Here is a 60948-nt window from a genome sequence, read left to right as displayed (position 1 = left end):
TGTCCCCGCATGACTTTTGTATAACATCTCAGTGTATAAAAACAGACTCTGGAAAACAAAGAATTGGGATCAGTTTCTCAAAATACTGGTCTCCCCATGTCACTCTCTCTCTCACTCTGGCTGAGTCTCCATCTGGAGCGCGGAACCCGCCATGCTTACTAATTATGCCTGGGCTTCTAAGATCCGACCGGGGAGGCCTCAGTGTCTCCTCTCCTTCGGGAGAACGGAAGGACGCCTGCGGCCTACGTAAGTGGTGCAAACTTCTTGTCTTGAAGTTTTATTGGTCTCCTGCGTAAACCAAGCTACTCAGCCTCTTTTCTCCACTGAATTTTCCTACTGAGCTATCCTCATTCTATTACTCTTTATATCTTTGATGAATATTTAAATAGTCGCCAACGCCGTCCGTCTCCCCTTCGAATACCCTGGATCAGCCGGGGCTGGACACAAAACAGAGAGAACAGGAAAGGGGGCCCTAGCAACAGAATCTCTTCCAGCTAGAAAGCAGGATGCCCAGTATTACCTGATTTAGCAGACTGCAGACAGCTGAGAGCTGAGAACCAGCCCTTATTCATACAACAGAATTCTCAAATGCTTAGGAACTGGCAGCGGTAGCCACTTGTAGATCTAAGGGTTAAAAAGGCTGAAATAAAGAGAACTATTTGAAGGTGTCTTTGAAGAGGACAGATCTTTAGATATCTTTCCTGTCTCTACCTCTCCCTCATTCTGGCAAATTCTTAGCTCTGCTAAAGGCTGGGCAAGCAGGGGACAGGGGTAAATGTGAGGACTGTCCCGGAACAGTGGATACTGACTGCTGAATGCAGAGATTCTGCCCATGCTCTCCCCAGCTGGGCTCCCAGAATTGTTCAGTCAGACCCCTACCCTCCAGGCAAGAGCTGGAGGGCCTTTGGAGACTGTGACCAGTCCAAGAGGAAAATCCTGAAGATACTGACGCGGATGTCCCTGGTGGTTAGTGACAGTGGTTAAGAATCTGCCTTCCAATGCAGGGGATGATGGTTGGATCCCTGGCTGCCACAATCTAAGATTCTTCAAGCTGAGCAGAGCTACAAAAAATAACAACAATGCATAGGAATCAGAGACTGTCATGAGAAAAGAAAGTAACTCTCTGAAGAAAGCTGCCCTTGAGCCTGCGTGCCACAACAGAAGATCTCACAGGCTGCAACTGAGACCTGACAGCCAGAAATAAACAAACAAATATCTAACAAATAAATGAGGATACTGACAGACCAGGAAGTTACCGAACAGCCGCCAAGTTCAACTCACAGTGAAGCTAATTCAACATATACCATGTGTAGACTTATTTTCTTTTTTCTTCTAATCATGAGCAGCCAGCCAAACATCCTCAAACATCTGAGGAAAGCCTCTAACATACAGAAAAATAAATAAATAAGACAACGGCAACGTGGGAATTCCCCGGTGGCCCCGTGGTTAGGGCTGGGTGCTTTCACTGTTGTGGTCCATGCTCAGTCCCTGGTGGGGATTGAACCTAAGATTCTGCAACTGGGCAGTGTGGCAAAGAGTAAAAAATAACAACAATAACAAAAATAAATAATAGCAACAGTATAAAATAAAAAATAACACAGCGTGTCCTCTGTTCATGTCTTAACCTGAACATCTCTTCTGCATCTCTGATAGGAATCAAGGACAATCTTGAGAGAAGAAAGTAATTGTTTTAAGAAAATTACCCTTGATAACTGAGAGGTAAGTGAAGCCATTGCGTCAATGAAAAAAAAAACAGGAAGTTGTTTTTTTTTTTAAGAACATTCAGAAAACAAACAAACAAACACGCAAAAAAACAGTGCCTTGGAAATAACAAATAAGACAGCAGAATTTTAAAAAAATCAACAGAGGGATTTCCCTGGAGGTCCCTTGCCTGAGGCTCCATGCTTCCAATGGAGGGGGCACTGGTTTGATCCCTGGTCAGCTAACTAAGATCCCACATGCAAAAAAAAAAAAAAAATTAAGTAAAAAACTTAGGGACTTCCCTGGTGGTCCAGTGGCTAAGACTCCATGCTCCCAGTGCAGGGGACCCAGGTTCGATCCCTGGTCAGGGAACTAGATCCCATATGCCACAACTAAAGAGTTTGCATGCTGCAAGTAAAGACCTGGTACAAATAAATAAATAAATATTTTTTAAAAAAATTAAAAAATCAATAGAGGGCCAGGAAGAGAAAGTTGAAGAAACTTCACAAAAGTTTTTCCTTTTTCTTTTTTTTTTAAAAAAGCAAATTCTGAGAAGAAGAAAGGAAGTTAGAAACCAGCCCAGGAAGTCCAGGATTCTGAGTAACAGGGATTCAAGAAAGAGAAGTGAGAAGTTGGAGGGAAGGAAACCAAAACTTTAAAATTCTGAAAAAATAAAGGATATGAACATCCCAAAAGCTGGCACCAAGGATGAAATTAGACCCACGTCGAGGAGTTATCAGTATAGAATTCCAGAACTCTGGGGACGAAAAGCTTAAAACTGCCCATGAAGAACAAAACAGGTTTTACACAGAAAGGCTCAGAATGCAGAAGGGCTTCAGCTGGCTCATCAGTATGTCCTCATGATGCCACGGGGCAAGGATCTCCGACTTTGAATTGTCACTCAGTCAAGCATCCTTCAAGTCAGCCATGGGATAGAACTCAAGATCTCCGAAAAGATACCTCCTCTGCTGTGTTTCTTTAGACTGCCTCCTGGAGGTTTCCCTGGTGGTCCAGTGGTTAGGAATCCGCCTGCCATTGCAGGGGACACGGGTTCGATCCCTGGTCCAAGAAGATTCCCCATGCCATGGAGCAACAAAGTCTGTGCACCACAGCTTCTGAGTCTGTGCTCTAGAGCCCATGCTCTGAAACAAGAGAAACCCCACAGTGAGCAGCCAGAGCACCACAACTGGAGAGAAGCCCCGGCTCACCGCAACCAGAGCGAGCCTGTGCAGCAGAGAAGAGCCAGCACAACCAAGGAAAAAAAGCCGAATATCCGGTGAGCCTGGCCTAGGCTCGCGCCCACCCTTGGCTGTCTTGATCACTGTCTGATGAACCCTTTTCTCCCCTCCATGTCCTGCTGCCTGGCTCCGTGAAGGACACTGTTCCGCCTCACAGAAGTGTCTGCAGAAGTGCTCCTGAGATCTGCACACAGGCGCAGTGAGCTCAAAAGCGAGAAGATAGACCACCCATGCCTCTGACTGCTTTGTACTGAAAGTCCACAGCGCCGCCTGCAGTACCTGCTGATAGGGCCGCCGCACCCCGGCCTTGCCCCCCGGCTGCCCCAGAGGACTCTTGTCAACGCTTAGGGAGGCTGAGGCCAGTCTGTGTCCCAGAGAGTTTCACCTTCCCAGGGGGTCTTCCCCTGGCCTGGCCATCATGCCCACTCTCTCTAGCAGGCGAATCAGTATAGGGCTGTTTTATATATGTTTCTGTTTGTTTGAAACAGTCCACAATTAAGAGAAACAATGCAGACAAATGTTTGATGAAGTAGAAAGAGGTTTTTGATTTATTGTAAGGGGAAGAAAACAAATTACAGAACCACTGACTGTACAGCATGAAGGCATTCTTGCAAAGGAACACATGCCTATATGCTTAGAAAAAAGCACAGGAAGACTCTAAGTGTTCGCGGTGGGTGATGGGAGAGTAGGTGACTTTATTTTTTTTCCTTTTGCTTATATTTTCCAGTTCCTTTGAATATGAATTACTCATGTAAGAAAGTAAACACACAGATAAAACAGAGGGAAATAACTGCATCTGAATCATACTTTGAGAAGCCGAATGACACAGTGGTTAAGAATGCAGGCGCCTAACCGACTGGCAAGCAGGGTGACCCTGTCACCTCTCTGAGCATTCTCTGGGATTTGGGAGGGTGTTTTCCATGCCTCCTTCCTGGACTGACTGGGCTTTGCTTGTGTTGGAGCCGTCAGTCTCGGACACGTCGAGTTGCCCAGGATGAGGGGAAACGTGTGCACAGGCATGCAGGTGGCACGGGTCAGGGAGTCGGGGCCTTGAGCATCAAGGGAAAGGCTTGGACTGGATCCTAAGGCAGTGGGAGCCACAGAGGGTCCTGAGCCGGGGTTGGGGTGGGGGCATGGAAGGGGCAAGAGAGGAGCTGGGGGCCAGCTAGGGAGGACAGCAGACCAGGCTCAGGTGGGGTCTCTGGGATTGGACAGAGGGAGGCGCAAGTTAACGGGAGGCTTCCCAGCACGGGAGGGGCACCCACATCTCATCTGGACCCACGTGTGAATCCCTCGTGGGCCACTGGCCCTCTGCAATGTAGGGTCTCCTCTATAAAAAAGGAGGGGCCGGGTATGTTTCTTCTGCCCCCCCACCCCCCGCCCCTGGCCCTGGTGTGCAGCAAGGGTTTGGGAGTGGACATCTCTGCCTACCAGGAGGCTCCCCCGTGGGCCTGGAGCCCCGCATGCATGCCAGGCTGGGCGGGAGGAAAGCTGCGATGCCTACCCCCACGGGGCTTCCGGGGCAAGCCACCAGGCACCTCCTTACAGGAAGAGGGCCAGGGCTGGCAGCTCACTGGGAGGCGTGGCCAGATCCACTTCATTAGAAACAACAGCCGCAATGCCTGGGCCCCGGTACTTTGAAGGATCCAGAAAAATGTAATTTCTTTTAAAATCAGAAGAAAAAGATGAAGAGAACGTTATCCTTTTTTCATCCTTATCTTTAGATCAACACAGTCAAAGGCTGCCCTTGAAGGCAGAAATGCCAGGGCCTAGGAAAGTCAGACCCCAGCCCTGGGGAAGCAGGCATAATTGACCTTGTCCCCCGCTTCCCTGCCTCTAGTGTCCAGTGTGGGCAATTGTGGTTCGGCCGTCTAGGGGGCCCTGCCAGGCCAAGTTCGCCAAGGGGGCCAGGACAGGCCTGGGGCTGCAGTCATTAAGCAGCACCAGCAGATGAAGAGGTGAGGTGCTCAAGGTCCGGACCTGAACATGCTGTCTCATCAGAGTGACCCTGGCAAACTGGAGGCCACCTCTGGGCTGTGATGCTCACTGAATGTCCAGCGTCTGTGGTCTCCTGTATTACCACCTGGCATCCTCCTCAGTCCCGCCATGCTGGGCCCATTTTACAGATGAGGGGATGGAGGCTGAGCAAGCCAGCCACAAGGCAGCTAAGCCCAGACTCAAGAGTGCAGCTCTGGCTCCTGTCCTGGGGTGATAGCTAAAGGAACTGGGTGCTCCTCCGGAGATGGGGGCCCAGGGCGGCTGTGTAGGAGGCTGTTTAAGGTTCTGCCATCAGGCGACTGCAGTTCCCCTCTTGCCTCTATCGCCCCATTTTACAGACGGGAAAAATGAGGCTCAAGAGGAGAAGGGACCTGCCTGCAGCGCCGGCTGAGTCGGCGCGACGCGGCGCGGTGCGGTGGCCATCGGGGGAAGGAGCAGCGGCCGGGAGACCCGCTCGTGCCCGCGCCCGGGGGAGGCAGCGGCCGGAGGCGGGAGCGCCCGGACCCGCTGGGCTGTGGGCGGCGCGGCCCGGGCTTCCAGCCAAGCCGGGCGGGGCCGGGAGGGCGGGGCAGGGCGGGCCCCGGGAAGGGCTGCCACCTCCCGCCGCGCAGTGCCCTTCCTGGAGCCGAGTCCTCGTCGTCGCTGGTGAGTGGGGACGGGGCGACGAGGGGGTGGCGGGAAGGGGGCCCCCGCGGGGAGCGACCCCCGACATCGCCCGCAGCGGTGGGAGGCCACGGGGCAGCACTCTGACCCGTATCGGCCGGAGGGGCGGCCGGGGCGGCAGGGACCCCAGTCCTGGCCTCGGCGCTCGCGTTCCTGCGCTTCGGGATCCTGGCGAGATGCGGGGCGCGGGAGGCGGACCTTGGGCAGCCCCGCCCTGCTGCACCCCGCCGGGGCCAGGCACCCCTGCTTCCCGCCCATTCCCTAGCTGAGCCTCCGAGTCCGGCAGAGGGTGGGAGTGGCAGAGCCAGGTCCTTGAGATCACAAAATGCCAGGGAGACCTCGTGCTTCTGATCCACTTGAGACACCCCACTTCTACAGGAGGAAACCCAGGCTGAAAAGGGGAAGTCATTTGCTCAAAGCCAGAGAAGGCCCCGCAGAGCCTTAGAACCGGGTCCCTAGATCCCCGTGGACTGTAGCCTGCGCCCCTGGTGTGGGCAGGACCCCCCAGCTGTGAGCTGCCTCTCCTGAAAAAGAGGTGGGAGCTGGGAGCCCTGGTGGCAGGGGTCGTGGTGTTCCCTGATGACTGGGTTTGCCTCTTGGTGGGTGGCCAGCCAAAAGGCACAACCAAGCCAAAGATGGGGAGAAGGAAGGATTTCTTACTTGCAACAACTGAGGAAAGCGTCTTGCAGCTTTCCCGAAGCAGCATCTCCTCCCACAGCAAAACTGTGTGTGTTAGTCACTCAAGTCACGTCCGACTCTTTGCCACCCCATGGACTGTAGCCCGCCAGGCTCCTCTGTCCCTGGAATCCTCCAGGCAAGAATACTGGAATGAGTAGCCATTCCCTTCTCCAGGAGATCTTCCTGACCCAGGGATCAAACCCAGGTCTCCTGTACTGCAGGCAGCTAAGCATCCGTGCATATTCATAAAGGGGCTTGAGTGGAGGAGAATTCATAGAATTCATACAATTGGGACAAAGCTCAGCAACGTCCAAGCTTCTGTTGATTGAAATCACAAGGGATTAGCAAAGGTCAACTTCTTGTTCCTTAGGTTCCAGTCGATCTGTTGGCTGGGAGTGGGGATTGAGAGGGTGGGGATGAAATTCTGCGAAACAGCTAAAAAAAAAAACATGTTTCAGGCCAACTTTCACCACGGAAACAACTGGGAGTCTTCACAACTGACTTATTATCTTTGTGGTTGTTACTTCTCTTGCCTGTTCGTTCATTCATTCCCTTAAGATTATTACTGGGGATCTGTTCAAGGGCAAAGAACCCTGGCCAGGCTTACATCATGAAACAGGTCAGTCCTAAAATGGTTTCTCTTGTGTCAAGAGAGCCATGCCTGGTTCTTCCTTGGGGATTGTTCTGCCCTGTCTGCTTACAGTGGGGGTTCCAGCTATGGACACAGTGCTGAGCGCCGGAGCAGCCTGGCAAAGGCCCCGTGGCCTGGCCTGGGTTGGGAGTCTCTCTGCTGGCCTAATGAAATATGATGGTCCCTGGTACTGGCCACATGCAACGGAGTGAACGGCAGGAGGACCAGGACTCTAGCCTTCCCTGAGGATATGGGGTTGAGGCTGTTCCGAACGGGTCATGTCCAGGGAGGAGGCTGCGGACGAGGAGCATGGCCCAAGGTGCCTGGCACAGGGCCACGGGCCCCCGTGTCTCTGTGAGGTGTGGGGACCCCACACAGGGCAGCAGGAGGCAGGGTCGCTCCTGCCTGGTAGCTCTGGGTTGGGAAAGGTGCTGGGGAGGAAGGGAGGGGAGGCTGCCAGTCTCTTCGGAGAGCAGGGAGACAGGTGCTCAGCACCCCCAGAAGGGGGCTCAGTGGGAATCCTAGGTGCCCAAGGGGGGCTTTGAACAGAGGAGGGCCTGACTCGCTCACCCAGGACCCGGCCCAGGGGCTCAGAGCAGGGCGGCCGGGATTCAGATGCTCTCGTGGTCCGATGGCAGAGGCCTGCCGCCTCCACGGTGTAAGCCCAGAGGCCACTTTCTCTGCCTGCAGAGTGTCTGTGTGTGTGTGCATGTACACACACGTGCCTGCCCCTCCGCCCATGACCGAGTGGTATCTGGCTGGATCTGGCAGAAACCAGAAACCACTGATGGTGGGTCGCTGGGGAGGGGAGGGTGGGGGGCACTGCCGGAGGAGAGCCTACTTTCTGCTGCCTACACTTTTGACTTTTCCCGATTTCATTTTTGAATCTGTCTCTCATGTGCATTTCCTGTGACTTATTTTTATTGTGCCGGCAACATGTGTGTCTGCACTCTGTCTTAAAAAATCAGTCATTCTCCCTAAAGCAGATTCCCTCTTGTCACCCCCAGCCCCCGCCGCCCCCACCCCACATCGGCCGGGTTTCCAGCCGGAGGCAGAATCTTCTAGAACTGTGTGGTCTGTTACACTGGATATTTTCATAATGAAAAAGATGAACAGAGCTTATCATGAGGAGGATTAGTTGTGAGTCATTAAAAAAAAAAAGAGGAGGAGAGTCTTAAAACAAGTCCCTGGGACCATCAGTTCCACCAGCGGTGGCTTGCAGGAAAGATAAGCTCGGGAGGGTACAGCCCGGGGATGAGGAGCCCAGAAACGGCAGAACTCTGCCCGTTTCGGGGCAGCGCTTTCCGTCCCCCTCTGTCTCTGGCCTCAGAGGGCAGAGGGCTCCTCCAGAGGCCCATTGGCTCGACCCCCACTTCGCAGACAGGGACACAGAGCCCAGGAGTGAAGCATCACTGGGACCAGAGACCCCGGGTCTTGCCCCAGGGGGCCTGGGAGGACTCATCCTGAAACTGCTGCCCGCGAGCCCAGTCAGGACCTGATGCCTCTCGGGGATGGGACACTGGCCCTGAGGCTGGAGGCAGTGAGGCTGTTGGCCCTGACAGAATCTTCTGGAGTGCAGGCAGAGGGTGGAGTGGCTGAGGTGGGGTGGGAGGAGCTTGAGGGCTCACCCCACAGCCCTGGACCTGGCAGGCTTCTGGGGCAGGCCTTGTCAGGCTGGAGGAGGCTGGCGGAGGGGAGGTGACCCAGCCCTCGTTGTGACTGGCCATATGACCCAGAGCTAAGGCCAGCAGGCTCCCCGATCAGGGCCTGGAGGGGTGCTGTGGGCTTCAGGATCACCCAGATCTGGAAGCTTCAGTGACGCCTTGTGCTTTGGTTTCCTCACCTGGAGAATGGTGTGCGCCTTGGAGGCCGAGACGGTGTGGGACTCAGTTGAGAGATGGCTGGCCCCTCGCTGGTGGCTGCTGTGAAGCTGGGTGGAGTGATGCTGACCCAGTGTGAGCCCAGCCTGGGCCTCCGCCAAGCTCCTCCCCACCCTGCTCACTCCCAGAGGCCAAGTGCCTTCTCCTGACCCCAGGGCTTGGGTGCTCTGCTTTGCCCTTCTTGATCGAGGTTTCAGTGGCCTCAGGCCTCAAGGATGAGACCTTTCAGAAGCATTTTCACCCTGAGTGTTGGGTGACTGACCAGCTGACATTTTCTCAGCCTTGGGTCTGCACCATGAGACTGGGTCTTCTCCTGGAGGGATGCGTGGCCCCCAACTCTGACCCTCCCATCCCCTCGCTTGTCTGGCCCTCGCTTGAGTCTCCTCATGACCCCATGAAGCAGGCAGGGCAGGTGGTACCCACCTGATGTCAGGGGAAACTGAGGCCCAAAGTGGAGCTTTGGCCTGAGTTCACCAAGAAAGTTGGAGACGGAGCCAAAGTTTGGGCTCTGAGTCACCGTCTGATGGAAGCAAATAAAGGACAGGTGGGTGGCTTTGCCCCTCTGCCTGAGCCCCTTCCTGACCACTGGTGGTCTCTAATCCTAATACTTGGGCCACCTGATGTGAAGAGCTAACTCACTGGAAAAGACCCTGAGGCTGGGAAAGATTCAGGGCAGGAGGAGAAGGGGGCGACAGAGGACGAGATGGCTGAATGGCATCACTGACTCAATGGACATGAGTTTGAGCAAACTCCAGGTGTTGGTGAAGGACAGGGAGGCCTGGCGTGCTGCAGACCATGGGGTCGCAGAGAGTCGGACAGGACTGAGCAACTGAAGAACAAGCCCATCCCAGAGTGGGTCCCTCTCAGGCCTGCCTGGGCCAGCTGCCCCGCCCAGTCCTGCCCAGCCCAGCATGACTCAGCCTGGTGGGTCCCCTAATTGGGTGATTCAAGAGCCTGGCCATCCCCATGAGGCCTCAGGAAGCTCCCTGTCTGGACTGTCTCCACATGGGCATCTGAGCTACCTATTTTCGACCCCGGGGCTGGGCAGACCCGTTAATCCCCTTGGTCCAGTGGTGCATAGATGAACACAGCAGCCTGGACGGGTGGGCAGAAGTGTGGGGTTCAAGCTGTGCTCTGTCACCGCGGCCTTGGGAGAGCCAGCACCCCTTCCCGGGCCTTTGCTTGTTCTGCCCAGCAAGGGGCCAGGGTGATGGGCTCTCCAGCCCCGTCAGCTGGCACGCTGGGCACCGGCTGGGAGCCTGGGCACCGGCTGGGAGCTGTGACCAGGTGATACCTGCCCATGACACCTTGGGGAGAAGTATGGACACAGGCCATGATGTTCATAAACCTCAAAAACACGCTTGGTGGGAGAAGCCAGACCCCACAGTCCACAAAGTGCGTGGTTCCACCTAATTGCGATGTCGGAAAAGGCAAATCTGTAGACGCAGGAAGCAGCCTGCTGGTTGCCAGGGGCTGGGGGCAGGAGGATCAGGGAGGGACTGCTCATGGGTGCTGGGGCCTTTGGGGGGTGATGGAGATGTTTTGGAGCTTAATATAGACGGTTGCACAACATTGGAAATGTATGAAATTGCCCCTGAACTGTGCACTTTAAAATGGTTTCTTCATGTGTATGCCTTTCATTTCAGTGAATCACAAGCAACAGGAAATAAAAACCAAATGGTCAGGAGCCTCTGAGGGGCCTTGGTGGCAGGTGGGGCGTCCGGGGCCAGGGGTGGAGGTTAGGGACTGATGCTGTGATGAATGCAGGGAGAAACAAGTAGGAGGGGATGCAAATTTGTGTCCAAAGCAGGATACTCTTTTTAAAAATGTTTATTTTGGACTAATTTTAGACTTAGGGCAAAGTCACAGAGGTAGTACAAAGTTGCCACACACCCTTCACCCAGCTTCCCCTCCGGGACCAGGAAATTCACACCCTGTTGCTAACCCTGCTAACACCATCCGTTGGCCCAGGACACCGTCTGCCGGGATCCACCTTCTGTTTAGCTATTACTTGTCTTTAGTCAGTGATGCATCCTTCTGTCTTCTTTCCTTGCCTTCCGTGACCTGGCCCTTTTCAAGAGTGCTAGAGGGCAGGGCAGGTATGTGGTCAAATGTTCCTCCAGCCAGGACTGTGACAGTTTCTCAGGACTGGACCAGAGTTTGCATTTGTGGCAAGAATACCACGTTGAGTGTGTCCACCTCCCTGAACCGGTACACGTGTCTTATACTGGTGGCATTAACCTTGGTCATCTGTAAAAGGGACACTCCTGGGGGGGCATTCATTTGGGACAAAGTGGGCATAAATTGGGACTGTCCTGGGTGAAGGCTCATACGATCATCCTGAGGAGGCCTGAGCTCTGGCCCGGCTCAGGGTCTGACCCCCGGCCTGCCCCTGGACCTCTGGGCCTCGGTGTCCCTGTCTGTGTGTGAGAGTCAGTGCGGGATGAAGCCCTCCCACCTGCCTAGCCCACGTCACGGTCTAGGGGAGCCCTCAGGCCCTGAACGCAGCTCATCATGGTTGCCCAAAGGCTGCCACTCGACTGTGGTTTCAACACATCTATTACACAGGCCGAGCAGGGTTGTGCCCGGTGCTGTAGACGAGAAAGCGGCTAAGGTGGCCCGGGCTCCCCTGAAGCGACACGGGGTGGCCGGGTCCCCGGGCTCTGCGTCCCCCTGGTACCGGCACCAGGCCAGTGCTCTCCTAGACCTGGCAGAGGTGGGCCTTGTGCTGTAGTGAGATCAGATCCTCACCCCCCACCCCAGGAACAGTTCCGTGCCCCCTGGAAACCAGAGGGCTGGGTGGGAAGGGGTGAGGGAGGAACACAGGCTGGTTTACCTGTCGGGAGCCAGCCCTGGGCAGTTTATCCTCACGGTTCACCTGTGCAGCGATCGCGGTGGGGGTGGGGGGGTGGTGGGCTCACTGGCCCCATTCCACAGGTGAGAAAACTGAGGCCCGGGGACGGAGCACTCACTCACTGGATGGCAGAGCCGGAGTCTGCCGGATGCCTAACACCCTCTGACGGTTCCTTTTATTTTTTTTCTAATATTTCTTTATTTATTTGGCTGCGCCGGGTCTTAGTCGCAGCACGTGGGATCTTTAGTTGTGGCATGTGGCCGACTGTTTAAAAGTGTGCTCGTTATAGACAGTTTGCAACATGATAACAGAGCATCTTAAGTCCTGCTGGTGAGTGTGGGCCGTAGCCTCCCGAGCTACCTGCTTGTGGAGGGGCCCTGCCCCCGCCCTCGGCACCTTGGGTCCGCGCACAGGTCGGGTAAGATGGTGTGAGCCCCTCGCAGGGTCAGAAAGGACGGTGCTCAGGCCGGGCTCACAGTGGTTCCCAGGAGGTGTTCGCTTTAGGGGGATGACGGCTGCTAACGTCTTCACGTGCTTGTTACATTAAAAAAAAGTTTTGTTGGCCACAGCCTGCAGCAAGCTGAACTTGCACCCCTTGCATCGGAAGGCAGAGTCTTAAGCACTGGACTGCCAGGGAGGTCCGTCTTTAAAATGCGTATCCACGTTATCTATTTTTTGCTAAAATCGGGATGATTCTGTCGTCTACTTTATATTCTGTTTTCTGCACTGAATGTTAAGGACAGTTGTCACGTTATTAAAGAGTCCACCCAGCTGGACTTGGGGGTTGGCCCGTCCCTTGCAGTCCCGTCCTGGGCAATGAGCTTGCTTCTGCGTCTCGGGCGCTTCTGCATCTCCAGGCCAGCAGCTGCCCTGCTGCCCCCGTCAGCCTTCCTCCTTCACCCGGCGCCCCAAGGGCTCCCCGCTGCCTGCGGGTGGGCACAGCCTCGTCTCTGCATCTGCTGGCCCGCATGCCAGGTGCCTTCCGGCCCCTCTTCCCTCCCGTGTCCTGGGACAAAGTGCTGCCTGTCCTTCCTGCACCCTCTTCTCTCTGACCCCATGTTGGGGTGCCCGCTCTGAGGTCTGGGCCCATTCTCTTCCACCCACCGTGGTGCCCAGCCCCCACCCAGCAAGTGTGCTGAACTGAGTCCTGCTCTGGGGCCTCTTATCTCCTACACACGGCCCGGGCCCTCCAACAGGGTGTGTGAGCGGGAGCTCAGTCCCTTCATTTTGTGATGAGGAAACTGAGGCCCAGTCAGGGGTGCTGACAGGTTTGGGGGTCCCATGGCAGGTCCAGGCAGCACTGGCCCCCAGCATCCAGCCGGCTGGACTCTCGGCCCCAGTGAGCTCAGCTCTCTGGGCACGGGTAGGTCCTCAGTGCAGACCTGGGGGCTGCTGGGCAACAGGGTGTGGGCCGACAGGCCAAGTCCGAAAACTGAGTCCCCTCGGCCCCTGCCCGGGGGACTCCAGCCCTGGGGTGGTGGTATCGGCACTCCTGCCTGAGCCCTGCTGGCCTCTCAGGGCTGCTGAGGGGCCTTCATCAGCCTTAAACTCTGTCCCTTCTCACCCACAACTGTAAGGTTTTCGAGCTGGGCAGAGCCCCAGAGTGCTGTGTGACCCCAGGCAGGCTGCTTTCCCTCTCTGAACACAGGGAAGGGGAGGCAACTTCAGGGCAGACCTGTGGGCTGATGCTGCAACACCTGTCCACAGAGATACCCACACTGGGCTGGACCCAGGTCAGGATGTTGATGTCCCATCATTTGCCGGAGGTCACTGGGTGGGAAAGATCCCCTGGAGAAGGGAAAGGCTACCCACTCCAGTATTCTGGCCTGGAGAATTTCATGGACTGTATAGTCCGTGGGGTCGCAAAGAGAAGTCGGACACGACTGAGTGACTTTGACTTTACACAGTACGTTGGTGGGGAGTGGGTGCTCGAGCCAAGCTGTCTGATACCAGTTGTCTTATGAATGACAGTAACTGAATGGAAAGTCCTGGAGCTCTGGGCGCAGGGGTAGACTGACGCAGCCTCGGAGAGCCCAGACCAGCACTCGACCTGGGGAGGAAGGGCTGGGTGACCTTCTTGATGGAGGCTACCCAAACTGGCCTTGAATTAGGTGGCAGAGAGGAGGGGTCATTTACCAGGAGACACGAGGTCAAGGGTGAGGGTAAGCGAGCAGAAGAGTTTGGCAGCTGGAGCAGGGACCGACGTGGAGCCGACAGGGGCAGGGGCACCCAGGGGGCTCCTGCCCATCAGAGCAGTCTTGTGGGTGGGGGCAGGAGTTTGGGTGGAAGTGTGTTCCCTGGAGCTCTTGGGCCCGCTGGCTGTAGGGTGAACTCAGCACCCCCCACCCCCCAGCCTCACACATCTTTTCTGCACCTCCTGCCTGTTCCATCAATTGCTTGTTCAATCCATGTGGGATGAGGGGCCGGTAACAGACCCACTGCAGGTCTGCTCACAGGAGGTCCTTAGGAAATGCCGGGGAGGCCCCACCCCCCACTCTGGAGCCTGCCCATCTCTCACCCCGCCCTGTCTTCTCTTTCAGAACTTTCCGGAACCGCAGCTGCAGCCGCAATGGCCCCACCCTGGGTGCCTGCCGTGGGCTTCACGCTGTTGCCCAGTCTGGGGGGCTTCCTGGGTGCCCAGTACACCCGCGGAGAGGGTTTCCGCTGGTACGCCAGCCTGCAGAAGCCCCCGTGGCACCCGCCCCGCTGGATTCTGGCTCCCATCTGGGGCACACTCTACTCGGCCATGGGGTAGGTGGGAGTGGGCGCTGGCGTGGCACTGGGCCTGTCCACCTGCTGGGTAGGTGGGGCAGGGGAGGCCCAGGCCCGCGGCCTGAGCGTCTCCTCCAGAGGTGAACTCTCCAGGTGCCTGTGGGGAAGTGGGTACCGTTTCCCGGCCCTGTTTGGCAAGTGAAGGTGGAGAAAGCTGTGAGGCCTGTTGGTTGCACAACCGAACGCTTTCCTCTGAGGCCTCCTGGAAGGGGTGGCAACCTCATACTGGCACTCTGGCTGTTTTTACAACTGCAGGGAGAGGCCGGCCCCGCGTGTACAGTTCAGACGTGGGCAGGCGAATGCTTCCAAGACCAATACAGTGACAGCAACAGCGGTCATAGCAGCCATTTGTTGGGCGTCCGCCTGGGGTCAGGCTTTGCCTTTGTTAAGGTTCACGACCCCTCGTTTGACAAGAGACCTCCCGAGGACACAGGGCCCTACAGGCCTTCCTGGACGGACCTGGGAGGTGCCCAAGGAAATGCAGGACTGGGTGAGGGAGTGCGCACTCTGCTGGCTGCAGTGGGATTTGCACCCAGGAGACTGGTCCGCTTCCCACCGTCCTCTGCAATGTTCCCAACAGGCAGGTTCCATGCCAGCCCAGTGGGACTGTAGGGGGCAGAGAGTGGAGACCGGGCCGATGCCCCAGGCTCCTGATGGGAGTAAGACAGTCCTGAGTGTCAGCCGGGCCGCACCCTCTTCCAGCCCCTGGCCCTGCCCCGTCGGCCTGCTCTTCCTGTGTCCCGCCTTCTCCTCACCGTCCTAGTCCAGAGGCACCAGTCGCTGCCTCCACGTGCTCCAGCCTCCAGGCCTCCCCTCCCCATCGAGATTCCGATAGAGCGTCAGTCTGGCATCACCTATTTGTGGAACCCGGCAAACCTCTCAGAGTAGAGAGCTCAGCCTCTGGCCTCAGACTAGCTGGATTCAAATGCAGACTCACCTCCCGACAGCCTGCCAAGAGCTCTGAGCACTTCTCCCCCGTGCCTCAGTTTCCACACCTCTAAGATGGGGTGACAGTCCTGCCCACCTCATGATGTAATCATGAGGATGAGTGAGCTAATGCTTGCAGAAAGGTGCCTGCATGTGTAAACGTGGAAGAAGTGAAGTGAAAGTCACTCAGTCGTGTCCAACTCTTTGCAACCCCATGGACTATGCGGTCCATGGAATTCTCCAGGCCAGAATACTGGAACGGTTAGCCTTTCCCTTCTCCAGGGTAATCTTCCCAACCCAGGAATCGAACCTAGGCCTCCCGCATTGCGGGCTGATTCTTTACCAGCTGAGCCACAAGGGAAGCCCAAGAATCCTGGAGTGGGTAGCCTATCCCTTCTCCAGCGGATCTTCCCGACCCAGGAATCAAACCAGGGTCCTCTGCACCGCAGGCGCATTCTTTACCAGCTGAGCTGTGAGGGAGGGCAGTAGCTATTGTCGTCAGTGGTGGTATCACTGCCCTTGTGGTCCTAGGAGCCCCAGGACCGGGTTCTCTTCTGCTTTACCTCCCCAGTACCCCCCTCAGACCTTGAGGGACAGTTGACAGTAACACAGGCTGACTCAGGGTCTCACATATGCCCCTGGAAGTGTTAGTCACTCAGTCGTGTCTGACTCTTTGCGACCCCATGGACTGTAGCCCACCAGGATCCTCTGTCCATGGGAGTTCTCCAGGCAAGAATACTGGAATGGACAGCCTTCCCTGGTGGCTCAGACAGTAAAGCGTCTGTCTACAATGCGGGAGACCTGGGTTCGATCCCTGGATGGGGAAGATCTCCTGGAGAAGGAAATGGCAACGCACTCCAGTATTCTTGCCCGGAAAATCCCATGGACAGAGGAGCCTGGTAGGTTACAGTCCATGGAGTCGCAAAGAGTCGGACACGACTAAGCTTTCACTTTCTTTCTTTCCCTTCTCCACGGGATCTTCCAAGCCCAGGGGTTGAACCCGGGTGCCCTGCTTTGCAGGCAGATTCTTTACTGTCTGAGCCACCAGGGAAGCCTGTATATGGGCCTAAACCTTTACATATTTTTGTGGCCTAACCCTGGCAAACTCATCCTTATCTCCTAAGGCCCAGTCCCAAATCCCCTAAGGCACATTCATTTGCATGCCTTCTGTACATGCTTCACTCTTGACAACACTGATGATGTCAATTATTTATTGAGTGTCCTACTCAATTATTTATTGAGTACCTGTCCTAAGGGCAGCTGGGTACTGCCCTTAGCACAGCCAACATATTAACTAGAATCTCTGCAGCGACCCCATGAGACAAAGGCCCAGAGAGGTTAAGGAAGTTCCTTGAGGTCACATAGCAGTCAGAGGCAGGGCATGCCTGAGTCATCACTCTGTGGTCTCAGAGGTGAGTGTGGCTTCCTGCCTTGCAGGGAGGCCCCTGGCCTCTTCTCTGTTGGTGCCCTGATCGGTAGCCTCTGTTTCAGGTATGGTTCCTACATGATCTGGAAAGAGCTGGGGGGCTTCTCGAAGGAGGCGGTGGTTCCCCTGGGCCTCTACGCTGGGCAGCTGGCTCTGAACTGGGCATGGCCTCCCCTCTTCTTCGGCACTCGACAAATGGGCTGGGTAAGTGTGGCCTTGGCTTGTCTCCCTGGTCCCTGGAGATGGCCCCTCCCTGGGGGGGACATGAGGTACCACATCCCAGCCCCCCAGGGCCAGGATCTAAAGGTGGGGAGCAGGGGAGGCACATGGCTCCTGGTCCATTCAGAAGCTCTTAGCGGGGGCGGGGGGGGGGGGTGGTGCGGGTACTTCCCTGGTGGTGCAGTGGCAAGATTCCGCGCTCCCAATGCAGGGGGCCCCGGGTTCGATCCCCGGTCAGGGAACCTAATCCCGCCTGCTGCAACTAAGCCAAATGCAGCCAAATAAATATATTTTAGGATTTCCCTGGCAGTGCAGTGGTTAGGATGTCACACTTCCAATGCAGGGGGTTTGAGTTCGATCCCTGGTTGGTGAACTAAGATCCCACATGCGAACTAAGATCCCACATACCACAGGGTGTGGCCAAAAAGAGAGAACACAGCTCTTAGCAGACCAGTGCCCCTCAGCTGCTTTTCCTCCACGAAGGAAGCCTTGTGGGGCTCTGAAGCTCCATGGATTCAGGGGCCTTGGGTGCAGGAAAACCCACCTTATAGCTGACGCTGTGCACCCCTCCATGTGGCAGAGTCAGGCAAGGGTGATGGTTCCCATCTTACAGATGAAGAAACTGAGGCAGAGAACGGGAGCAGGGCTTGGCCAGGTCACTGAGAGGCGGCTGGAGAGTGCCCTCTGCTGCTGTGGTAATTGGGCAGCTGGGGCACACCACCCCGTGGGTCGTGGTGCCTCAGGCCTCCCCGTCCTCATCTCTGCAGGCCTTGGTGGATCTCCTGCTGACTGGCGGCATGGCAGCAGCCACGGCCATGGCCTGGCACCAGGTGAGCCCGCCGGCTGCCTGCCTGCTGTACCCGTACCTGGCCTGGCTGGCCTTTGCGGCCACGCTCAACTACCGCATGTGGCAGGACAACCAGGTCCGGAGGAGTGGCCGGCGGCTCTCGGAATGAGGACGCCTCGCCCTCCGAGGACTGCAGCCGCTGCGGGTCAGGCACTGCTGGTGGTGGGGCCCCCAGGCTTCCGCAGCCACCAGGCCGCCTGTCTGCTCTCAGCCCAGGGGGTGACCAGCAGTTCCAGAGGTGCTCCTCTGAGCTGAGCCCCCACCCCAGAAACAGCGTCCTGCGCCTTCAGCCCTGCTCGAAGCTCGCTTTCAGAACATGGAATTTTATAAGCCAAATAAAGTGTTTCAACTTCTTGGCCATGGCCTGTTTGCTTGGGTGGGACCCCCGGCCATGGGGAGGGCAAGGGGCTCGTCCTCCGGCTGGGTATGTCTGGGCTGGGTCATCTATGGGATGCAGACTAACACCTCTCATGACCCTTCCAGGAGAGGTGGCCTGCCCAGGGTGGAGTGGCAGACATGGGCAGAGAATGGGTGCAGCCTTTGCCCCAAGCCCGGGGAGGAGGTCCCGTCCACCCTCTACACATCCAGGAAGGCCAGCCCAGGCTCCTGAAGGGCCCAGGCACACTGCCTGGCTCTGCTCGAGCCCCAAGCATGGCCCTCCACTGGCCTCAGCCGGGATGGGTGCCGGGCCTAATACCAGGCTCAGCCCCCCGGGGACAAACACCTTACCAGGGAGGGGATGGGTACGCAGAGGGCAACCCCTCCCTGGCTCGGCTCATGCAGACGTGGGAGGTGTCATCCTCACCCCGAATCGGGCGACCCATGACCTCTCCTGACACCTGTTTGGAGTGAGGCTGGCAGAGCCTTGGACACAGGCTCCTACCGGAGCCCCTACCTCCACGCCAGGTTCTAACTGGGAGCGAGTGGGAGCGATCACCACCCGGTGAGGCGTCTGATGAACAACCTGGTGTGAGCACTTGACCTGAGGGGCACAGGAAGGCCCCTGGCCTGGGTTTCGGGGCCTCTGCCTTCATGTTTTAACTTCCAAAACCCACTGGGGGCGCCCCTGTGCTGGCTGACAGCACCCACGAGCATCCCCTGCTGCCCTGTGGGAGTCAGGGTCTCCCATCACCCCCACCCCAGGATGCGGGGACAGGCGGGGGATTCCATCCCCAAGACCCCAGGTTTAAGTGCTGGAGTCAGGATTCAGGGCTGGCTCAGGATTCAGGTTCCCAGGTGTCGGTCATGACCGAGACGGGCCTCAGCTCCACCAACGGTCCCTCCCTGGTCTGCTCTGAAATGGAACCAGTGCTGGGACCGTAAAGGCTGAACGCTGAAAAATCCTGGTGCTGGAGAAGACTCCTGAGAGTCCTTTGGACTGCAAGATCAACCTAGTCAATCCTAAAGGAAATCAGTCATGAATATTCACTGCTAGGACTGACGTTGAAGCTGAAGCGCCAATACTTTGGCCACCTGATGCAAAGAGCCAACTCACTAGAAAAGGTTCTGATGCTGGGAAAGATTGAGGGCAGGAGAAGGGGACAGCAGAGGATGAGATGGTTAGATAGCATCAGTGACTCAATGGATGTGAATCTGAGCAAACTCTGGGAGATGATGAAGGACAGGGGAGCCTGGTGTGCTGGAGTCCATGCTGGACATGATCTAGCAATTGAACTCCTAGGAAATCAAGCTTTGGGTCAGGAACTGCTACAGCCTCAATATTTATATTTATCCAATTCATGTTGAAATCGTAACCCCCAGTGAGAGGTTGCTTGGTGGGGCCTTTGGGAGGTGACTAGCTCATGAGGGTGGGGCCCCCATGAATGGGATTAGAGCCCTTTTAAGAGACCCCAGAAACCTCCCTCATCCATCACATGAGGACACAGTGAGAAGACAGCTGACGGAGTCAGGAAGAGGGTCCCCTTGACCTTAGGCCACCCCAACCTGCAGAACCGAGAGATTTCAGTTGTTTAAAGCACCCAAACCCAAACAGACTAGACAGGGGCGCGGAGACCTGAACACCACCTCGTTACTTCTGTTTTTCAAAGGACGTTTGTGCATACTCAACCATGTCTGACTCTGTGACCCCATGGACTGTAGCCCGGCAGGGCTCTCTGTCCATGGGATCTCCCAGGCAACAAGAGTGGAGCGGGTTGCCACTTCCTCCTCCAGGGGATCTTCCCGACCCACGGATCGAACCTGTGTCTCCCACGCCTCCTGCACTGGCAGGCCACTCCTCCCCACTGTGCCACCCAGGAAGCCCCTTCTCAAAGCCCTCCTCCTGGTACTCTGGTTTTCTTCGACACCCAGCGGGAAACAACTGACAGACCAGGCAGGCCTGTGGCTCCAGGGCCCCGAGGAGAAAAGGGAGGCGGAGGCACAGAAGGCGGGCTTTACTGCAAATCAAGAGCAGACAGGACACGGCAGCTCTCTGTGGGGAAGACCAGAGACGAGGCATCCTGCCCTCCAACCTCTGCTCGGCTGGAGGGAGGGGTGCTTCCCCGGGACACAGGCTGAACTTGCGGGTAATAGACAGGATGGACAGACACGCCCCGGCACACACAGGTGGGCGGCACAGTCAAGTCCAGTTCTGCTACAAGGATCACTCTTGGCTTCAGAGTGAAACAAGCACCGCCCCCCCTCAACACACACGCACACGCGCGCCCGAGTGAAAGCTCTGCAGGCAGCTCCCCTACAGAAGTCGGACCCACCGTCTGGTGAGCTGGGCCTGGGTACACAGTGGCTATACAGACTATGCTGCAAATGGACTCAAAATTCCAGAAACATAATGAAGAACAAGAATTCTGCGTTTTCTTCCCATAAATGAAAAAGTAACAAAAATCCCACTTTTTGACTCACTGGTGGAAGGCAGCCTCTGACCGAAACACCAAGTTCTCCCTGGAATTGTCTTTCTCAGCCATCCACCACCTGGTATCTGCTGTCCGCCTGTCCCCGAGCCCCCTCACCAGAGTGTCCCAGCCAACCTCAGATGAGAGGAGGACCCCTGTGGGGCCCAGTGGGCTGGGAGGATCTGGCACCACATTTCGGCCTGTCCATGGGCCCGGATGGAATGGCAACAGCAGCCGAGGGCAGTGGGCTCCCGCCCTGGAGCCTCAAGGGAGGTTTTGCTGGTGAAGGTTCGACTCTGGGGGTGAGAAGTTTGGCTCTGAGAAGCCAGCTCCCTGGGGTGTGATCTGGGGACGACTGTCCCAGGGTCTGGGGTGGAGCGTGGTAACAGCCAGTCTCCTGTTAGCATCTGGGTTCCCACGAGTGTTCCTGGGGACCTCCTTCCTGAGGACACCTTGTCATGCTCCCTGGAACCCCTTTCACAAACACCTCTGGAAGCACAGCACCCCAGGGACCAAGCTCTCTCGGATAAAGCCCTTGGCTGAGCTGATACTGACCACTGCACAGACGCTGGAAAGGGGCATGTGGGCTGGGGCCTGACCGAGCGGAGGGGGGCCCCTGAGCCCCAGGGTGGGAGGCTGGGACGATGGCTCGCGGGGGGTGTGGGGGGACACTTTGCAGAAGCAGCTCCGAGAACTGAGGCTGGAATCTGCCCACAAGCACTCGCAGGAGGGCCAGCGGTGCCTAGAGGAGGCGGGTGACAGGGCAGCCGTCGGGCTCGTCCAGGAACAAGGTGCTGAAGACGTCGTTGAAGAAGCTCGGGTGGTACCTGCAGGCCCGCTCACAGTCCGGGTTGAAGTTCACCTCCAGGATCTGCGGCTGCATCACCCGCTCCCCTGATGGCACAGGAGCACGGGCTGTCTTACTCCGAGGAGCGGGGGCCTGGGACGGGGGTGCTGGGGGCCGCGAGGCTTCTCCGGGGGGCCTGGCCTGAAGCCTGCTCTGGCAGGGGGAAGGCCGGGGCTGCCTCCAACCCCGGGAGTGCCACGAGCCACCACAGCACGCTCAGATGCCTAGTTCAGTGGGACCCTGGGCCACTCTCCTCGCATGCAGGGCGCCTTTCCTCACGAGCCCTCTCCTGACACCACGGCCACCCGCTTCCCTTTCCTCCTTGTGCTCCACCCTGCAGGCTGCGGACCCTCAGGGTGGGCCTCCTCTGATCCAGGTCTCTGGGCTAATCAGAGAAAAGGGACACAGGATAGCGTGGACCAGGCCGAGGCAACAGCACCCTCTCTCTGTCCCTGGGGGGCTGGCGTGGCGGCTGGAGGATCAGCTCTGGGTAAATGGGGGTGGGGTTGGGGAGCCCCCTCACCATCGGGACGACTGTCCCACTTCAACATGAGGTCAACCGCGTACACGGCCCGGGATGAGGGGTAGTCGCAGAGGCCCAGCGGGGGCGGCCTGGCACACGCCACCTGGAACAGCTCCGTGAAGGCCTGGAAGATTTCAGCCTGGGGGCCGGGGGAGGGGGAGACAGGGTCAGGGGGCCTGCAGGCTGACGCTGGGACCAGCCCCTCAGAGCAGCCCTTCCTGAGCCCTGGTCTCCAAGCGGCCACGTCACCTCCTCCGACGTCCTTCACGACGCGGCTGCAGCCACCTCTGCCTGACTCTTGCTGCCCTCTCACCTGGTACCCACTCCCTGCAGACCTGTGTACCCCCACCTCAGAGCTGTCATGGCAGGATGGGGGGACCAGCCTGTATCCCCCCAAGTGTGCGATTCCTGGGATGCACAGAGCCCGTGTCTGTTCCAAGGGTGGTCCTGAAGACGCTGCCTGGCTCCTCCCCTCCCCAAGGAGCCCTCGTGACACCCCACTAGGGCCAGAGGGGAGGACGGGGGTCTCGCCCGTACACTCCCCCTCTGGCGGAGGAGCAGGACCACCAAGAGGAGGCGAAGGCCCCCCACGTGCCCGACGCGGCCCACGAGGCAAGCCCTGGCCCCTCGAGCTTGGCCAGCACTCACCTGGACGCTCTTCCAGGGGAATTCTGGGTACTGCTTCTCAAACTCTGGGATGAACTCGTTGTAGTGCACCTACAACAGACACAGGGCCCGTCACACTCCGCCCGGGGTCTCCTCTGGGCAGGGACGAGAGAGGCCTGGCCTGCCCTGCCTTCACACAGAGCTGACACTCGCTGGGGCCCCGGAAGGCGCCCACAGCCTCTCCAGCTCCACCCCTGCCGGCACAATCGGGGGCAGGAGATGGGGTCTGAGCTCTGGACACGTTTACTTGCCAAGGTCTCAGTGTTTCCATCTATAAAATGGGACAGTGCTCCTCGCCCTGCTTTGCAGGTGGCTGTGAGGTTCCAGTGAGGCAGTGAATGCCCAAAGGGCCGGCCAACGGGTCACCATGTCCCTCTCAGAATGGTCACTGGAAGCAGAACTCGGACCTGACCCTGCAGGGCCCATGTCTGAGCTCAGCAATGGCTCAGAACACCTGCAGAGACAGCAAGGGCTTCTCAGGCCAAGACTGCACCCAGCACACACCTGAGCACGCTGGTCGTCAGCTCAGGTTCCTCCCACAGAGGACCAAGACAGGCTCCCTAAGGAAGCCCAGCGTCCACACCCTGCTGGACACGCATCCCCCATGCGGGGCATCAGAGGAGATGTGACCCTCAGGATGACGCCTGCTCCACAGAGGGAAGGCGCTCAGGCCTCAGAAATGACCTGAGTTATATCCCAGAGCTCCGGGTCCTAGGGACCAGCTGCCAACACAGCACTGGACAAGAGGAGGGACATGCAGGAGTAGCCCTGCTGGGTGGGCACGTGGCCTGGCCCCTCTGACAGCGCAGGGCCCCCCAGAGAATATCACACACACAGAAGAGCGAGTGTTGAGCACAGCTCAGGGCTTCCCTGGTGGCTCAGAATGTAAAGAATCTGCCTGTGATACAGGAGACCTGGGTTTGATCCCTGGATCGTGGCAACCCACTCCAGTATTCTCGCCTCGAGAATTCCATGGAGAGACTGGCGGGGGCGGGAGGGGGAGTATGTCACAAAGTGTGGGACACAATGAAGTGACTCATATACATACACAGAGTTCAGTTTACTAACACATCACCGTGTGCCTGGGAAGTAATAGCCCCATGCTCAGGAGCAGCTGCTTTCTGGAAGCGGGGGCCACAGGGCCACGGCAGGGCGGTACGGGGCAGGGCGGTACGGGGCAGGGCGGACAGCGGCTGTGCCCTACCTCCTGTCTGCCCTGAACAATCAGGACCAACACGCCTCCGGGCTCTCTTCCTCCACCGGGAGCTGGGCCCTCCTCTGCCCGGTGCAGCCTCCCTCACTGACCCCAGGTGCTCCGCAGGCCAGCTGGGAGTTGATGCCCTCATCTCAAAGAAGCTTTGTCCCCATGTCCTGTTACTCGAGGCACCCAGGCAGCCCGGGGAAGACAGAGGGTCCAGGCGGGGTCATAGGCCAGCAGCAGCCACCCGCCCTGGGGGCCGTGCAACACGAACCAGGGAACTTATCTCGACCTGAGCTGAGCGTCGTGTGCCCCTCCGAGCACTGGGGGCAGTGGTGGGAGGAGCCGCAGGTCCCAGAGGGCAGCTCCCCGGACCAGTACACAGCCGGCCCGGAAGACACGCTGACAGGCGTGGGGTCCCATCTGCATCAGCCTCCACAGGGACCCGGCTCCCCAGGCCCCGCCAGGGCTCACCTGCTTCAGCACCACTTCCGGGTCATAGTTCATGACAGTGAAATGCTTCTCGTAGTCGTCCAGGTCGTTGAGGGCAAAGGGCCTGCAGGACAAGCAGACGGACACTCAAGTCGGTCCTGAGCGAGGCCGGTCCCAGCGGGGTAGGCAGGCAGGCGCTCAGAGCCCCCTAGCCAAGCATCTGTTCTGCCCCTGGTAAGAGCGGGCGGGGTGGTCCCACGGCCCCTGTGGGCTCACCACTAGACCCCTGCAAGTCCCTCAACATCGACAGGGTGTGCAGGGGTGGGGGCCTGTCACACGAGGGGGGTTGACTTGGGGAGGGTTACTGCCGGTTACCAGAAACGGGCTCAGTGGGGTACCTGCTGGAGAAGGAGCCCCGGTCCGGGCGTTCTCATCCAGAGTGAAAGAGGCACCCCCCCAATCCCCAGCCCAGCTCCCCCCAATCCCCGGCCCAGCCACCCACCTGCCACCCAGCCTTCATTACCGGTTGGAGAACCGCAGCCAGAACACGTCGTAGACGAACAACCTCAGGGGCTTAACCGACCGCAGCAGCAGGATGTAGCGGATGTCGAACTTGACCCTCCCCACGTCTTCCCGGAGGAACAAGACGGGACTTTCGATGTACTTGGACACAACCTGAGGACGGAAGCAGGCTCGCGGGTGCTCCTCTCGCCGCGGCCAGGATGGAGCGGCCCGGCCTCCTGGCTGCAGCTTGCGCCCAGGGACACCCGAGCGCGGTCACGCCTGCAGAAGCGGACTCGCTCTCGAGCCTACTTCCCCGCAACCCGGGCTCAAGGGCCCCCGACTTGGTATCTGCCCCCCGCACTCTGCGTCTCCCTGTCTTTTCACACCTGTGTCTAAACTGCAACAAGCTCTTTCTCTTCATTATTAGTTGAGAGAAAAGATACCATGGATTTTTAGGCTTTGAAAACTGGAAACAAATTCTCAGCCGAAGTCCACCGGCTCCCCATCCCAGGGCTGGCAACCTCCCTAGCGGTCATCTGGTGACTTGTCTCTCTCAGGCCTCTGTCTGTCCAGGAGCAGAACCTGTGTCCTTCACCTCCCCCACTGCTGGCTCCCCGTCACTACAGCACTCCACCCAGGGCCCTAAGGGGCTCCCTGGCCCGGCCACCTCCCTCCTGTGGGTGGTCCCTGGGGGGGCCCCCTCCCTGATGGCAAGGGCAGTGAGCAGCGACTCCTCCCAGCTGAGCAACGACACTGCCACCAGGACCCGCCCTTGAGAGCAGGCTTCCCCCCAACCTCCCAGTGCCCCAAGGCCCCACCTTGGGGGAGCTCTCGCGGTGCCGGACAATGCTGTGCAGGTTCTTGGTGATGTGGGTGTCCAGGCTGCGGGCCAGGTTCCAGGGCTTGCAGATCCAGTGGTTGTCCTCGCCCCTGGGAGCAGAGGAGTTGGCTAGGCTGTGTGTCCCCAGGACTGCGGCTGCAGAGGGGGCCGAGGGAGGGGTCCCAGAGGAGACCTCAGAGGCTGGGCTTCGGGAGCCAGCAGTTGGCTGAGGCCAAGGGAGCTGCCCTCTAGGTGGAAGGGCCGTTGAGCCCCGTAACGGGCACGTGGCAGGCGCTCGGCCATGGGGCGGGCCAGGCAGAGGGGGACAGGGGTGGTCAGAGAGGGGGCCACAGGAGCCTGCCGGGCGTTGGTGGTGGGGGCGGGTCTCAGCTAGCGGGGCGCGCGGGGGAGCTCACCGCCTCTCCCGCTGCTGGAAGTAGCTGATGAACTGGGGCAGCTCCGTGCGCAGGTTGAAGGTGCGGGGCAGCCAGGCCGGGCCCTCGGGGCCGCCTGCCCGGCGTGCGACGGAGGCCAGGCAGTCCTTTACCGTCAGCAGGCTCTCGCAGGGGAACTGGTTCAGCAGCACATTGGGCCTCTCCTGGCTCAGCCTCCTGCGGGGCCCAGGCAGGCGCCGCAGGTCAGGAGGCGGCGGCTTCCGGGGCGGGCGGGCCGGGCCCTGGGCTGGGAGGTGGCTCACCTGTAGTCCTTGAAGTGCGAGAAGTTGTAGAGGACATCGGCTTCCGCCTCGCTCTGGGTGAAGGTGAAGCGCGGGTGGGTGAGGTGGCTGAGCACCTGCTGGATGTCCGTGTAGACCCTGCGGGGGAGGGGCTTCGGTCACACTGCACACCCGCCCAGCGGTGGGGCCCTCAGACCCTGGCAACCCCGCATCCCCCACTTGTGAGACGGGACCCCAGGGCCCGCCGCCTCGTGCTCATCCTGAGCATGAAACAGGACAACCCCAGTATTTCCCTGACCCGGGCTTGTTCCTCCCACATGCAAACAGGGTGGGCAGACACACTTAGAGGGCTGCCCTCAGAGAAGCGAGCCGGCGCCCCTGGGCCTCATTCCACGCTGGCACCAGCCCTGGCCCTGGGCAGGGGAGAGGATGCGGAGGCCTGGGTGCGTGTCTGCCAGGGGCAGTAGATGTGGTCACACTGTGAAAGCGACGGGGCTGCGAGTGAAGGCGGGAGGGAGACAGGACCCCACCTGGACAGTGATCCAGGCGCGGGGGGAGAGGCACAGCCAGCACGAGGCATCTAGCTCATGGCCAGTCATGGCTGGGGATGAGGCTGTGGGGCCTCGGTGCAGCCTCCGACCAGAGGAAGCGGAGGGGTGTTGGGCGGTGGCCTCGGGGAAGGGGAGGACAGCCAGACGGGAGGAAACCCCCAGGGCCTGGGGGGAAGGGACAGAGTGAGGAGGTTTGGGCAGCCAGACAGAGGGGACCCCCTGGAGACGGAGGCCAAGCTGCCCCAAGGTGGCTCTGTTATCTGTGGGGGCATCCCCCTGCACCTCCACTTCCTCGCCTGTAAAATGGACCGTCTGCTTTCACCCTGGGCTCGCAGGCCTACCTGGCCCGACGGAAGCTGCCAGTCCACAGCTGCAGACAGCTGGGAGTGACCCTTCCTGGCGGTCTGGGTGCCCAGCACGGGCTGGCTCCCGGCTCACCCTCCCTTCTCGGGCATCCCTCTGTGACCCTGAGACCCTATCCCTGGAGGTCCTGTCAGTGCTGTGCTGCCTGGAGGCGGCAGCCTGCATGGGGGATGTCCCAGGAGTCTGGGGAGTGCGCGAGGAAAGGCAGCGAGGAGAAGTCTCGTCATAGTCCGGGGGTGCGGGCGGGCTACGCACTTGAAGACGTGGTCGCAGGGGTACCCTGCAGGGCTGATGGCCAGGGGCAGCTTCTCCTTGTTCTCCTCCAGTATGGCCTAGAAAGGAAACACTGGAGGTAGAAAGAGAGCTTCAAGAAAGGGAGCAAGTGAGCACAGGCCTCCTCCCCCCGCACACCAGGCTTCTGTGACCCTGGGGGGCACACCTGGGCTCAGGTAGAGCCCTTCTCGGTGCTGGGGTGCCTGGAGCCCTCTGATCACTCCTGCCCCAGAATTCTGGGGCTCGAGGTCCCTCAGGTCCTGAACAGCCTGTTTGGTGTCAAAAGAACAGTGTAGACACTGCTCTCAACCTTCTCGTCGCTTCTAAACGCCTCTTCCAAGTCACAGGCCGCCCAGAAGGTGCTGGGCCTGTCCCGGGAAGGGGCTGCTCTGAGGGTTAAGCGGCGTGGTGGTTTAAAACCTGTTCACATACTCTCTGACATTCCTTTCAAAAGGCAAAGTTAATAACGCATCTCCCCTTGAGCGCTGGCTGGGCTGAATGATGTGTTTATAACCCATGGGAAGAAGCGGAGTCTGCAAACTCGTGAAAGGACCTGTGGCCTCCTCCCATCTCCCCTCCGGTCACTTCCTCCCAGAGTGTCAGCCTCCATGTCCCAAGGACACTCAAGAGGCCCCCCAGCCACAGCCAGCGCCGCCTTCCCAGGCCTGAGTGTGCCCCGTGGGGGCTGGTCCTCAGCCCGACCAAGCCTCAGATGACAGCCTGACTGTGCTCACGAGCGAGCCAGGGCCAGAAACGCCCAGCTAAGCTGGCTGGGCTTAGCTCCTTTCCACAGAAAGCAAGACAAAGCAAACGTCTGCGGCTCTGAGCAGCTATGTTTCGGAACAAACTGTTATCTGGCACTAGCTGACTAATACAGGCAACCCCAGGGCCCAGAGCACAGGCCTGACCCAAATGGGTCAAAAATCACCAGGATGTTTAAGAAAACCGGTGTCTGAACTCTTCTCCTCGTCTTGGGCCAGTGGGGGGCATTCCCCCTAAACCCCCCCAAATTACTGATTTCAATTCACGTTCCTTGAACAACCTCAAGACCAGGAAGTCTTTGTCTCTAAGCCACTCGTCAACCACGCCTCTGCGTTCACGCACTCATTCAAGTGTTTAATAAGCACCTACTAAGTGCAGGCACTCTAGAGGCTCTGAAATACACCTCTGAATTAAGAAGGGTGATCACTGGGTTTCTGACAGGGCTCCATCACCACTGGCTTAAATTCACAGGGAAAAGTGCCAAGCGGCCCAGCGCGCCGGCCCAGGCCTCCCGGTCAGAGAAGCACGGGACAGCTAACCCCAGGCACGCTGCCCGCTCGTCAGCGCGGGACTGGCTCGTTTCCTCCTCTCACCATCCTCGGTGAGCGTCTGAAGGACTGGTGCGGGGCAGAGAAACGTCAACATGCTGCGAAAAGGCTAGAGCCTCGACCCACAAGTCACCAGGCCCCTCCGGGTGTGGACTCCAGCTCTTCCGCCAGCCGTGTGGCCTTTGACAAGTTACTTGATTTCTCTGTGCATCAGTTTCCTCACCCCCCGTTACATAACGATACAACAGGACTGGAGATCGTACTGTGAGGGTTACAGCTGAGCACGCCCGTAAGTGCTAAGCAGAGGCTCGTGCATCTCTCGGTTTCTCACTGGGACGAGCGGATGAGAAGCAGTGGCTGGAGATGAGAGGCGGGGAGGAGGAGTAGGGGCTGGAGTGTTAATTCCTGCTCGGCTCTGCCTGGTTCTGCTCCCACTGGCTCCGCTTGCCGCCCTGCCCCCGGCTGTACCAACCCTGGCTCCCTAGGCTGGCCTGCCCCACGGGCCGGGCCCTGCACGAACTGCCCACCAGCCTGGCCCTGTGAGTGGGTCCCAGACAACGGACTGTCATCCGCAGCTACAATGCTCGTGATGACCACCTGTGGGCCTACTGTGCACCATGGAAACATACCGTGCCATGTGTAAACAGTGTCCTCACAGCCCCGGTGAGGGAGGTGTCAGGAGACAAGGGAATGGTCCCGAGCCGGGATTCACAGCCCAGCTGCACGGCCCCCACCCCAGACCCCATAATGAGGAGCAGCAGTATTGCATGCCCCCCGCCGTCCACCACCCCCACCCCCGCCTCCAGAAGGACAGTTCCCAGCATCGCGACCCTGGGCTGTGGGCTGAGCTGATGCCAAGCGGTGCAGCCACACGCAGCTCATGTTCACTTGCCAAGCTCTGAGCCCCTTGTCTCACAGACACCCCCAGACTCCTCTCTACCTCCCACGGCAGCCAGCTGCGGCTTGGCCATATCTGGTGACCTGGCGGAGGAGGTTCCAGAAGCCACCGGGCAAACAGGCCCAGGGGGTCAGGGCCAAGGTCCCACCTGGTAGTGCTCGGCGGGCGGCTCGGGCGTGGATGAACTGAGGTCCAGCAGGTCGGTGGGGGCCCAGGGCAGCAGCATGCACCTCCGGATCAGCGGGTCGGCCTCTCCGTAGGCGAAGTCCCGGGTCACCTCCTCTGCACCAGGACACGTGGGCTGTCAGCGGGGCGGCAGGAGAGCGGCCGGCCCTTCCTCGGGGGGTGGCGGGGCCCCACTTACCGCCCGTGTCCAGGTCCCGCAGGGGCCACAGCAGCGTGTAGGCCACCTGCTGGGGCATGTAGAAGAAGGGGGCGGTGGCAAAGCTGGGCACGTCCGCGTGCTGGATGCGCGACCCGAACTCATCCATGATGTACCACACGGGCACCTTCTCCTCAGCCGTCTGCGGGCGGAGCACACACCACCCTCACCTACAGGTCCTCCGGTCCCCGCACCTTTCCTGGCGTTCACGACCCAAACACCGGCCGCCAGCCTGTCTACACTCAACTCTCAGGGCCTGGGACACCCACCAGGCACACCTCCAGTCCCCTGAACACAAGGCTGCCGGGCCAGGGGACTGCTGTGTGATCACGGGTGGGGTAAAGCTATGTGTAAAGGAGGCACTTAGCCTAGCAGCCACATGGGGGTGCTTGGTTTTGTGTGCGCCCCAGGGGGAGAATGCAGAGTTCAGGGAAGGCTTCCTGGAGGAGGTGACAGCTGCGATCACGAGAAACAACTTTTGTCTTTTCCCAGGCTGGAAGTCGTAGGGGGCTGGTGCGTGAAGGTGGGTCTGGGGGTGTGCTGGGAGTGATGTAAGCCTCAGAGCATGCTGAAGGGACTGGACTCTACTCCTGAAGGCAGGAAGAAATCACTAAGGGTATTTAAGAGCGTGCTGGAACCAGCAGGCACTGGGAAAGAGACAGCCAGGTCACTGGGCTCACGTCCAGGGGTCTGGGACAAGGCTGTGTCCAAGGCCACGTGGATACCTGGGTCTCCAGCACTGGCTGGCCCAGAGCAAAGAGTAACAGGCCCATGATGAAGTCGCAGGGAACCAGGGCAGCTCCCACTGGCCACGAGAAGGGGGTCTGCTCGCTTGCGGGGTCAGGGGACCATCTCCTGCCAGCCCCGACAGCATAAGGTCGCGCAGGCCCATCTGCCTCCCCTGGGGCCCGGCTGCCCGCTCACCCCGTGGGCCAGCTGGTAGGTCTGGTTGAACTTCCACATTTCCTCTAGCACCAGGTCCACGGCCTCGGCGCTGGGCAGCTCGCCGTGGAACTCGATGCCCATCAGGTTGGCCATGCGGTGCAGGAGCCCCGGCACCTGCTGCAGCTGCTGGCGGGCGTGCGTCACGCGGCACGTCCAGGCGTGGTCGATGAGGAAGATGCTGCGGGCACAGGCCACGGGGGGGTGGGTGAGGCTACCACACGGCAAGGCAAGAAGGGGTCTGGGTGAGGGCCAGCGGAGGGGCAGCCCCTCAAGGAGGAGGCCGGAGCTGTGGCCTGGACCCGGCACTGGGCCTGGGTGGGGGTCTGGCTCCCCCACTGTTTCAGTCTGGCAAACTCCCACCCATTTCAGTTTCTCAAACAGGGCAACACATCCCTACCCACCCCGTCATGGGGCTGCTGTGAGGATCAAATGAGACAAACAGCCGGCCGCCTCCATCGGGTCCTCGTGCGTTGAGGGATTGACTATTACAGTGATCACGGTGAACATGAAGTGTCCTTGGCTGGATTCTGAGCTGCTAGAAAGTGGGCCCATGCCCCCCACCTTGCTACCTGGAGGCCAATGCGCAAAGAAGCCCCACTCAGAGTTCACTCGCTTGCGCTCACCCGGGACCTCTGGGCATTGTTCAGAGGGTGCCAAGGCTTTGTGCGGAAGAGGCTTCAAGTCCTCATGTGTCCAGACAGGAAGCCCACCCAGTCGAGTCTCCTGGGCCGGCTACGTGGCTCCCACACCACCTCGTTGGAGGGCGAGGAGTTCCCCTGTAGGCCCGAGGCCCTGCCTGCCCCCAGCCCACCAGTCAGGCTGCCCGATACCACCCCAGCCTAGCTGGACGTTGACTCCCCAGTGCACAGGGTTCTGCCTGCTGGAGAAGCAGCTCTGGTCTCCCCACCCCACTAAAGCAAAAGGAACAGCGAACACTCCAGTCCTGCAGGCGGGGGCCAGCTCGCTGCACTCACACTTTCTGTTAGCACATCCTGAAACAAACGAAGACTTACTTCTGCCCTTGTGCACGGAGCCAAGAGCACCTGGGGGTGACCCAGGCAGACACACACAGGGGCTGCCGGGCACGGTGGGTGCGGGAGCGGACGGAGGCTGAGCCTGACCACTGGGGGAGACTCACAAAGGTCCGAGGGCAGACAGGGCCCGGAGCCATGCTCCCAACCTCGACACCATGCCCATCCGTCCCCAGACCTGCCTGCTAGTGTGAGTGGAGGGGGCAGGGAGGCAGGGAGCCCCTTGAGGAGGCCGCTGGGCCTGAGTCCCACGGCCGGCACAGGTGGGAACGGAGTGGGCACAGGCACAGGTCTGCTGTACTGAACTTAATGAGTTTCTGAGTCAGAGAACATGTGGGTGGTGGTGCCTGGCTGCTCTAATTACACGTGTGGCCCCTCCCACCCTACCAGGGGCCGGTGAAGGAGCTGGGAAAGCAGGAAGAGCTACGGACACAGACGCCCAGGGGCCCGCAGGGGCTGGCGAGTTCCTCCCCCACCACCCTGCCTGGGGTTTCAACAAAGTTACGCCTGTCCTGCCTGAGGACAGTCCCCCTGGCCCCTGGAAGGCAGGAATCCTGGGCTCCAGTCCTAGTCCTGGCCTTTCTACCCTGGGGCCCCGTGCAAGGCCCAGGCTCACCTCTGCCCCCTCAACCCCGAGTCCCGACTCGAGGAATCAACCAGGCCACGCTGCTCACATTCACTGATGTGAAGTTCAGGGCTCCTACACAGAGACCAGATTCAGCAGGAACAGTGGGGAGGCCCGGGGGCTGGGTCCCTGGAAAAGCCCAGGCTCACGAGTTAAGACGGCCCTGGGATGACACCCACACCTGTGACCAGCTGTGCGATCCTGGGTGAGCCCGTTCCCACGGGGTCCTCACTAGCAAGATGGGACCTCGCCACATGTGGTCATTGGGACCGCTGGGACAGGTTAAGAGGCACCTGGGGGGAGGCCGCTCTGCAGACGGTACGAAACACGGCAAACACAGGAACATCATCGGTGTCAGGGCCGATTGGGCCCTGAAGTCCAGCTGGAAACACAGCAGCCGCCATGCACCTCGTCTCAGGCCGGCTTAAGTGGCCAGTGGCCTGGCCTGGAGGAGCAAGAGCGCCCGCAGGAACTGCTTCTCCTGGGGGCGACGGCCGGGGTGACATCCTTCAAGAGGGAGCCGAGGCGTGGATGAGAGGGTCCCGCCCTCGGCTCCTTACCTGTTGGGGTCGGCCGCCTGGAGCCCGTTCTCATTGGTCACGATGACCTTGTAGCAGAGCTCGCCGCCGGGGTTGGGCTTCTTGCGCGCTTCCTGGGCCGCCTCATCCTCACTCTCCTCCTCTTCGGCTTCCTCCACCTGCATGATCCCGAACATCTCCCCAGCATCGAAAACCTGGGGGCCAGAGGCAGGGGGGCATTGGCAGGACACCCCGTTCCTGCCCCGTTCCTTCCGCCACACCCTGGCCTCTGGGATGAACTGAGCCCCGAGGAGGACAGGGCCTCTTTACTGTCCAGCTGCCCATCTTACACCCAGGAGACAGGTTCCCAATCAGTGGGAACAAGGTCCTCACCTCCCCCGCCAACACGGGCACCGTTATCAGGGTGCCCCAGCCTGTGGGACCCGCGCCTGGGGGAGGGACCGCCCGCGTACACCTCTCAGTGGCAGCCAGTCTGGGCTCCTGCTTCACAGGGAAAATGCAGCCCAGAAGGTGGAGGGGGCGGCTCTGCTCACAATGCCTGGAAGAGGCAGGATCGTGGCGGGCCAGGGACTTCAGCTCAGCTTTGTTCTCACCAGAACTACCAACCCAACGCCAGGGCAGCGGAGGAGATTCGGAAGGAAACAGGGGCGAGGGGGTGGGGGGTGCTCAAGAGCGCCCTGCAGCCACAGCCACCCAGGTCTGCACCAAGCAGGGCCTGGTGCTGGTCTCCTGGGGCCCTGGGCCAGAATGGGACAAAAGGAAAGGGTCTGGGTTTCCTTGTTTCCCTGGCAACCGCAAGCTTGGTGAAGGGGACAAGCCAGTTGGTCTCCACATGGCCACACTCAAGACCCTGTGTCTGCCACAAGTCGGCAGGTCACTGAGCCATTCCATGCCTCAGTTTCCCCATCCATACAATGGGAATATTAGGATCTACCTGTGACTTGTTGGGAGGGTTAGATGATTCACACACACACAGAGCATAAAAGCTACTCTGTAAGCACTTGCCACCATGACACTTCTGAGCCTAGTCTCTCAGCAGCGAAGGGACACCAGCCACCTTCCGGGGGAGCTGAGAGCAACACATCAAATCCAACGGCGCACAGAGGGACTCAACAAAGACCAGATGCCCCTAAAATGTACTTCCCACGACTCCACTAAAAAGAGGAGACACACTCATCTCGGCAGCTGGCAATCAGCCATCCATTCAGGCACGAGCAGCGCTGACGTGCTGGGCAGGACAGGCACTTGGGGGTGTGAGGATGAGTGACGTATGACCTTGCCCTGGGAGCTGATGACAGAGAGCCAGGAGGGGCCATCTGAGAGGCCGAGATAACCCCTGCAGGGGCGCCGTCCTCTGAAGTGAGTGGTGAAGGAAGCAGAAGATTAACTGATTTGGCTGCTCCAGGTCTCTGATGTGGAATCTTATAGTTGCAGACTCTGGGCTCTAGTTCTCTGACCAGGGATCAAACCTGGGCCCCCTGCATTGGGAGCGCAAAGTCTTAAGACACGGGGCCACCAGGAAAGTCCCAGGCAGGTCGTCAGGTGGTGGTGTGAGGACTCCAGGCAGAATAGCTGGGGCAGGAAGGGTTGTGGAGCTGGTCAGGTGCATCCCAGGGGAGCTAGGGCACTTTCTGGGATGGAGTCTTGAACCCCCAGCCCCCCAGAAAGTCTGGAGGCGGGGGAAGCCACAACCCTTTCTCTGGTTTGAGGTTTAGAAGAGAACAGCTCAGAGGCTGGAGTCCAACCCAGAACCCCAAATCTCCATCCCTCCACGCCCAAACCTGACAAGGGGGAGGGGGCAGTGTAGGGCCTGCCCTCTCCCAGCTGTGATACCATCCCTGTGACCACCATCCCTTCACAGAGGGTCTGGAGGAGTCCCTACTGAGGTAGGGGAGGGGAGTGGTTTTTGCAGCAGGGTAGTTCCCGGCCAGAAAGAGCTGAAATTGATTTCAAAACACTCCCCCTGGTTTCCAAGCCAGGGGGGGCAGGAGGGGCCCCCCTTCCTCGGTCAGCAGGTGCCTGTTCTGCCAGCAAACATCCTCCCCCACACCTGGGCCCCCAGCAGCACGTCTGTCAGAACAAGGGCTGCAGGTCTGGGTCTGGCAAAGTGGTGACTCACAGGTCTGCCCGTCACCCCAGCAAGGGAGGGCCATGGAAAAGTACTGGGTGCCCCTGAGCAGAGCAACGGTGGCCAGGATGGAGGGGACATTACACTTCAGTGACTACATGCCGGGCACACCTCTGCACCCAGACTCCACCAAGACCCTGGGAGCTCGGGCCATGTCTCCTGGACTTGGACTCAAGATGGGCAAGTGACTTGCACGAGCGACTTCACTGCCCACGGAGGCTGGCAGGGCCAGGGCTGGGGTGTTTCCACCTCGTGATCCATTCACCCAGCACCAGAAGACCATTTTATCCTTACAAGCTGCTGCGGTCCCCTCCTGCACAGCAGAGGCGTGGGACTAGGGCAAGTGCGTGGGAAATGCTGGCAAATGGAGGGCGGGCTTGAGGGGGAAAGAAATTCACTGTTACAAAAGGCAGGTGCCAATAACACTGTATCTTTTTTATAGCACCTACCCTTGTTTTGAACAGGAAGGTACTTGGTCCAACCCCCCTTCCCCATGTCAGAAGTCCAGAGTGCTGAGAGGGTGGGGTTCACCCAGCTGCCTCTGGGGTCCCAATTCACCACTTGCAGGGCTCAGTCTGTCTTGACCCAGGAAGCAGCCCGGAAAGGGCCTGGCTCCAGCTCAGAAGGTCCCAACAGGGGCCCGTGAATGTGCTCTGGCTTCAGCATCTGGGCAAACCACCAAAACCCAGGGCTGACCCCTCAGCTAGGACCCTGGAGAGACCCTTCGGAGGTAGAAGCTAGAGCACAGGCCAGCAGAAAGGAGCTGTCCCTACAACGGAGACCCTCGAAGCATCCGGGCTCTTAAAAAATAATTTTTTTTTTAAACTTTTCGGTCGTGCCATGGCGCATGTGGGATTGAACCCCTGCCCCCTGCACTGGAAGCGTGGAGTCCGGACTGCCAGGGTAGTCTCCGAGCTCTTTTCATTTTTGTTTAGATGCCGTCTCTGCCTCCCACAGCCTCAGTTTTCCTTAATCAGCAAGATGACGGTGACCTGGGGCTCAAATCAAATGAAGGAACACGAAAGAATTCTATGAAGAAAGCTTCTAGTTCTGAGGTCGGACAGACCTTAGGAGGGTCACTTCCTCTCTCCGAGCCTCAGTCTTCTCAACTGCAGGAAAGGGGTGATGGATCCTAATCCTCACAGGGCTGCTTTGGGCTCGGATTGTGGAGGACGCAGCCCAGGGCCTGGCACGCACAACGGAAGCCAAAGTTCATTTTAGTTCCAGTTCTCGCCGCAGTGTTGGCAAGACCGGGGCCACAGGTAGAGGGTCCGGCCGCCGCTCTTAGGCCCCAAACCGCCACGGAAGTGAAAGTTTAAGGCGTTTGGGCATCAAGCCATGCTCAAATCTCCGGATCCGTGCATCTCCTGCGTCGTCCATCCACGCCGGCCCCCGACTCTCCCCGTGCGCGTCTCACCCAAGCCCGCCCGGGAACGCGCCTTCCCTCCCATCTCCACGCCGCCAACTTCCTCCGGCGCGCTCCCCCAACCTCTCGTGTCCTCCGCGGGGGGGGACCCTGGCCGCCCCACCCGAGCGGTTCTCGGCCCGGAGCCGGCCCGCTGACCACACCCTCCCAGGTAGAAAAGTCCAGAGCCACCCACCCCGGCGGCGCGCTCGGGACGCTGCGTGCGCGCCGCGAGGGCCCGCACCCAGACTTTCCCGGGGGCGCCCCGGGCCCGCTCTGCACCCCGGGCCTCCCCGCGCGGCGCCCCAACCCGCACCTCGTGCTCCAGCTTGTGCAGGAGGCGGCCCCAGTACCGCTCTGGGACTCCCGACGCACGCAGCGCCGGGCCGTGCAGCGCCGCGAACTCGGCCAGAGCCGCCCGCGCATCCTGCTCAGGGTCGAGGACCGACTCTGAGCCCGGCCCCGGCTCCGGATCTGGCGTCAGGACCCGGCTGCTGCGCTCCGGCGTCGGGTCGGCCTGCATGGCGCCACCGCCAGCGCCAGAAGCCCAGCTCGGCCGCGGAGCCCGCGGGCCCGGCCCTCCGAACTCAGCCCGCAAGCCCCGCCCGCCGAGGCCCACAAGCCCCGCCCTCCTCCGGGTTACCCCGCCGCCCCCGCCCGTCTCGGCCCGCAAGCTCCGCCCACAAGCCCTGGCGCCGGGCTGGCGGAAGGGCCGCCGGGGCAGCCGGGAGGCGGGGCCTCCCGAGAAGTGCGCGTGCGTGAGCGCGCGGGGGCGGAGCCTTTGTGGCTCTAGGGAGGGGGGGGGGGCTGCCGGCGTGTGCGCACGCGCGGATGGTGTCGGGGTGGTGTCTTCTCGTTCAGCCCGAGGCTGTCTGGGCGGATGCCGGAAGTGAGGCTGTGGTCGAAACTGAATGGGTCTCTAGACTGCACCGAAAGGGGAAACGGAGGCTCAGAGATACTCGCGGGGCAGAGCAGCTTCCCCGAACGGCACCGATCCGGCCTTGATGACTCGCAGACCCACGGAGGCGGGGGGCAAGGAATCTCTCGTTCTTTTGAATGCGTCACCAGATTTTAGGTGCAGCAAAGCAGTGACCTGTCTCAGTTTCCTTACATTTGATTTAAGAATATGAATTTATTCAGACAAAACTGGGAGTTTTTTTTTTAATCCTTCTTAGAAATGCGTTGTATTGTTTCCCCCTTTTCAACTTTTCAGTAATTGTAATTTGCTGGAAAGTGCTGTTGCTGCTGCTAAGTTGCTTTAGTCGTGTCCGACTCTTCTGCGACCGAGTAGACGGCAACCCACCAGGCTCCTCTGTCCGTGGGATGCTCCAGGCAAGAATATTGGAGTGGGTTGCCATTTCCTTCTCCAGGAAAGTGCAAAGGCAAAGATTTTGTGTGTGGGTGCTTCAGTGGGTGAATATCTTGATTAAAATTATAAGCTGATTTTTAACAAAATGCACCAGTTTAGAGGACTTGTTCAATGGGACTAGAACACTTAAGTTGTGCAAAAGCTCAAACTTCCAAATTCCAGTTGGTGATGATGAAATAAAATTCACATTTTATGGCAAGACAGAAACTTAAACATAAAACGCCTCCCTTTTAGTGTAAATTGTACCTCTGCACTAACCAAACCTCCTTGGAAGATAACCTTCCTAATCTTATCAAGGATCTCTACTCCTTAGGAGATAAGCTTCCTTCTTAACCTTACAAGAGGCCACAGGGACCCACGACCCACTACTTGTTTTGTACACGTGGATCTGGATTGTGTAGACTGTTGATAATATATCATTTAATGTATAGCACTTTTGGAGAAGGAAATGGAGACCCACTCCAGTTTTCTTGCCTGGAAAATCCCATGGACAGAGGAGCCTGGCAATCTACAGTCCATGGGGTTTTAAGAGTCAGACACCATCTAGTGACTAAACCATAGCACTTTGTCTCAAAAACTTAAAACACAGCTGTAGGTCAGTCAGTAAAGAATCCACTGTAATGCAGGAGACCGAGGCTTGATACCTGGTTTGGGAAGATCCCTGGAGAAGGAAATGGCTAACCACTACAGTATTCTTGCCTGCGGAATCCCATGGACAGAGGAGCCTGGTGGGCTACAGTCCGCGGAGTCACAAAGAGTCCAATACAACTTAATGACTGCACTACCACCACCTCCCCGGCCAATGTATAGCACTCTGTCTCAGAAAGTTACCATACTGACCTTTTGAACTCTAACAGGCAAGACAGTCCTCACAGCTCTCTGAAAGACTGCTTCCCAGATTATAATATTTGGCTAGAATAAACATTTCCATTTCTTTAATTTTTTTCATTGACATAGTCAAGAAACATGTTATAGGGAAAAAAATGTTACTGCCATACTGGAGGGCTTCCCTGGTGGCTTGGACGGTAAAAAAATCTGCCTGCAATGCGGGAGACCTGAGTTCCATCCCTAGGTTGGGAAGATCCCCTGGAGAAGGGCCTGGCTACCCACTCCAGCATTCTTGCCTGGAGAACCCCTGCAGACAGAGGAGCCTGGCAAGCTACAGTCCGTGGAGTTGCAGAGTTGGACATTACCAAGTGACTAAGCGCAACATAGCCATACTGGAATACTTTTTTCTGTCTCGCATCAGCTGTGTCTCAAAAATTTTGCAGTTCAAGCACTGTGTGAAGAAGTATTTGTAAATTTTGGCAACTATGATATCTAATTCGACTGATACAATTTTACAGTTTGTTTGGATGTAATAATTACATCCAATTCCAGGTGTGTTTCTGCTTCATGGGTTTTTTGGTTTCTTTTTCAGGTTTTATTTTTGGCCATGGTGGGGGATTTGGGATTGTAGTTCTCCTGCCAGGGATTGAATCCATGCCCCCTGCAGGGGAAGCATGGATTCTTAACCACTGGACCACCGAAAGTCCCATGGTGTTCTTAATTTAGTAAGAATGTTAGTTCATCTATGCAGTACCTATTGAACTTTATACGAATATTACCATTTCAGGGGAAACAGTGGAAACAGTGTCAGGCTTTATTTTTTTGGGCTCCAAAAGGTGATTGCAGCCATGAAATTAAAAGATGCTTACTCCTTGGAAGGAAAGTTATGACCAACCTAGATAGCATATTCAAAAGCAGAGACATTACTTTGCCAACAAAGGTCCGTCTAGTCAAGACTATGATTTTTCCAGTAGTCATGTATGGATGTGAGAGTTGGACTGTGAAGAAAGCTGAGCGCCGAAGAATTGATGCATTTGAACTGTGGTGTTGGAGAAGACTCTTGAGAGTCCCTTGGACTGCAAGGAGATCCAACCAGTCCATTCTGAAGGAGATCAGCCCTGGGATTTCTTTGGAAGGAATGATGCTAAAGCTGAAACTCCAGTACTTTGGCCACCTCATGCGAAGAGTTGACTCATTGGAAAAGACTCTGATGCTGGGAGGGATTGGGGGCAGGAGGAGAAGGGGACGCCAGAGGATGAGATGGCTGGATGGCATCACTGACTCGATGGACGTGAGTTTGAGTGAACTCCGGGAGTTGGTGATGGACAGGGAGGCCTGGCGTGCTGCGATTCATGGGGTCGCAAAGAGTCGGACACGACTGAGCGACTGAACTGACTGACTGACCATTGCAAAAAAAAAAAAAAAAACAAAAACGCCTTCAGTGTTCAACTGTTAAACTAAATTTAGCTGAGTAGCATTCACAATAATGTTAGTTTGGAACCTTGGAGAGACTGAACTTTCCAAAACCTTAATTTTGATTGCATGAATTGGAAGCCAAAAATGGAAGCAATTAATGACTTTGGTACAATATGGCATCCACAATGAAATAATTTCTCAGCCAGGAGAGCCAGCACTTTAACAGTGAAAGGAGCACAAGAAAACTTGGAATTAGAAAAATGAGTGAAACAAATGTAAGAAAAAATCATTTGATCTAAATGAAGAGTCATGATTTATAGATTGTTACGTCAGTTCATTTCTGCAACCTCACATTCATTCATTCTGAGGCAGTCTTAAAATAATTGCTGACTTTTAAAGTTCATGTGATGCTTCTGAATGATTGATTTGTGGTGAAAATGCCTCTTTGGCCCCCATGGTGAAAGGCACACATCGACAAACATTTTGTAGAAGTTTCAGTTGCATAATCCTGAGAAATGAGAATATGGAACTTTTATTATCATTTTTAAATATTGAGTTAATTTAGTTATATTTAGTATAAATATAAATATAGTAATAATATAAATATTGAGTTAATTAATTTGGCCGTGCCTGGTGTTGGTTGCAGCTGGTGGAATCTTGTTGTTGTTTTGGTTTAGTTGTGGCACGTGGAATCTATTTAATAGTTCCCTGATCAGGGATTGAACCCTAGCCCCCTGTACTAGGAGTTCAGAGTCTTAGCCACTGGACCCCCAGGGAAGTCCCAAGAAATTAATTTTAAGTTAAATGTGGACTTTAAAAAGGCTTTATTGAGACTTCGCTGGTGGTCCAGTGGTTAAGAATCCGCCTTGGATTCTTGGAGTCCGCAGAGGACTCAGGTTTGATCCCTGGCTGGGGAACTTAGATCCCATGTGCTTCAACTCAGCCTGAGTGCCGTAACTAGAGAGGCCTTGCCGCAAAAGAAGCCACAACTAAGGCATGACACCGACGGATCAATAAAAATAAAGATCAAAAAGCTCATTGCTCCTGAAAGGTTTATCGCACGTTAAAGAAAAAAATACCAGGAAACAAAATAGAAATTAAAAACTGTGAGTTTATACCATACTTCTTCTGTCGCTCAGTCCTGTCTGACACTTTGCGACCCCGTGGACTGAAGCGTGCCAGGCCATCCTGTCCCTCACCATCTCCCAGAATTTGCCTGGGTTATTCCATGCAAGAAGGGACAAAACCCTCTGAACAATGAAAGTGTTCAACCTCTATACAGTCTGCAGCGGGAACACTCAGCCTCAATCTGCCACACATGACTCACCCATACCAATCATTTCCTGGAGTCTTCATGCACAGAAGACTATGCTTCAAAGTAAATGAACATGGAAGTTGCATCTGGTAGGCCACAAAACAGGCACACTCGGGTGGTTGGTAGGCAGGGGCAGCAGGGCCTCACTGTGAATATTTAGTACTGGTGTTGGAGAAGACTTTTGAGAGTCCCTTGGACTGCAAGGAGATCCAACCAGTTTATCCTAAAGGAAATCAGTCCTGAGTGTTCATTGGAAGGACTGTTGTTGAAGCTGAAACTCCAATACTTTGGCCACCTGATGCGAAGAACTGACTCATTTGAAAAGACCCTGATGCTGGGAAAGATTGAAGGCAGGAGGAGAAGGGGACGACAGAGGATGAGATGGTTGGATGGCATCACCGACTCGATGGACATGAGTTTGCGTAAACTCCAGGAGTTGGTGAATGACAGGGCGGCCTGGCGTGCTGCAGTCCATGGGGTTGCAAAGAGTCGGACACGACTGAGTGACTGAACTGAACCGAATATTATAATTAAGAATGTCTACCTCACAGAGCTGATCACTGTTAGAAGCTCTGTTATATTGCTTATCATACCTTACGGTCTATGCCTACATAGATATATATCACGTGTGTGCTGTCGCTTCAGGCGGGTCTGATCTATGACCCTATAGGCTATAGGCTGCCAGGCTCCTCTTGGCCATGGGATTCTCCAGGCAAGAATACTGGAATGGGTTGCTGTGCCCTCTCCCAGGGGATCTTCCCCACCCAATAATCGAACCCGCGTCTCCTGAGTTGCAGGTGGATCATACTTATAATAATTATTTTGTTTTGAGCAAGTATATGTTACACTAGCTGAAAACCCACTTGTCATCTTGGCATCTGCAGCTTCCTCCCCCATGAATCAATCTGTAGTTTATCTGATCCATGAGACGGTAAATCTAGCTCCAACTGGCCTAAAGCAAAAGGGTATTTATTGGCTTCCATGGTGTTCTGGACTGGATGTTTGTTTTGCATTCTTCCAAATTCATAGTGCCCTGACCCACAATATGACTCAATTTGGAAACAGAACGTGTGAGGAGGTGATAAAAGTTAAATGAGGTCCTAAGGGTGGGGTCCTTAAAAGAAGAGGAATAGATACCAGAGCATTCTTTCTCTTTACCTGATGAGGACAGAGTGAACAGGCGGCTGTCTGCAAGCCGGGAAGAGAACTCTAACCTGCACCTTGATTTGGGACTTCACAGCTTCCAGAAAATAAACTTCTGTTGTTTAAGTGCTCAGTTTGTGGTATTTTGTTATGGCAGCCAGAGCAATCACATAACAAAGGAGTTCATGTGGACTTCAGGTTCAGCTTGATCAAAGTGCCCAGACATCACCAAACATCACTTTTTCTCTCCTTGTCTCAACTCTGCTGTTCTGTGCATTGGCTTTGCTCTTTGATAAGGCTGTCCTCTTGTAGTGATAAAGTATTAATGGCTGCAACAGCTGCTGCCTGTATCCTCCCAAGAATCCAGTTCCAGTGGGGAAGGGAGTATCATAGGTTCTCTCTCACACTGATCAGGTCATGTGAATGTCCCTTGGCCCATCCCTGTGACCGGGTAGGCCTATTTTCCATTCTCCTCCCCAAATGCAAACCCAATCAAAGCAGATCCTTACTAGAAATCTTTTGTGATTGCCCAGTGCCCAGGAATAAAAACAGCCCTTCATGTGACCTCAAAAGTCCTACGTGGTCCCGCTCAGCTGCCCTCTCCAGCCTCCTTTCAGCACACTCTTCCCCTCTTTTCTGAGCCTTACTGCTCTGGCTTTCTTCAGCTTTTGGAATACAATGCCTCACCCCTGCCTCCAGGGTTTTCACGAGCTGTTCTGTCTACCTGGGAGTCCTGGCCTTCCTCCCACTTGGTTGATTCCAACGCATTCCTCAGGCGTCTGCTGAAACGTTATCTTCATGAGGGGTCTCTGAATATGCAATTAACAAGTTTTTTTTAAACTGGAGGAGAGTTGATTTACAAGTTGTGTTCGTTTCAGCTGTACAGCAAAGTGAACCAGTGATACATGTATCCACTCTTTCCGCTTCTTTTCCCGTGTGGGTCATTCCAGTGTACCGAGTCGGCTTCCCTGGGCTACACAGTAGGTCCCGTTCATCTACTTCATGGATAGTAGTGTGTATACGTCAGTCTCAGGCTCCCACTTCATCCCTCCACCCTGGCTTCCCGCCTTGGTAACCATAAGCTTGTCTTCTACATCTGTGGTTCTATTTCTATTTTGTTGTAAATAAGTTCATTTGTACCTTTTTTTTTTAATATTCTACATATAAGTGATCCTAGGCTTATATATCCAGGGAAAACCATAATTTGAAAAGATACATGCACTCCAATGTTGTTTAGAGCACTCTTTACAATAGGCAAGACAAGGAAGCAGTCTAAATGTCCCTGGACGGAGGAGTGGGTAAAGAAGATGTGGTACATATATACAAAAGAATATTACTCAGCCATTAAAAAGAATGAAATAATGAAAGAATGCAAATGAAATAATCTGCAGCAACATAGATGAACCTAGAGATTGTCATAGTGAGGGAAGTGAGTCAGGCAGGGAAAGACAAATAAATGAACATGCAATTTAATCAGCAGAGTATCAGGCCTCTGTTTCCCTCACCTCTCCCCCACCTCAGGGTAAAGGAGAGGGGGAAGAGACGGGGAGCGGGAAGGACCGGAAGAATAGCTCTCATCCTGAAAAAGTCACAATCGTGAGGTGACCTCTGGTCCCTGAAAGCTTCTCCTGCTGGAGCTGTGCTGAGGGCGCTCACAGAAAATGTGTTTTTCCTACACCATGGAGTCTGTTCTCAACCAGAGAGGTGGTTATCTGTCTCCATGTTAGAGGAGTTACTTGGCCCGTTGCTCTAACCGCTGATCAAGAGACTGTGGACCGGTCTCCCAACGGCATCTTCCTAAGGAAATGTGCTTGAACCATGCCTCTGCCTTCGTTATCTTTTACAATATTTAATGCACACGCAGGTATAGGTGGAACCCTCTGTGAGTGACTCAGCAAGAGCACAGCTGTACTTTCCTCTACAGCAAGGGAAGTCACTGTACTCTTTTCGATATTTATTGTTTCCAGGCTTTAAAAAGTTATTTCACAGGACTTCTCTCGTGGTCCAGTGGCTAAGACTCCGGCTCCCAATGCAGTGGGTCTACATTTGTTCTCTGATCACGGAACTAGATCCCACAAACGGCAACTGAGATCTGGTGTGGCCAAATAAATAAATGAAAATTAATATTAAAAAATTCTTTCATTACATATGATTGTATATTTAATTAAACAATGTATTGCTTAGATTTGTCTTTGAGATTAGAAGTATGGAGCTATGATTTTATGGGGTATTCTTTTCTGCTCTGTGTTATGGTGTTTTGTTTTGTTTGGATATGTTTTCACTCACGTGTTTTATTTTTCACTTTGGCTGTGCTGTGCGGCTTGAGGGGGTCTTAGTTCCCCGACCAGGAATCGAGCCTGTCCTGGTTGGCAGTGAAATCGCAGAGTCCTAGCCACGGAACCACCAGGGAATTCCCTTGGGTATCTAACATTTCAATCTCTTGGCAAAATAGTATTCATACTGACTCTCCCAGAAGCTTGCTTATTAAGAACGACTGCTTTAAAGTGTGAATTTCATTTGTGCAAATAAATATTTAATCTCTTAATTCTAAAATGGAAAGAAAAGCAACAGATGGCATGTACACGTTATACGCTGAGATGCTCCCTCAGAGTTAGGAGAGTCCGGAGCAGTGTAATGTGGACCAGGTCAGTTCCCACACTGATATGGTGCTGACCTCTCCTCCCCAGTCTCCGCAGCTCACAGAGCAAGGCCGTGTTGAGTCCTACCCAAGGCCACAGGTGGGAGGCCTCAGAAGCAGAGCCCAGAACCAAGGTCACCTCCAAAACTGAGACCCTTTGTAACCTTGCCAAAAGCCCCCTGGATAATCACTAAGAAGCCCCCATTCTCTCAATTAAGCAAAGATGCCCACTCCAGTAAACACCCTATAGCCCCCCAACCAATCACCTAATGCCACCCTTCCAGCAGGAATTTTGTCTTTAGGCTATAAAAATTGGCTATCAAGTCACAAAAACTGTCCACGCTCCTTCGTCTGTCAGAAGGTCAGCCCGCTGTGCTCGAAGTGCCCGCTTCATCCCTGCTCTTTGCTCTTAATAAACTCACTCCCTTCTGAAATGCTCTGTGTCTGGAAATTCCTTTCCAGCCCGCACTCAGGCTGCTCCAACAGGCGAGTGCCAGCTGGCGTGTGGGTCTCCTGCTCTCGTAGAATCTTGAGACTCACCTTGGATCTGGGACCCGGGGAATAAGTCAGAGCATGCTCACTGCCATGCTCCTCTCACATGTGTGAGCGGGGCACCCCACTTCTCAGCTCATCTCCAGTCCAAAGAGGCCTTATCTTTTGATCTGGTCTTCATGGGAGCTTTAGAAATGTCAAGTGTGTTGTGTGCTCACAGAATTCCATTATTGTTTTCCTCTTAAAATTAAAAAAAAAAAGTAAAAGATACATAATACAACATTCACTATTCAAACTATTGTACAAAATGCAGGGACTTCTCTGGTGGTCCAGTGGTTAAGACTCTGGGGTGTGGGTTCGATCCCTGGTCAGGGAACTAAGATCCCACATGCCACGGAGCACAACCAAAAAAAAAAATACAGCCAAGAAGTGTCGGGAGCCGCGTTAGGCATTACTGACAAAATGGAGGCACGGCCCTAAACTCCCTCCCTTTGTTCCTCAGGCACGGACCCAGAATGAAGGAGTCAGGCTTCGTGATTCTGACTTGTTTTTTCCTTTCCTCAGCTGAGTTGACTGAAGAGAACATTAAGGTGCTTATTGTTTTTGAGAGGAGCATGAGAATGCATAAAGCCTTCTGCAGCTGTGCTCAAAGAATAATTCATAAAGTTAATCACTGACATTTGTTCAAGGACTTTTACAAAAAAGTGTTCCAGGGTGAGCACACAGGCCGCAGCTTGAGGCCATGGGAGGGATTGCTATTTGAAGTCCATTTGTGAGTAAAGTGTTTATGGCAAAGGAGTTTGCTGAATTGAGGGCTTGCTGCTACTGCTGCTGCTAAGTTGCTTCGGTCGTGTCCGACTCTGTGCGACCCCATAGACAGCAGCCCACCAGGCTCCCCGTCCCTGGGATTCTCCAGGCAAGAGCACTGGAGTGGGGTGCCATTGCCTTCTCTGAATTGAGGGCTTAGGAATAATTAAAATAGTTAGAAGCTAAAGAGTTAAGGATTGCTGTAATGTTAGCATAGTCTACTATAGCTTATAGAAATTAGGGACTTTAGAGAGATTATTAGGTAGAAGCCCTTTCTAAGAAATAGTGAGCTTAGGATACTAGGGACAAACAGGACTTAGAAAGATAAGAATTAAACTGAGGAATGTGGTAGGCAGCCCAGACATTAGCATGAGTTACAGTGTATTCACAAGGACACATGAGAAAAAGTAGATAAGAAAATCGCTGAGGAAGGAACTCCTTTTGAGGGGCAACAATGATTTTTGGAGAAAAATAAATCTGGGTCAATGGGAACTAAAAATACCAAACCTCTGACATAATGCTTTTGTGAAAGTATAAAAGAGAATCATAAGCTTGAAATAAACAGGCAGTCCAAGAAAACTGAGAGGCTGCCTCAGTTTCTCGCCGACACCGCTCACCCCTTCAGGTTGAATCCCTGGCTGCTGGAACTGGACTCCGGCAAAGAAGCATTAACGACATTCGTATTCTCCTGTAACCATCACCATCTTCCATCTCCAGAACTTTTCCCCCTTCCCACGCTGAAACACGGAATCGTTAGACACCAGCTCCCTGTCTCCCCCTCACCCCCAGCCCCTGGTGACCACCAGCCTCTTTTCTGTCTCTGTGGGTTTGGCTCCTCCGGGGACTCGTGCGTGGAGTCACAAAGCCTTGGTCCTTTTGTAACTGGTTTGCTTCACTCTGCTTAATGTCTTCACGGTTCCTTCATGTTGTCGCACGTATCAGAAAGTCATTCCTTTATTAAAAAACGCTTATTTGGTTGTGTTGAGGCTTAGTTACAGCACACTGGGTCTCGGTTGCATCACATGGGATCTTTGGCTGTGGCACGTGGACTCTCTGGTTGCGGCGGGTGGGCTCAGTAGCTGCGGTTTGGGTTCGGTTGCTCCATGATACATGGGATCTTACTTTCCTTACCAGGGATTGAACCTGTGTCCCTGCATGGAAGGCTGATTCTTCGCCACTGGACCTCCAAGCAAGTCCCAGAACGCCACTCCTTTTCCAGGCTGAATCCTAGTCCATTGTATAGACAGACCACGGCTTGTTTATTCATCCACCGGGGACACTTGGGTTGCTAACATTTCTTCACTGTCAGGAATAATGTTGCTATGTACATGGATGTTCCAATTTGAAACTCTGCTTTCAAATCTTTTGTGGACAATCCCAGAAATTTTCTGAGATTAAAAAATATGTGTATTTATTATTATGGCCACGCTGGGTCTGCATCGCTGCGCTCGGGCTTCCTCTAGTTGCGGAGAGTGGGAGCTCTTTTGTGTGCTGGTGTGTGGGCTTCTCACTGCAGTGGCTTCGCTGGCTGTTGCGGAGCGCGGGCTCTAGAGCACAGGCTCAGGAGTTGCGGCTCGCAGGCTTGGCTGCTCCGAGGCAGGTGCTGTCTTCCAGGGCTAGGGATTGAACTTGTGTTCCTTGCCCTGGCAGGTGGATTTCCAACCACTGGACCAGCAGGGAAGTCCTTCTTTGGACTTTAAAATCGCTTTGTTAAACCAGGAAAAAAACTGGTGTTTACTGTGTGATTTGGGCTTCCCTGGTGGCTCAGAGGGTAAAGCGTCTGCCTGCAATGTGGGAGACCCGGGTTTGATCCCTGGGTCAAGAAGATCCCCTGGAGAAGGAAATGGCACCCCACTCCAGTACTCTTGCCTGGAGAATCCCACGGACAGAGGAGCCTGGTGGGCTACAGTCCACGGGGTCCCAAAGAGTTGGATGCAACTGAGCGACTTCAGTTTCCTTTCCTTTCTTTCGGATGTTGACGCCGTTTTTAAATTGTTTTTTCTCCTCTTGAGCACATGGTATTGAACAGTTCTCCACATTCCTGAGGAGGACAGAGGTTATCACCCTTTTTGTGGTTCTGGATGTCTTGGAGAATCTGATGAAAGCCATGAGCTGTGTTCCCAGAGAAATGCATCCACATGCATGCTCACATGTGCACACACACACACACACAACACTGACTGTGCATCTAACTTACAGGGGCCCAGGTCCCCTGCTACCCACTGACCGTGACCCCCTGTGTACACGCTGGTCTTGAGAAGTGGGATCTGAGCGCAGTGGCTGTACTCTCTGGCAGCTCAATAAGTAACGTGGCCCCTAACTTCAGATGTCCTCCACGCGCTGCTCTCCTAATTCCAGTTACCACTTTCTGCCCCATCGTCATAGCCACCGATGACCGAGAGAAGGGGACATCATCTCAGTTCATTTCTTGTTTATTATGGAAGTGACTTTTCACAAATGTTTCATTACATGCATATGTATGAGCATGATGGCGAAAACAAAACGTTGAATATCTGAGGCAGCTAAAAGAAAAAGGCGGTTACGTTGCTGTCACTTTCAGGCAGCTTCCGGGACAGTACAGCTGGCACCTCCGTGCAAGCCCACGCCGAAGGCTGCACGCACTGGGGTCGGCTCCCTGTCTGCCCAGCATCCCCCTACTCCGCTCCACCCGCTGCCAGCGGTGCTCAGCCATCCTGTTTCTACAGGAACATGGGCTGGGGCTGCCCAGACTGTGTTAAGGCTTTGACCTCAGTGGAATAAGAAGTTTCCCTGCAGATCTCCGTGGCCTCCGGACTGAAACACAGAATACCTGGCATCAGCCAGCTTTCTCTTTTTCTCCTCCTTTTCCTCCACGCTCTCGGGATACCCAGAGCCCGGCAGAGGGGCAGGTTGGGAGGGGCGCTGGGCATCTTCCAGGGCTGCGTGTGGGTCTCAGATAAAGGCACCCAGAGCCCCTCAGTCTGAGCCCCGCTGTCCCCTCAGGGGCAGAGGGCAGAGGCCCATCTCTGTCCGCAGGTGCTTTCAGCCCTTGTTCCTGAGCAGAGCATGGGGAGTAAGCTCGAGGCCACGCACGACCATGTCACCTGGGTGCTCCTGGTGTCCCCTTCATGGAGCCAGGCCAGCCGGCCCGGCGACTGCGGCTCCAGGTGTCCCTGTGACTGGCACACGGCAAGTGCTCAGGACTGACTCCTGGAAGGGCGGGTGGTGTGAGGGGCAGGGGGCAGCTGTGGGCCAGAAGAGCTCTCGCCCTGGCTCTCCTTGGGTGACGGGCAGTGTCTCACACACTGGGTCCTCCCGCTCTGGCCTGAAGGACGTCGGTTCGGGGCTGTGGCTGCCCCCATGTGTATCTCTGGCGAGGAAGAGGGGCCTTGGTCCCGGACGCGGTTGACCAGTCCGACTGAGCTCCTGGCAGGGTGGGGAGGAGGCAGGCATGGCCCAGCCCCCTGGGAGCTAAGAAGGGAGCCTCCCTCCCTGGGCACCGACTGTGCTGGGTGCCTGGGCAGGCAGTGGGCAAGGTGCTCAGGCGGAGACAGGGGTCCTGGACGTGTTGGCCCGGGCGCTTCTCTCTCTGTGGGTGGATAGGGCGGCTGCTCCATGAGGCCCGGCTGGCTGCAGCGTCTCTGTCGGGGTGTCTTTCTCCAAACTGTATGCTCGATTCTGCCTGCTCTGCCCCTCTACCCCCGCCTGGGGTCCTGGGAGGTGAGGACGGAGGGCTGGCTTTCTCCCGATGGAGGTGCTGGGCTCTGCCACCCAGGCCTCCATCTCCTTCCTCTCTGTGACCAGAGGGCTTTAGGGGGCACCTGTCGGCTCCTGGGCTGTGGGGTCTCGGTCTCTCTAGGAGCCTGGCACACAGGAGGTGCTCAGCACACGTTTGCTGAATGACCTGACTGAGTTCAGTTTCTTATTTTTCAGCAGGGGGTGGTGGTGGAGGTGCTGGAAGGATTATTCAGGCTCCCGAATGGCACTTAGGCACCTGCTCCAGCAGGTGGGGGGGCCTCCTCTTGGGGAAAATGGGTGACTCTGCCTGTGTCTCTTGGGGAATGAGGGTGGGAAAGGCGGGTTTCTGAGCGGTGTGGGGAAGAGGGTCTCTGCCAGCCATCCCTGCCTGGAACCTTCTTGGCCCAGTCATCCCTGTCTGGAAGCTTCTCAGCCCGGGGTCCAGTTCTACTGTATCTGCGTGTCCCAAACCCATGGTGGCAGGAGGGAAAACTGCCCGAGGTCACCACTTTGGTCCCCACGGTCTTCTTGAGGCGAGGAGGAGCTGGGAGCAGGCCCGCACCCCTGGCAGGTGCGACTTGCTGTCTGAAGCTAAAGGAGAGCCCCGGCGGGAGGAGGAGGGCAGAACCACCACGATACAGCCGGAGGCTCTGGTAAGGCTAACAGAGCGCTGGGGGAAAACGGGCCCAACTCTGGGGAAGCAGGTGGGCAACCTCACTCCCTGGCAGAGGGCTTGGCCAGGGCTTGGCCACTAGACCTTAGAAGTTTCCTTCTCCTCCCTCGGTGCGTTTCCACGGAAGCAGCGAGCCAGGAGGTGCCTGGCCCACCCGCCGGAGGTCCCTCAAGGTCTCCACTGCGTCTCTGAAGAGCTGCTCTGGTGGCCCCAGCTCCACTGGGTCAGAACTAAGCTCATCGGAACCACCACAGGCCTTGGCACCTGCTTTCAGTCCCAGCCAGGCAGGCAGGCAGGCTTCCACTTCCAGAAATATGTCGCTCAGCTCCTCTCCGTAGAGTTTAACGATGGCCAGCCACTGAAGGTCTGGGCGACGGGGGCAGGGCGAACCCTGGCGGGGACAGGGCTCTGCGGCTGCTCAAGGCCAAGCTCCCGTCCAGGAGCAGGCTGTGCTCCTCTGGCTCAGCCTGCGCAGCTCCTGTCCAGGCCTCCTGTCCTCCTTCAGAACCCAGTATGGAACCTGCCTACCTGGGCCAGGCCTTCTCTGCCTCCCTTTTCTCTCCATCTCCACCTGGAGCCAGGCGGGATGGCCATCCTGGATCAGCCAATGTACCACCTGTGTCCACAACATGGGAATGTGGAGAAACCAACTGTGTGGTCTGGAGAGACTCCCCCAGGACCACCAGGCCCCAAGGAGTGGCAACAGTTCTACGTTTAACAGGGGGGACCCCCAGGTTCCTCAGCCTGGGACTGAGGGCTGACGTGGAGATTCGGGACAGATCCCCACTGCCCCCACCCCCCCAGTCCCGGGGACTTCCAAGTCCCCTGATGATGGTGTGGGAGGCCGTTTTACTGGGGAGGGAGGGCTGGATGGTGACTGTGGGTGCTGGTCAGTTTGGACTGCTGGCCCCGTGGCACTCGAGATGGTCAGGCAGGGTCCTTGTCCTGCCCTGCCCAGGGGACAGGAGGCAGGGTCTGACCACAGTGGCGTGGTGAGCCGTGGATGGAAGTGGGGGGCTCCCATCGACAGGGTGGGTAGGATAGTGGGTGTGCGGGTGGCAACTGCCAGAAACCACCCAGAGGAGCAGCAGAAAGAGCTCCAGAGAGAGGAGAGCTCTTTCTGGGTCCTCTTTGGGTCAAAAATAATCCAGAGAGGATTAAAAAAAAAAATAACCCTTCCCAGTGCCCTCCCCTAGGTGGCTATTCTGGGGGTTCATTTTGGAGGATGCTCGTCTAATTCCGGGGGAGAACGATGGCTTGACGTGCAGGACAGGGCTCTCTCTGCAAACTAGGGCTGGCCTTCAAGGACCATGCCCGGGGCGAGGGCGGTGTGGCCTGGATGGGGCTCCCCACTGACACTGCCCTACTGACCAGATGCGGCCTCCCGCCACCCACTCGAGCTGGAGTTTGGCTGAGGAGGCGCTGATGGCAGCCCTGGTGAGGCTGGGAACCTGCCACTGAGGATGCAGGTAACGACAGTGATTCCTGAGTGCCCGGCCCCGGGTGGATCGTAAACCTGGCCCGGCCTCCTGAGGCCTCCCGCACCCGCCCCCAGGCTTCACACCCTTGGCGCCTCAGCTGAGCTCGGCCCTGGCGGTGCGCATGGGCCTGGGCGAGGAGGGAACCATCTGGAGGCCACGGGGGCGGGTGATGGGAGCCCGTGTTAGGTCTCTCGCGTGCTCCCAGATGCTGAACGTCTGGTAACCTGGGGCCCCGGGGCCCTGGGCCTGCAGGTCCTGCGCCTGGCGGCCACCGAGAGACAGCAGGCCAGGCCTCGGCCTGTCGGCGGTCCTTGCGAGCCCCATCCCAGGCGCTGGCTGAGCAGGCCGCAGTCAGCCTGCTCACACTCCAGATCGTCCTTATTTCAAAGAGAGACGGGGTGAGGGAGGCCGCCGGGTGGAGCAGGAAGAGGACCAGGCCCCTGACTGCTGGGGTGGCCTCTGCCTGGGGGCTGCGCCCACCCCTCCAGGTGCCCGTGTGCCTGCCTGGAGGCGCTCAGCACGGCCCGCATGCACGGGGTGGGGGGAAGCCTTGCCTCCCGGTGGCCGGCGGGCTCAGCACGGACTCTGCGGTCACGGCCTCAGGTCAGACGCAGGCCCCTTCCGAAGTTTACCGCCGGGTCCTGCGCCCCTCAGGAAGGGTCCGAGGGGGACACAAGTTTCCATCTGAGGGCACCCCGGGCCCCCAGCATCTGTCCTCCAAAGTGTGTCCAGGGCCAGCCGGCCACTGCCTCAGGCCCATGGGCTCCCGGCCCCTATAAATGGAGGGGGCGAGTGCCCGGAGCAGCTGCTTCCTCGGTCGGGGATGTCGCGACAGCTGGGCTCATGCTGGCTCACAGGAGGAGGGGTGGCGATGCATACTTAGCGTTACTGAAGAGCAGTTCCCTCTGCGCCCGCAGATAGAAGTATATATATCTTTGTATTTATATTTACACGGACACAGTCCTCAGTTAGATGCTCTGTCCTGGGGGAGCACACATCTACACCCTCCCCTCCCAGCTCCCCTCTTCAGTCCCATCAGGGAGTCCTGAGACCCCGACAACACCCTCGCCCGGGGCCTGGGCCCCGTGACCCAGAGGCGCCTGTGGGTGTGACGCTCCGCAGGCACCGAGCCCGGCTCTTCGGAGCCCCCAGCCGAGCCTTCACGCACCCCTCCTTCCACGGCCTGGCCTCCCTTCCCGGATTCTGCCTCTGAGCGCCTCCCTGAGACACAGCAGCCACGGCCCTTCTCTCCCCCAGAGCACCAGGCAGAGGGCACGTGTGCTCTCCAGGGGCCCGCTCTGCCCGGGACCTGCCCAGCTGGTGGCTGAGGTCCCTGCCCGGTGGGCATCCGCTGGGGCCGGCCTGGGAGCAGCAGGCGCCCTCAGTGTTCTGGAAGGGAACGGGCAGAGCAAGGGAGGGAGCCAGAAAGGCTGCCTTGAGCAATGTTCTCCCATCGGGGCGGGGTCGGAGGAGGGCAGCTGGGCTGGGGTCTCGGCCTGGACTTGGTCTCGCCATCCACGGGCTGGTCGGCAATTCCCAAAGGGCAGGCGCCATGGCGGTTCCCAAGCCAGTGTGGGGGTGCCCGCAGATCCGCCTTCAGCTTCGACTGTGGAAGGGCTCTCTCCTCCCCGGGCAGCCGGCACCCAAGCAGGGCCGCCGTCCCCAAGTTACTTGTAGGGCCGCAGGAATCGGGACACCTTGGAGCGCAGCAGTTTGATGAAGGAGCGAGGAAACATCTCCTTGGACTCCTGGGCCGTGTACTTGAAGTAGTTCTGGGGGTGCGCCAGCACGTCAAAGAGGGCCTTGATCAGCTTCTTGTCCTGCAAGACACGGCGAGGCCCAGCGTGAGGGGCCTGTGGCCAGGCTGGGGCGGGGGGTGCCCTGGCCACTCACCTCTGCCACGCCCAGGGCCCTGAAGGGGCCTGGGGGTGTCTGCAGAGATGCAGCTGGCCTGGCTGGTGGGTTTCAGGACCCTGCAGGCTCTGCCATACAGAGTTGCAGTGTTACTAGCCTGATTGGTTTTTTAATAGTCTCCTGGTTTTAACTCTTGGAGTTCCACTGACATTTTATATTAAAAGGGTATGCTACAAAAACAAAACAAGACAACCGACCATGCTGAAAACGAGAGCATGTGGAATGGAGAGCGAGGCTTTGAAGCTGAACCAACCCCCACCATCTCCCTCTACAGTCCCCCCAATGTCCCCCCTACAGTCACCCCAGCATCGCCCTCTAGAGTCCCCCCATCGTTGCCCCCTACAATCTCTCAATGTCTCCTCCTACAGTCCCCCCAACATTGCCCCTACAGTCCCCCCACCGTCGCCCCCTAAGTCTCCCCAACGTCCCCCCTACACCCCCCCAGTGTAGCCCCTACAGTCCCCCCAGCATCGCCCCCTAAGTCCCCCCAACTGTCCCCCCACCGTCGCCCCCTAAGTCCCCCCAATGTCCCCCCTAGAGTCCCCCACCATCTCCCCCAGCTCAACCCTGGGGATGGCCCTTCTGTTGTGCCGAGGAATGTTTCATCCGTGTGGGGTGATGATTCCTGTCTCAGGGATAAGGAAGTGCAGTCCTCAGGGCCAGGAGCCCCGCCCAGGGGCTCTTGGCACAGGCCTGCCTGGAGGCTCCAGGGGGCCTGCACTCAGGCGCCGTCACTCACCAGGGGTGGCCCTGTCCAAGCCTGGGGTGGTCATCTGTAAAGTGGGGCGATGCCAGCTTGGAGGAGAACCCTCAGGGCGGGCCTGAGGCTGGCTGTGGCCCCCCGAGGCCCCCAGGCTTGCTAGGACGCGCTCATTGACCGGCAGCCACCACACCTCGTATTTCCCGGCCCACGTGCTCGTCGTCTCCAGTGGCTGTCTTGGGGTCTGACTGGACCCGGTGTGTGGGTGGGCACGCACACTCACGCACCCATGCCCCAGGAAACACTGGCGGGGCTCCTCCCACAGGCTGGGCGCAGCGCCAGGCGCCAGGGACACAGGGCTGAGTGGGAAGTCCTTGCGGGGAGTTGGGGGGAACCAAGCAAAAACAGGACAGAACTGTGATAAACTGCAGACTTGCTGGCCGAGAAGGGGACCACGTGGGGCCTCCAAGTGCAACCTGGCTAGGGAGGCCAAGCAGCTGCCCAGAGGAGAGCTGAGCTGAGAGCTGCAGGATGGGAGGGTGTGCGCTGCGCAGAGGTGGGAAGAACGCTCCCGGGAGGCCGTGGCCAGGGAGTGGGGAGTGGAGGCCTGAGAGCTGCTGCGGAGGCAGGCGAGGCCACACCAGGCTGGACCTCAGGGGTGGGGACACCTTGGGTTCTGGAGCTGACGGCAGAGGGCTGAAACGAGGAGGAGAGTCAGGTACTGTCAACTGGGCAGGTATGGGGAGGCCAAGGGACCCTGCATTTCCCGCTCAACAGACAGGTGCCTGAGGAGGGAGACAAGATGCTTCATACTCCAAGACCCCCAGGTCTCGTCCGGGTACGGCAGCACGGGTCAAACCTCTTGGCTTACAAACTGCCTGCTGGGTGCGGGAGTGCGCCAGGCCTGTGCGGGAAGGCTCTGTGAGCCGCCCTGTTTCTCAGGCTCCAGGCGGGGCTCAGAGGGCTTGCCTGGGGCCATCAGCTGGGAGGAGGTGGCAGCTGGAGCAGGAGTCGGGGTTGGGGCCCCGCTCTGGTCCTCCACGCCACCCTCAGCTCCCAGGCAGGGGGTGCTGTCCACCCAGGGGCTGGGCTGGGGCCAGACTCCCAGACCCCAAGCAGATCCCTGGGGCTGGCTCTGCGTGGTGAGAACCCAGACCCTGACTCGGCCAGCGCCCGCCGTGGGACGGCCACAGGCCCCCGCATGACTGAGGGGGCTCCACTTCTCCAGATGTACTCAGGATGGGGAGGGCGGTGGAGGAGTCTCCTGATGTCAGACACCACCCTGTTCGATGCTCCCCATTTCACAGATGGGAAAGCGAGGCCCCCGACCCGAGCCCGCCGCCTTCTCTCCTCCTGGGACGGCTCTCCTCGCCTCACGTCAGCGTGGGGCTGGGGTCCGGGCGGGGGGCGGAGGGGCCCCTGGTCATCCCAGGATTACAGGATCGCCTTCCGGAGAGAAGCTCACTCACTTTCAAAATTTCCTGGTGATTCTCCGAGGCGTAGAGCCGTCCGTCGCGGACGATGTCTTCGATCAGCTGCTGGTAGTCCTCTGCCAGGACGGGAACCCGAGACCCGCAGAGGGGGGAGGAAGGAAGGTGAGGGCAGGGGTGGAGGGCAAGGGGCCCGCCCACCGTCAGCCTCTGCCCTCCCCCGGGGCTTCACGCTGCGGGCTTTGTCTTCCCCACCCACACTGGTCTCCCCCTAGAACACCGCCTTCAACCCCCCAAACCCTGCTTGGGCAGCACCTCCTGTGGAGGCCCGCGGGTACCACCCGTACCTCTTGTGGGTCCTGTCTGGACCCCACCCTCCCCGACGGCTGGAGCTCCCTGAGGCCGGTGACGTGGGATCGGTCTGGGTCCCCAGGGCCGGGCTGGGTGGGCAGGATGGCCACACTCACCGTCGTAGGTGACGTAGGGCACTTGGAACCCTTTGCCGCTGTTGCCTTCGTTGGATTTGAACTGGATCCAGAGCTTCCGGGAGCGGGAGGTGAAGGCGATGGGCCTCTCGTAGGTCTGGCAGGTCTCATAGGTGGTGATGGATGTGGGTGAGGCTGGGGGCGGAGACGCGTCACGGTTGAGCTGCCCCGGATCCACAGCCTCACCTGTCCCTGCCCGCCTGCCTCCCCAGCAGGCAGCTAGGCAGCACCTGCAGCGCCCAGCCTCCCAAACACTCCAGCTCTCCGGTCCCCGCGCATGTCCCCTCTGCCTCAAATGCCCTTCCCCACCCTCACCCCCAGGTCCCGTGTCCCTCTGAGACCAGTGTCCGTGCCCCCTCCTCCAGGAAGCCTTCCTGACTGCTCCATTCCCACAATGTTTCCTCTCTGCTCTGGAGAACATTGTATTTCAGCCCCTTTCTACAGGCTGGTCACTGTCTCCCTGCCACCTGCTCCTCAAGGACAGGGCTCACGCCTGCACCCAGGACAAAGCTAGGGCTGGGAGGAAGGGTCAGCTCCCTGCCTGGTAAGCGGATGAGCAAAGGTGAGCTGGCTAACCCTTGGGGTGCCTGGGGGTGGCCAAAAGGTGCCCAGTCCTCCCTGCTCCCTGGGGAGCTCTCCTGACACTCTCGAGAGCGGGGAGAGGCTGGCTCCCTAGAACCCGGCCCTGGGGACGCACAGTGGAGGGGGAGATGCTGGGAATGGGGGAGGCAGGGAGGGCAGTGGGTGGGGATGGTCCCGGACTGGGCTCTGACTGGCTGGAGGAGCCCAGGCAGCTGCCTCGCTCATCCTGGCCTCGACGCCTCCTTCATATGCAGAGATGGGGCGGCGGGCGTTTTTGCTCATCATCGACCTGGAGCGGGTGATGCAGGCACCCGGGAACCATGCAGCACGTAGCAGATGAGGCCTCTGCACCCCCGTCCCCCTGTTCTCCTGCTCCTCCGGCCAGTCTCTGTGCATCAGACTCATCCCAGGTCCCCGGGGGAAGGCACCACACTGTCCCCCTCCTTCTCTAACGTTCTGACCTGGGGCTGGCTCCCGGTGGGCGCTGTGGTCCTACCACGGCGGGGAGGTCCCCTGCCCCCGGCTGAGGCACACGCTGTTGGCGGGGAGGGGGTTCTACCTGGTCCCTGGGGACTCAGGACCCCCCACCCTTCCTGCAGCCGTGGCCTCTGGGCACGCACTGCTGCTCACCCACTACCGAGGGGCTGGCCCTGCCACCTGAAGTCTCACTCTGAGCCCCCATGGGGTGGCAAGCCAGCCGGCTGCAGAGGGAGAGGGTGGGCCCTGAGTGAGCGCCCAGCCTGGTCCTTCGCTGGCCCTGCAAGGCGCTGCGGGATAGGGGTGCTCCTGGGGCTCACCCTGGGCGGTGGTGTGGCAGGGTGTGGGGGACAACTGGGGTGGAGAGTGGCTGGTGGGCACTGTTGAGACCAGGTCTGGCAGGTCCTCGGTTGCCACGTGGAGGGCACACCCCAGGATCCCCCGATCCTTTCCATGCCGTGCTGGAAAGCCCAGCCCTCGGGGTTAGACGCGAGCGCCTGGACGGGCACGTACCGCTCTTCCTCATGACCAGGACGTCGCCACACTCGTCCTCGATGGGCAGAAAGATCTCGGGGACCACGACGAGGATCCTGCGCTTGGGGGGCGGCGAGATGTGCCACACGCACTCGGCGTTGGCCGGGTAGTCGCCAGGGTAGTTGGGAGACTCGATGTAGCCTGTGTAGTCGCCGAGCTCGCCGCCACAGTGCTGGTCTGTGGGCACCGTGGCCCGTGGCCTGGTCAGGCCAGCTGGCCCTGCGCCACCGCGAAGGCCCAGGGAGGGCCGGCAGGCGCCCCGTCCCCTCCTGGGCCCTCCTCCCCTGGCCAGGCCCTGGGCTGGTCCTTCCTCGGGGACCCCATCCTGGCTGTCCCCCTCCTTCCTGGGTGCCCTTGGGGGCCTCACCCTGGCCTCCCGCCTGGCGCTCTCAACCCCCGGCTGGCGGGCTCTGGGCCCTGCAGCTGTCAGCTCCCTGCCAGGCTCCTGCTCCCCTCCGGGGTCTCAGCCAAGGCCACCTGAGCCCAGACATTCCCTTTCTCTCCGCTGACTCGTCTCCCATCCTTTGCACTCAGCATCCCGAGATCCCCCCAGGTGCCGGGTGCGGCCCTCCCCACGGAGCAGGCAGGCTGAGGGGCCAGCAAGCCAAGCAGCAGGGGCAGGAGACACGCCTCCCTTCTTTTTCCATTTCAGCCAAGCCGTGCATCCATCCGCCAAGAGGCCAAACGTGACTTTGAATGAACTAACTGGTTCCTAGCTTAACCTTGTAAAAGGAAGTTAGGCCAAGAACAGAGTGTGAATACTGTGTGAGTACAGGCTTCCCCAGTGGCACAGTGGCAAAGAATCTGCCTGCAAAGTAGGAGCTGCAGGAGACGGGGGTTCGATCCCTGGATCGGGAAGATCCCCTTGAGAAGGAAATGGCAACCCACCCCAGTATTGTTGTCTGGAGAATCCCATGGACAGGGGAGCCTGGCGGCTGCAGTCCACAGAGTCGCAAAGAGGGGGCACAAGTGAAGCACCTTAGCACGCACGCAGTAAACATACGTAATTATCCCACATATTTTCATTTAAAACTCTTCTCCTCACACCCTAATTTCTGGCAAATGTGTCATTTTCATCTCATCATTCCAGAAACTTCCCTCTGACTTGACTTCCCCGCTTTTCCACATTAGGACATTTAAATGTTTAAAACCTTGCCTCCTCTGAGCGCCACCGGGAGGCCGCGTGCCCAGCGAGGGCAGCCCCGGCACGGAGGACAGCGTCCTCCCCGAGGAGCAAGTCTCCTCCACAGGCCTCGAGGCTGCGACCGGCAGCTCCAGCAGGGGTAAACTGGAAGGGCCGGAAACTGATGGGAGAAAAGGTGAAACACCGGAAAACAGGCCCCAGAGGACTCTGAAAAGCGAGTCAGAAATCCCTAAAGACAGCGTCTTCTGGGTCAGGCCTGAATGATGTGCTGGTTTGAGACTAGGGTGTGGCCTCTTTGCGACTGGCTTCTGCTGTCCACGCTACTCAGGGCTGAAACAGAGCCTCTTACAGACACAGCGCGGCCCTCTGTTTTCCCCGTCGCGCCCCAGGACCTTGTATACACCTCGCACCTCGCTTCCCATCGCTCGACTCCTCTGGTCTGTGCCCCTGGGCAGCCTTCAGAGCTGCAAGGTCCCCTCGGGCAGCTGCGCCCAAGCCTCCCTGGCTGGGCTAGGGCTTCTCCCCCCACAGACTGGAGCCTGGAGCCGGGGCCTGGCTGGGCATTGGTGAGTCACGGGCACCCACAAACAGTGCAATCAGGCCGCTTGGCGGAGCCCAGGCCGTCTGACCCCCCACGCCCGGGCGCCCCACCGCGCGCTGTGCGGATGTGATGGGGTAGGGAGGGGTCACCAGTCTCCCTGAGGACACACCGAGAGGTCACGGCTCACCCTGCCCCTACGACCTGCCCCAGCCCGCTCCGGGCAGCGCCCGCCCCGGGGGAAGAGCAGCGCTCACTTTTGCAGTGTGTGACGTTGGTGGAGCCGTCGAAGTCCGTGCTGGTGTTGCCCGGACAGGTGATGCAGTGGTTCTGGCCGAACTCGGGCTGGTAGGTGCCGACGGGGCAGCGGATGCAGCGGTGGGTGGTGGTGTTGTAGTGGTGGCCGGGAGAGCAGTGCACTGTCGGGGGGAATGAGGCGGGGGGGGCATTCTCCCTGGGCTCCCCG

At 57.6% G+C, this 60948-nt stretch overlaps 3 protein-coding genes across 4 annotated transcripts in view; 1 reads left to right on the top strand and 2 right to left on the bottom strand.

The window, feature by feature from the left end:
* The first annotated feature begins 5506 nt into the window (after nucleotides 1-5506).
* TSPO (translocator protein) lies at nucleotides 5507-18190 on the top strand. The gene is made up of 4 exons (XM_027540573.1): nucleotides 5507-5582; nucleotides 14184-14394; nucleotides 16834-16972; nucleotides 17755-18190. Exons 2-4 carry the CDS (start codon nucleotides 14213-14215, stop codon nucleotides 17941-17943), a joined length of 510 nt encoding a protein of 169 aa, XP_027396374.1. The 5' UTR covers nucleotides 5507-5582; nucleotides 14184-14212; the 3' UTR covers nucleotides 17944-18190.
* A 2021-nt stretch (nucleotides 18191-20211) lies between these two features.
* TTLL12 (tubulin tyrosine ligase like 12) lies at nucleotides 20212-37408 on the bottom strand. The gene is made up of 14 exons (XM_027540572.1): nucleotides 37116-37408; nucleotides 33288-33460; nucleotides 31051-31249; nucleotides 30109-30268; nucleotides 29893-30026; nucleotides 27519-27595; nucleotides 26371-26487; nucleotides 26090-26284; nucleotides 25672-25783; nucleotides 24873-25024; nucleotides 24392-24473; nucleotides 22702-22770; nucleotides 22054-22192; nucleotides 20212-21577 (listed from the first exon to the last, which is right to left on the bottom strand). The coding sequence occupies exons 1-14, from the start codon at nucleotides 37320-37322 to the stop codon at nucleotides 21426-21428; spliced, it is 1968 nt and encodes a 655-aa protein (XP_027396373.1). The 5' UTR covers nucleotides 37323-37408; the 3' UTR covers nucleotides 20212-21425.
* Nucleotides 37409-49223: 11815 nt separating this feature from the next.
* Nucleotides 49224-60948, bottom strand: part of SCUBE1 (signal peptide, CUB domain and EGF like domain containing 1) — a 130836-nt gene continuing 119111 nt past the window's right edge. For both annotated transcript variants that reach the window (XM_027540571.1, XM_027540570.1), the window contains 5 exons: nucleotides 60740-60901; nucleotides 58780-58977; nucleotides 57190-57342; nucleotides 56762-56841; nucleotides 49224-54498 (listed from right to left, as the gene is read on the bottom strand). In XM_027540571.1, the coding sequence (XP_027396372.1) occupies nucleotides 54346-54498; nucleotides 56762-56841; nucleotides 57190-57342; nucleotides 58780-58977; nucleotides 60740-60901 (746 nt within the window). In that variant the 3' untranslated portion in view covers nucleotides 49224-54345. The remainder of the gene's footprint in view (nucleotides 54499-56761; nucleotides 56842-57189; nucleotides 57343-58779; nucleotides 58978-60739; nucleotides 60902-60948) is intronic.

The sequence above is a fragment of the Bos indicus x Bos taurus genome, chromosome 5, assembly GCF_003369695.1.
Source record: "Bos indicus x Bos taurus breed Angus x Brahman F1 hybrid chromosome 5, Bos_hybrid_MaternalHap_v2.0, whole genome shotgun sequence".
Taxonomy (NCBI): domain Eukaryota; kingdom Metazoa; phylum Chordata; class Mammalia; order Artiodactyla; family Bovidae; genus Bos; species Bos indicus x Bos taurus.
The sequence above is the reverse complement of the archived record's forward strand: the minus strand, read 5'-3'. Positions and strand labels throughout refer to the sequence as shown.

Coding starts and splice junctions, on each gene's coding strand:
- TSPO (XM_027540573.1), top strand. CDS start 14,213: ATGGCCCCACCCTGGGTGCCTGCCGTGGGCTTCACGCTGTTGCCCAGT. Junction 14,395..16,833: donor ACACTCTACTCGGCCATGGG/GTAGGTGGGAGT, acceptor CCTCTGTTTCAG/GTATGGTTCCTACATGATCT. Junction 16,973..17,754: donor GCACTCGACAAATGGGCTGG/GTAAGTGTGGCC, acceptor TCATCTCTGCAG/GCCTTGGTGGATCTCCTGCT.
- TTLL12 (XM_027540572.1), bottom strand. CDS start 37,322: ATGCAGGCCGACCCGACGCCGGAGCGCAGCAGCCGGGTCCTGACGCCA. Junction 30,027..30,108: donor GCGGGACCTGGACACGGGCG/GTAAGTGGGGCC, acceptor GTCCTGGTGCAG/AGGAGGTGACCCGGGACTTC. Junction 21,578..22,053: donor GTGGGACAGTCGTCCCGATG/GTGAGGGGGCTC, acceptor CTGTGCCATCAG/GGGAGCGGGTGATGCAGCCG.